General features: G+C 38.0%; 4 protein-coding genes and 1 pseudogene across 4 annotated transcripts; all 5 read right to left on the bottom strand.

Annotated features, from left to right (window-relative positions):
- Positions 1 to 9,004: 9,004 nt before the first annotated feature.
- LOC104109435 (uncharacterized) lies at positions 9,005 to 11,342 on the bottom strand. The gene is made up of 2 exons (XM_009618739.4): positions 11,077 to 11,342; positions 9,005 to 10,376 (listed from the first exon to the last, which is right to left on the bottom strand). The coding sequence occupies exon 2, from the start codon at positions 10,346 to 10,348 to the stop codon at positions 9,251 to 9,253; it is 1,098 nt and encodes a 365-aa protein (XP_009617034.1). The 5' UTR covers positions 10,349 to 10,376; positions 11,077 to 11,342; the 3' UTR covers positions 9,005 to 9,250.
- Positions 11,343 to 26,426: 15,084 nt separating this feature from the next.
- On the bottom strand, positions 26,427 to 27,234 carry LOC104109436 (17.3 kDa class II heat shock protein). The gene has a single exon (XM_009618740.4). It carries the CDS (start codon positions 27,128 to 27,130, stop codon positions 26,657 to 26,659), a length of 474 nt encoding a protein of 157 aa, XP_009617035.1. The 5' UTR covers positions 27,131 to 27,234; the 3' UTR covers positions 26,427 to 26,656.
- Positions 27,235 to 32,534: 5,300 nt separating this feature from the next.
- Positions 32,535 to 33,305, bottom strand: LOC138896919 (17.3 kDa class II heat shock protein-like). The gene has a single exon (XM_070182561.1). It carries the CDS (start codon positions 33,197 to 33,199, stop codon positions 32,726 to 32,728), a length of 474 nt encoding a protein of 157 aa, XP_070038662.1. The 5' UTR covers positions 33,200 to 33,305; the 3' UTR covers positions 32,535 to 32,725.
- A 17,984-nt stretch (positions 33,306 to 51,289) lies between these two features.
- On the bottom strand, positions 51,290 to 52,137 carry LOC104109161 (17.3 kDa class II heat shock protein-like; annotated as a pseudogene).
- Positions 52,138 to 67,116: 14,979 nt separating this feature from the next.
- On the bottom strand, positions 67,117 to 67,870 carry LOC104090215 (17.3 kDa class II heat shock protein-like). Its single transcript, XM_009595266.4, has one exon. The coding sequence runs from the start codon at positions 67,764 to 67,766 to the stop codon at positions 67,293 to 67,295; it is 474 nt and encodes a 157-aa protein (XP_009593561.1). The 5' UTR covers positions 67,767 to 67,870; the 3' UTR covers positions 67,117 to 67,292.
- Positions 67,871 to 72,089: the final 4,219 nt, after the last annotated feature.

The raw sequence follows: 72,089 nt of genomic DNA on the forward strand, positions 1-72,089 counted from the left end.
CGTCCTTGCCCATATCGATCCAATAATACCCTGCTCTGATCACTTTTCGAACTAACATGTCGGCGCCGGAGTGATTGCCACAAGTGCCTTCGTGTACTTCCCGGAGGATGTAATTGGTATCTCCCGGACCTATGTATGCCGCCAACGGCCCATCGAATGTTCTTCGATATAACGTTCCGTCCGTAGCCAAAGTATATCGAGCAGCTTTAATTCGAAGGGTCCTGGAATCTTTGTGGTCTGAAGGGAGCTTTCTGTTTTTTAAGTATTCAATATACTTGTTTCTCCAATCCCAGGTTAAGCTAGTAGAATTTATTTCGACGTACCCTTCTTCGACTACAGATCTTGTAAGCTGAACGACGGTCTCCGAGTTCAAATCATTTACCTCGACCGATGATCCCAAATTTGCAAGAGCATCGGCCTCATTATTCTGTTCCCGTGGAACATGTTGTAGGCTCATTGTTTGAAATGGTGCAAAGTGATAAGCAGTTTGTCCAAATACCTTTGCATTCTGCCGTCTCGGACTTCAAAGGTTTTGTTCACTTGACTCACCACCAGCAAAGAGTCGCAATTGGCCTCAATGACCTCCGCTCCCAGGTTTCTAGCTAGCTCGAGACCTGAAATTATGGCTTCATACTCGGCCTCGTTGTTAGTTAACCTGATAGTTTTAATAGCTTGCCTAATAGTGTTACCCGTGGGAGGTTTCAGAACTATGACTAGCCCGGATCCCTTTACGTTCGACGCTCCGTCCGTAAAGAAGACCCATGCCCTCGTCGAAATATCTGATTTTAACAGCAGTTCTTTTTCGACTTCGGGTACGAGGTTAGGAGTGAAATCGGCCACGAAGTCTGCTAAAATTTGAGACTTGATGGCCGTTCGAGGTCAATATTCGATATCATATCCACCGAGTTCGATGGCCCATTTGGCCAATCGTCCTGATAGTTCGGGCCTATGTAAAATGTTACGAAGTGGGCATGTGGTTAATATGCTTATGGGGTGGCACTGAAAGTATGGTCGTAACTTTCGAGAAGCACTAACCAGCGTGAGTGCTAGTTTTTCCAAGTGCGGATATCTAGTTTTCGCTTCTCCTAGGGTCCGACTTGCGTAGTAAACAGGAAATTGCGTACCTTGTTCTTCTCGAACCAGGACACTGCTTATGGCGACGTCTGATACCGCTAAGTACAGGTAAAGTCTTTCGTCGGTTTTCAGAGTGTGCATCAGTGGGGGGCTCGATAGATATCGTTTTAGCTCTTGTAACGCTAGTTCGCATTCCGGTGTCCAAGCGAAGTTGTTCTTCTTTTTGAGCAGAGAAAAAAATTTGTGGCTTCGATCTGACGATCTTGAAATGAACCGGCCTAAGGCTGCAATTCTTCCTGTTAACCTTTGTACAACTTTTACGTTGTCTACGATGGTGATGTCTTCAATGGCCTTGATTTTATCGGGGTTAATCTCGATTCCCCGATTTGATACCATAAAGCCGAGGAACTTACCAGAGCTGACTTCGTAAGCACATTTTTCGGGGTTTAGCCTCATGTTGTATTTCCTCAGAACATCGAATGTTTCCTGCAAATGGGTCAAATGATCCTCTGCGCGCAGGGATTTAACTAGCATGTCATCAATATAGACTTCCATTGTTTTACCTATTTGTTCTTCGAACATTCCATTTACTAGGCGTTGATAAGTAGCTCCTGCATTTTTTAGCCCGAAGGGCATTACATTATAACAATATGTTCCATATCTGGTCACAAATGAAGTCTTTTCCTGATCTTCCAGGTTCATCTGAATTTGATTATACCCGGAATAGGCATCGAGAAAAGTAAGGATCTCGTGGCCGGCTGTGGCATCGATCAAGTGATCGATGTTTGGCAGTGGATAAGAATCTTTGGGGCATGCTTTGTTCAAGTCTTTGTAGTCTATACACATTCTAAGTTTGTTTCCCTTTTTAGGCACTACGACTACATTTGACAACCATTCGGGGTATTTTACCTCTCGAATGGATCCTATTTTGAGCAGTTTAGTTACCTCATCCTTTATGAATGCGTGTTTTACCTCCGATTGGGGCCTTCTTTTTTGCTCCACCGGTCTGAATCCAGGGGACACACTCAGTCGATGTGTTGTTATGTCCGGCGGGACTCCTTTTATATCTAAAGGGGACCAGGCAAAGCAATCGAGGTTATCGATAAGAAATTGAATGAGTTTCTTCCTGAGTTCGGGGCTCATACCCCTTCCCAGGTATACCTTTCGTTCGGGCCAATGTTCGATCAAAATGATTTGCTCTAATTCCTCTATTGTTGACTTGGTTGCATCGGAGTCTTCGGGGATCATGAAGGATCGAGGGATCCATTGATCGTTATCTTCTTCGATGTTCTGCTTACCTGGTTGGGTCGAGGCCGGTGTTTTTGATTGCTATTTGGCGTTCCGGTCTTCGACTGTGCCTTCTTTTGAACCCGATCCTTTTGCCGGCGAGGATGAAGATGTTGGTTTTGCTTCCTCGACGGAGAACATTTCCCTTGCGGCTGGTTGTTCCCCGTACACTATTTGGACACCTGTCGATGTTGGGAATTTGAGGACCTGGTGTAGGGTTGAAGGTACAACTCTCATGTTGTGGATCCACGGCCTTCCGAAAAGGGCGTTGTATCTCATATCGCCTTCGATCACGTGAAACTTTGTTTCCAGGATTGTTCCGGCAACGTTTATCGGTAGGGTTATCTTGCCTTTGGTGGTTTCGCATGCCATATTGAATCCGTTTAACACCAAAGTTGCGGGTATGATCTTGTTTTGTAGGCCGAGCTGTTCTACGACCTTCGATCTGATGATATTGGCCGAGCTACCTGGATCAATTAACACACGCTTAATTTTAATTTTATTCATGAATGTGGATATTACCAGTGCATCGTTATGGGGTTGGATGATTCCCTCTGCATCTTCATCATTGAACGATACAGTCCCCGTGGGAGTGTAGTCTTGAATTCGAGACCGCTTTTCCCTTACAATCGACGTTTTAGTGTGTTTAAGCATAGATTCCTGAAGGGCGTCGAGGCCGCCGATGATCATGTGAATGATATGCTGTGGTTCTTCTACTTCGTTTCGCTTTCCGACGTCTTTGTTCTTGAAATGGTTCTTTGCCCTATCACTCAAAAATTCCCTAAGGTGCCCTTTATTAAACAAGCGGGCTACTTCCTCACTTAATTGTCTGCATTCTTCTGTCTTATGCCCATGGGTGCCATGATACTCACACATTTGATTGGGATTTCTTTGGGCCGGATCGGTCTGCATGGGTCGAGGCCACCTGGTATCTTTGATGCGTCCGATGGCCGATACGATGGCGGATGCATCGATGTTGAAGTTATATTCTGATAATCGAGGAACTTCTATAGGATCGACATATTTATCGAAGCCTCTCTTGCTCATAAGCCCCCGAGAATTTTGCCCTCGATCATACCTTCAGTAATTTCGAACTGTCTCATGTGCCGAACCGTGCTTCATCCGTTCTGTGACGTACGACTGGTGTTGGTCTTTGTTCGACCTTTGTTCCCTATTGGTTTCCCTCTGAAGTTTAGTGGTTGCACGGTTCTGACGCGTGGGTTCATACTGAGATCCTAATTGATCATCTTCGACCCTGATTTTCGATTGATACCGATTATGTATATCTGCCCAAGTTATTGCAGGGTATTCGATCAAGCTTTGTTTCAACCGACATGATGCCGTCGAACTCAGTCCGTTCAACCCTTGGGTGAAAGCCTGTACGGCCCAGTCGTCTGTGACTGGTGGCAAATCCATACGTTCCATTTGAAACCGAGATACGAATTCCCTCAGTGTTTCGTCACCCCTTTGTTTCACTTTGAATATATCTGATTTCCTCATTGCCACCTTTATGGCACCAGGATGTGCTTTTACGAACGAATCCGTCAACATGGCAAAAGAATCAATAGAATTTGGTGGCAAGTTGTGATACCAGATCATTGCTCCCTTTGCGAGGGTCTCTCCGAACTTTTTCAACAATACAGATTCGATCTCATCGTCTTCCAAATCGTTGCCTTTGATGGCACATGTGTAGGAGGTGAGATGTTCGTTAGGATCGGTCGTACCGTTATATTTGGGAATTACGGGCATACAGAACTTTTTTGGGATTGGTTTCGGGGCCGCGCTCGATGGAAAAGGTTTTTGTACGAACTTCTTCGAATCCAGCCCTTTCATCATTGGCGGAGCCCCCGGGATCTGATCGATCCTAGCCTCATATGTTTCATATTTTTTGTCGTTGGCTTCGACTCGTCTTGTGAGTTCCTCGAGCAGTTTAGCAATTTCAGGAGTGGTTCCCGATTCTCGCTCGTTTGATTTTATTGTGTCGGGCTCCATTCTGGGGGTTACTTCTCGAAGAAGTGGGTTGGAGTTTGGCTTACTTTGCATGTGAGTTTGGCTCTGCAACTGAGCTATCGCTACTTGTTGGGCTTGTAGCATTTCGAAAATCATACGCAAGCTGACCCCGATTTCCCCCGTGCTGTGGGTGTCTCAGGCTATGGGTCGAGCGGCACCCTGAACGCTTCTTTCATGCTCAGAACGCTGATTCACCTCTAGAGCTATTCGTGAATTTATATCTATTGGTCCTCCGGCTTGAATTTCAGGTTCTTCAATTCGAGCCTCGTTACCATTGTTGGATAACCTTTTGGCTCCGGGTACCAAGTTGTTGGTTTCATCCTGAAGGCCGGCTTTGAGGTCGACTGGCAGAGCCATTGTTAGTATGAAGTTGTAAGTTAGAGTGTACTGTATATTTGTGTCAAATAATCACTGTTATCCTTAGCCCCACGGTGGGCGCCAAACTGTTTACCCGAAAAATCGAATAACGTTGAATTTATGTATGGTTCTAAGGATAGGCGGATTCTTTTGAACTAAAGATAACAATACACGTGTTTGATATATGAAATAGAAATAAAGAAAAGAGATCCTTGTGAGCTTTTGAAAGATAAACACAACAAAGTTCTTGATATTATGGTCGAGCTGCCTCTATTACAAATCTATCTTGCCTTTTATAGGCAAGGGTCACTACTTTATCTATAATAACATAATAGGATTATATTACTAGTGGAGTACCCATGATGGTATGTCTCCTCCCTAATTTCTGCCAAGATTCTCTCCCTTGGTATGGTTATAACAACCTTTTGTCTGCGAGCTCGATACTGACCCGAGATCGATGGCGGATCGAAACCTCGAGCTTGGTTAGAGCATGATGATCACCTTCGAGCATCGATGTTCGGGACCCGTGTCATTCGATGTGGCCTCGTACGGTTCGGACGACCTGACGCTCGACGCCTCTAATCTCGGAATTAGCTCGAGCTCTCTATGTATATACCCTCCGACTGAGATGCTATCATCGATCACTCTTTATGATCGAGATACGGTTTTGACCGTATACACCATCCATGACATTTGCCTATAGCTTACTACACATTATTGTTTATCTTAACTTATAAGAAGCTTTTATCCAAGCGAGAAAGGAAAAAGAAAGAAAACTAAAAGAAATAAACAGATCTCAGGATATGTTGCAATTTAATGACACAGTAATTACCTTTTTAGCAATCTGATTATAAACCTCATTAGAAAAAAATGACAAAGAAGAAAGTCATTTAGCATTGAAACAGTATTTTAAAAGGTATGGGTGTAAGGCGAAACGTTTTACATATGCCTCAGCGAGGCGTAAGTCCCGAGGTACGGGGTGTAAGCCTCATAGTTATTTAATTTTTTTTATATCTCATAAAATAAGACAAGAGTGAGTTGCTCTAGTGGTGAATACCCTCCACTTTCAACCAAGAGGTTGTGAGTTCGAGTAACCAAGAGGTTGTGAGTTCGAGTCACTCCAAGAGCAAGGTGGGGAGTTCTAGGAGGGAGGGAGCCGAGGGTATATTGGAAACAACCTCTCTACCCCAGAGTAGGGGTAATGTATGCATACATACTACCTTCCCCAGACCCCGCTAGTGGGATTATACTGGGTTGTTGTTGTTGTTGTTGTTGTTGTATATCTCATAAAATAATATAATTACAATAAATAATTTTAAACAGGTAAGGTACATGCATATGGTGTTCATCGATTTAGAAAAAGCTTACGATAAAGTCCCAAATGAGGTTTTATGGAGATGTATAGAGGTTAGTGGTGTTCCTATAGCGTACATTAGGATGATTAAGGATTTGTACGATGGAGCGAAGACTCGGGTGAGGACTGTGGGAGGAGACTCAGACTATTTTCCTGGGGTTACATCAGGGTTCAGCTCTTAGCCCATTTTTATTTTCCCTGGCGATGGACGTGCTGACGCGCCACATTCAGGGGAGGTGTCATGGTGTATGTTATTTGCAGATGACGTAGCGCTAATCGATGAGACACATTGCGGGGTTAACGATCGGCTGAAGCTGTGGAGGCAGATTCTAGAGTCGAAAGGTTTCAAGTTGAGTAGGACAAAAACTGAATACATTGAGTGCAAGTTCAGTGTGGGGACGCAGGAAACAGAAGTGGAGGTGAAGCTTGATACACAAGTCGTCCCCAAGAGAGATAGTTTCAAATATCTTGGGTCTGTTATTCAGGGGAACGAGGATATTGACGAGGATGTTACACATCGTGTTGGAGTGGGGTGGATGAAATGGAGGCTTGCGTCTGGTCGTGTGATAGGAATGTGCCACCAAGTCTTAAGGACAAGTTCTACAAAGTGGTAGTTAGACCGACTATGTTGTATGGAGTCGAGCGTTGGCCAATCAAGAAATCTCATGTACAGAAGATGAAAGTAGCAGAGATGAGGATGTTGAGATGGATGTGTGGGCATATCAGGAATGACCGGATTATGAATGAAGTTATTAGGGACAAGGTGGGTGTGGCCACCGTGGAAGACAAGTTGCGGGAATCGAGGGTGGGGTGGTTCGGGCATGTGAAGAGGAGAGACATCGATGTCCCAGTGAGGAGATGCGAGAGGTTGACCATAGCGGGTCAGAGGAGAGGTAGAGGGAGACATAGGAAGTAATGGGGAGAGGTGATTAGGCAGGACATGGCTCTTACTTCAGCTTACCGATGACATGACCCTTGATAGGGAGGTGTGGAGGTCGAGGATTAGGGTTGTGGGTTGATAAGTAGTCGAGAGTCTCTTCTATCGTATTAGTAGTATTAGACGATGATGTGGCATTATTCCGAGTTCCTTGCTGATTAGACGATGTGGCATTATTACCGGTAGTTTTCGCACTTCTCTTATAGCTTTGTATTCCTAGTTCTCTGCTATTACATGATGTGCTATTTGTTTCTTTTATCTTATTTTCTTGCCATTGTTAATGTTGGTTTATTGTGTCTTTGTCATTGTTCTTGAGCCGAGGGTCTATCGGAAACAGTCTCTCTTCCTTCATAAGGTAAGGGTAAGGTCCGCGTACACACTACCCTCCCCAAATACGACATGTGGAATTGCACTGGGTTTGTTGTTGTTGTTTAGGTAAAATTGCATAAAATTTGAAGAAAACTATAAATAAGTGAAACATATATATAGGTATGCTCCATCACCACCAAAACCTAGTCAAAACAATCCATTATATGCTACTTACAAGCACAAATAACTTGAGTTGAAAAGAATAAAATTTTCAACTATAAATAAGTGAAACATATATATATAGATATGCTCCATCACCACCAAAACCTAGTCAAAACTATATACATATATAGTTGAATCAAACTATAAATAAGTGAAACATATATATATATATATATATATATATATATATATATATATATATATATATATATATATATAGATAGATAGATATAGATATGCTCCATCACCACAAAAACTTAGTCAAAATAATCTATTATACGCTACTTACAAGCACAACTAATCCGAGTTGAAAATAATAAAGTTTTCTATATGGAGGAACAAAAAGGACGACTAACCTTCGATTTGAATTTTGAACTTGCTACTGTGGAAGAGAATGAAGTTTTCTTTGTATTTGCAAAAAAGAATTGACTATTCGTTGCTTTTGGGAAATAGCAGCACCCTAGCGAACAAGATAAAGATTTGGGGAAAACCGTAAATTAGAGCTTCTAGCAATAAAAAAAAGGTATTGAGTTTTAAATTTAATGTTTCAATTCTTTTTTTAATTTTTTGAGTAATTACAAGCCGATTTTTGAGAATTTGGGTATTATATTAAGAATTTATTCAACAAATTTTGTTTTAATTTGAAAATGTCTCTTGGGCTTACGCCTCACTATAAAAACGCGGCTCAATGCCCGGACGTATGCCCCGAATTGTTTGGCGTACGCCTCTAAAGAGACTTTCTCCCCCACCATCGCTTCGAAGCATTTTTGGTGCGCTTCGCCTTAAGGCTTGCCCCGAAAACGCCTTTTTGACACAATGGCTAGCACCAACTTATTGTATCTTCCTCTCATGTTAATCGAATCAGACTTTCAAAGAGTTGGTCGTATCTCATTTATTGATGTAATAACATAAACTAATCTGCTCCAACTTGACAGCGTCTGTCGATTTGACTCTAGTTTATTAGGCCGCTTCCCCATTGCATAAGATACTTAATTGTGAAGGTTCATTACAATCAGTGTTGTCAAGGGGCGGCGAAAAGCGCAGAAAAGGTTTAAGGTCTGTTAGGACTTTAATGAAAAAAGACGCAAACCGGAGAATAAGTAAAAATATGTATATGTAATCCAAGACCAATGATTACAAGCACGAATAACAAATATATAGACAAAACAATTGGAAAATAATTACGATAAAATGAAATATCAATTGTTTAGGGTTGCTCCTTTTCAGGATTACACTCGTTGGCAAGGAAAAATATGCCTTAGAGCCTTGATGCGACACTGAAGCGCTCCCAGAGCTAGGCGAAGCGCTCAACATGGATGGTAAGGACAATATTTTTATTTTGGTTACAAATGGATTAATGTTACTAATCCGACCAAAGTTGCACCGGGGAGAGAAGTCATTTTTTGTTTAAAGAAAAAATAATTGCATTTATGGGATTGGAGGAAACAGGCAGAGAGATAGAAGCGTTTCACTGTATTAACAAAAACAACTGATATCATGCCTGTTACAAGCAACATATAGTTACTCATGTTGCATTGACTTCAGAAAACATGGAAACCATAGCTACAAATGAGAAAAAGAGTAAAAGACTAGCGTTCCTAGTCCCGGATCTAAACTATTTTCATTGTATGATACCATCAGTCATCAAAACAGACGCACTCTCAATTCCCATGTCAAGGAAACAGACTATCCATTCCATGTCATGCAAATTTAACTTCAATAGTTTTGCGTTTCTTTAGCCGAGGAGTAAGCAACTTCTCAACAGTCACAGTCAGAATCCCATCTTGACAAACAGCAGAAATTGCATCAGTATTAATATTCTCTGGCAGTGTAAACTTCCTCATGAACTTCCCAACCCCTCTCTCCATTTTAATATACTTTCCCCCTTCTTTCTCTTCTTCCCTCTTCCTTTCTCCACTTATCAGCAGCACATTGTCATCTTCCACCTGCACCTTTATATCTCCAGATTTCAACCCGGGCGTATCCACAATTAAAACATAGGAATTTGGGTACTCTTTCATGTCCGCTGGTGTTGCAGCCATGGCCTTAGCGTCACATGCACAGTCTCTTGCTGGGGCATTGATGGACTTGTCCGAGTCGTCACAGGCGGAATCCATGAGGTGCTGGAGAGTGTGGAAGAGCGGCAATCCATAATGCAAGAGAAGTTTTGCAACATCAACTGAGGCTTCCGAACGCATTCGTTGCTCACTTTTTAACTTCTCGGATTGCTTGTCAAAAGCAGCTTGGATTGATTGATGATGATTTGACAAACCTAGCATCTTATTGAAACATTTATGATGGACACTATTAGCCTCACCAGCATGCAAACGCAATCTTTCAAGAGCCTTATTCCAAGCCCTAAAACCAATTTTTGAAAAAACTTCACCCGCACTTCCATGAATGAACTCATGTTTGAACAAATAACAACATAGACAATATGCAGCATCTTTCTTCACACTATACTCCAACCATCCAGAAAATGGACCTTCGAACCAACTTGAATTAAATTGACGCATTTTATTCCCAATTTTAGTTTTAGGAAATTGATGCTTGGAAGGTTGACAAGGACCTTTATGAATGTAGTGTTTTCTCACTTCTTCTCGTATTCGAGGGCTATAGTTAACGAGGGGCATTCTCTCTCCTGGATCATCTTTAAGTGACTCCAAATTGAGTTCATCTATAAGATGGGAAAGATTGGCATTCATACGAATTTCTGGAGCTATCGTCGGACTCAGGGATGGACAACTAGAACTAGAACTTGGTTGAGAATGATCCAACTTCTTGAGAAATATATCCATCACAATTTACAAGAATTATGAACACTTCCTACAATACAAAAGTTCAATCCAATTCAATATAGTAACCCAAAACTAAAATATTGGAGTATGTATTTCGTACAAGAAAAGCGGGCTTGCTATAGATGCATATTTAGATACTCAAAACAAAGACTTACAATAATAAGCATTCTTGAAGATTGAAACAGAATCAATTTTTTTTTAATAACTAGAAGTTAAATGTTAGTATAAATTAACATGGTAGTGAATGAGTACAGCCATTACAAACTAAGAATTCTGTACCGGCCATCCTTGTTCATAATGGTTGGGGAGTTCTCTCCAAACTACTAGGTCAAGGGTTCAAGGTTGGTAGACAATCTCCAAAAAAAAAAAAACTAAGAATTCTGTAAAACTGAAAGGATTCCAGAAACTCTAAGATTACATCAGTGTCATTCCCAAAATCAGTATTATATTAGGTTTTTAATTTTCCTTCTACAGAAAAGAAATGAATTTCCCATCCTAGAATGATTAAAACAGTAACTTATTGAAGAATTTCTATTTTCTAGGTTTATGCAAATAGATTTACTAGAGCTGTTCTTCTAGAAAAACAAAATTAGTTGTCCGTCATCTATTGGAAAATGATACTGAATAAAAGATAGAAGCAAAATAGTGCAGAGTTAAAATGGGAGCAGAAATTTGAAAAGAAGAGAAATGTAATAGGGCTAGCTTGATGATTTCAGAGAGAGACTCACAATTACGGAGTCAGCAAGTCGGTGATGCCAGAAATAGAATCTCTGCGCAGCGGCACTTCGACGGAGAGAGATTGACAGTGAACGGCACTGGTGGCGGCGGCGGAGGGTGGCGCAGCGCAGCAGGGGAGTCTCTTTTGAGAAGGAAACTATAGGGAGTATATTTTATGTTTAATGTTGGCCAAATATGTATACACCTCCCCTTAAACTTCGTCTCAATTTTCATTTAGACACTTCAACTAACGGCATACCTATTAAACCTCTAACTCAAACAAAAGTGTATCTATTAAACATAAATATGCCATGAGCTGCACCTAAATGAGGCGCGTGAAATAATGTTCATCATTTCTTTTGGTTTTTTTTATTTGTTTTAAAATATTTCTTTTCCCCCGCATATACAACAAGCACCAACACTCACCATATAACCATCAGACCACCGCCACTCTTTATCCATTACCGCCACCATTGATCATCATTCCCTAAAGATCAATCAGCCACAAACATGTGACATCATATTAAAAAAAAACACCGTCTTCTTCCTCATCATATTCTACCACCACTCACCATAGTTCAAAGTAAAAAATTTAAAGTCCAAATGCTAGAATTTGAGAATCTTAGAATCTTCAAAATTAACCTGATTTATCCCAAAAATCAGAGGCAAAACCACTACAATATTAAAGAAAACAGAGAGAAACCCAGAAAGAAAAACCAACAATTTCACCTACTAAGAAATCAAAATGGATTCTTCACATCAAAATCAAGTAATTTCAAAAGTGATGAGGCATAATTTCGTCAATCACAGCAGGCCCGGCGAAATCGAAAAAAAAACTTGGAAGCTCCAAAACAATACTGAGCGACGAAGTCAAGCCAACCATTATTCCTCCAATGAGGACTTGAAACGAAAAAAAATAGATTTATCTTCCAATATTTTCTCGTTTTCTCCTTAAAGATAAAACAATCAAATATTTATCGACTTGCGGTGGTGTCACAACGGTGAATATAACAGGTTGTGAATTTTCTTGTTATTTTGGATGACCATGAAATTGGGTAGATATTAAAGATGGATTGCAGAAGAAATGGAGGACTTTAGAAATTGGGGGATAATAAGTGAAGTGGAATCTTAACATATTAGTTAGTTGACTGTGAAGTATTTGATATGATACTTTTTTGGGAGAAAGAAGATGACGAAAGGTGGAGAGAGATCAGGGAAGAAGACAGGCGGGGCGGGGGTGGTTACTGGGAGAAAAAAATAATGTTTGTATCTATTTTTCTTTTTTTTTTTCTTTTGCTGACTTGTCATTTTCTTATTGGTCTTATTAGCAGGGTCAGCAGCAAGTAGCATCCACGCACTTATGTATGTTTAGAGTTGTCAAATGTGTGTTTAATAGGCACATATGGGATGAAATTGAAGTGTTTAATAGGTACTGACCCTAGTTGAAGTATCTAAATAGAAATTAGAGCCAAGTTTAAGGGGTTGTCTAGGTATTTGGCCTTTAATGTTTAATGAATAAGAAAAAATTGTCAGCTACTTAGCACTAAAAAGTCAGAATTAATAAAGAAAGGATTTAAGTTAAAATGCACTAAAATGTTTACATAATCATACTGTTGATTTTAGAGAGAGAATTTCTGACTGCCTCACTTATATATTTCTAGCTAACCCACGTGTTTAATGAAAAGGAAATTACATAATTAACTTATTCTATAAGCTACTCAAACTATGTGATACAACTGTAGATCATTGACAACCCATGTGAGAAATAAGACGAGTCTGATGAAGGCCTAATATGGGTCTTTACCCGCATAGCCCAATAGATTCATTTGACTCATTTGGTTTTAGTCATTGGAAAGAAAACTCTAACACCTCTTCATTCTTTTCATTCTGTGACTTAACCTGGGTTCGATGAAGTGTCACTGGCAACACCCCATCAAGTTGGAGAGGGCGGAGAGAACACCCAACTTGCTTAATAGACCACGATGAAGAGGCCCAAAAAAGGGCTTGGTAAAGATATCAGCGAGCTGGTGGTGAGAAGGAAGAAAAGAAAGAGAGATGAGACAAGCTTGGAACTGTTGCCAGATGAAATGGCAGTCAAGCTCCACATGTTTGATACGCTCGTGAAAGACGGGGTTTTTTAGAGATGTGGATAGTAGCCTGATTGTCCGAGTGGAGAGGTACCGACAAAGAAGGAACGACAGAAAGATCATCGAGAAGACGAACGAGCCAAGTCAGGTCGGCAACAACACGCCTTATTGACCGGTACTCGGCCTCAACAAAAGACAAAGAGACGGAAGGCTATTTCTTGGATTTACAAGAAACATGACATCCCCCCAAACTAATGAAAAACCCATTAACTGAATGACGACTATCAAAGCAGGAACCCAATCAGAGTCGCAGAAAGCGAGCAAGTCAAGAGAAGGATCAGCGGACATGAAAAGGCCCAAACTAGGATCACGAAGAAGGTAGCGAAGGCAATGATGAGTTGCAGAGAAATGAGACTCACGAGGATCCTGCATGAATTAACTAAGATGTTGAATGACAAAGGAGATGTCAGGACAGGTATGGGTCAGAAAATTGAGTTTCCCCAATAAATGACGATAGAGCAAAGGGTTAGAAAGAGGGGCACCAACCCCTGCATACAACTTGGAAAAAGGATCCAAAGGAGAAGAAGCAGGAGACAGACCAAGGAAATCAAACTCAGTAAGAAGTTCAAGGGTGAACTTGCGTTGACATAGAATCAGTCCAGAAGGCTCATGAAACACTTCCATGCCCAAAAAATAAGCTAAGTTCCCAAAGTCTTTTATCTTAAAAAATTGATCTAGAAACTGTTTTAATTCATTGAGCTCCTGAATATTGTTGCATGTGAGTAATATATCGTTCACATAAACATCCACCAAAGAAACAAAATCACCATTCTTTTTGTAGAAGAGAGAATAGTCGTTTAAGGAGTGAGTAAAGCCCTTGAAATTGAGGGCAGGAGTCAAGCGGGCATACCATTTCCTAGAGGCTTGACGAAGCCCATAAAGAGACTTCTTTAAGCGACAAACCAAATTAGGAGTTGGGGGGTCTAGACCAGTGGGAAATTTCATATAAACCTCTTCGTATATATCCTCATGTATAAAAGCGTTGTTCACATCAAATTGATAAAGACCTCAATTTTTCTTTACTGCAATAGCAAGTATACACCTAATAGTGGTCATTTTGACCACATGGGAGAAGGTCTTTGTAAAATCAATCCCTTCTCGTTGAGTGTCTCCTCGAATAACCAAACGAGCCTTAAGCCTTTCCACACTTCTATCAGATCTTAGCTTAACATTGTAGACTACTTACAGGGTAGTGCTTTCCCTCCAACTGGTAATGGAACAATTTCCCAAGTATTATTGTCCTTCAAGGTTTCAAGCTCTTTGGCTATTGCTTCTTGCCAACCACGGTCTAACGCTGCCTGGGAGTAGCTAGAAGGCTCATCTACATGAGGTAGGGAGTTCAAAAAGCTTTGGTTAGGATTAGAAAGTGCAGTAGGAGAAATAGTAGAAGGGGAGACATGTGAGAGGAAACAGGATGTAGAGACATCAGTTAACTATACTGCTCCACAAATATAGTTAGAAAAATAGACATATGCATTGTGCTCTCTCAAAGACCTGCGCAAAGCATTAGTAGGAGCACCGGGTGAATGATTAGGAATAAAAGTAGGAGAAGAAGTAGATGTAGGAGATGATATAGGAAGAGAAGTAGATGAGGTAGAAGGGGTAGAAGATGCTGTAGATAAAGGGCTAGGGGAAGGACTAGAGGGATGTGAAGGAAGGGAAACAGGAGGTGAAACAGAAACAGAAGACTCAACAGAAGGAGCAATATGGGATGTGGAAGGAGCAACAAGAATAGAAGGAGAAGAGGGAGTAGGAGAAGGTGAGGAATCAGTAGGTGAATGAGTTGGAGATGTAGAGAAATCAATGGTGGAAAAGATAGGAAATAAAGGAGAGAAATTAGTGCGAAGACTTGTAAAAGGAAAAATATACTCATGAAAAATCACATTCCTGGAAACAAAAATTTCTCTACTCTATAAGTTTAACAACATGTATCCTTTGTTTCCAGTAGGGTAGCCAAGAAATACACAAGTAACTGCCCTGGGATCAAGTTTGCCTCTAAGATGAGGCAAAGTGGAAGCAAAACATAAACAACCAAAATACCTAAGGAAGTGTAATAAAGTGCTTTGTGAAAAAGGACTTCATAAGGGGATTTATAGCGAAGAAGCTTAGTCGGAAAGTGGCAGTAAGGAGACATTCCCCCCAATAACAAATAGGCACTTTAGAATGAAAAAGAAGGGCCCTACAAGTTTCCATCAAATGCTTGTATTTTCTTTCGACAATACCATTTTGTTGAGGAGTACCAACACAGATGGTTTGGTGAAGAATTCCTTTTGAAGAGAAGTAGGCTATGGCAGCAATATTGCTACCTAATTCAAAAGCATTATCAAACCTAATTATCTTGACTTTGACTTCAAATTGTCTTTCTACCATATATATGAAAGATTTGAGGATAGTGAAAGCATTACTCTTGGTCCTCCACAAATAGGTCCAAGTACCCCTAATAAAATCATCAATAATTATAAGGAAATATTTAAAACCATTGTGGGTAGGTACCTTATAAGGACCCCCAGGTATCAATATGGATGAGTTTAAAAATGTGAGAAGTAGAACTGTTGCTATCAGAAAAAGACAATGTGTGTTGTCTAGCCATAGGGCAAATAGAACACGGAATATCTTCTTTACAAATAGCAGTTTGTGGTAAAACAGAAATGTATCTCATGGTAGAAATGGGTAAATGTCCCAACCTTACATGTCACATATTGTTACCAAAACTAACAAAACTAGACATAGAATGTGAAGTGCAACAAATTTGAGAAGTTTTTTGTGTAAGTGTAACATTCTTATTTGGATGCAGAGAATCAGCAGAATGGTGGATTGAATGGAAAAGATAGAGTCCAACTTTGACACCACCAAGGACCAGAGGCCTCCTCAAAGAAAGGCCCTGCATCAAACAATAAGTCTCAGCAAATGTAAGAAGGACTTTGAATTGGCTGCATAATCTGTTGACTGAAATCAGATTGAATTTAAAATCTAGGACATAAAGTACTCTATATAGGGTCAAATCTGGGTGTATAGTTACTTGTCCTGCTAGAGTAACTCTTACCCTTTGTGAATTAAGAAGGTTAACATTAACATGATTGAGTAATGGTTTGATAGTAGCTATGATAGTGGAGTCAAATGTCATGTGCTCTGAAGCACCAGAGTCAAGGATACAAATATGACTCTTAGAATTATTATGTGAATATGGAAGAATAGGAAAGCATGTGCCAGCACAGTTAATATTGACATTGACTTCAGAACTTGATGTAGCTTGCTGACTAATTTTAACTTGTTGAAGTAGTTCTATCAACTGTGATAATTATTCCTGTTTTATACCAATTGTTGTCTCTGCATCATTAGCCTGAACTTGTCCATAACCTTCATCTGCTTTGACTGCATTCCCTTGAATGAGATTCTGAAATCTTCTTTTTTGATATTTGGCTTAAAATTCTGTGGATAGCCATGGAATTTATAGCATTTGTCAATTGTGTGTCCTGACTTTTTTGCAATAGTTATAATTGAGATTCCTCCTATTTTCTTGATTGTTTCTAAAATTATAACATCCTAGTGAACTACCAGTATTCATTGCAAAATTTGTAGCTCTTCCTTGAGTCTGGTTAAACCTTTGTATTGGTGCAGTAAAAGAACTAGATTCACTAGGATATTGACCCATACTTTGTATCCCTCTTTGTCTTTCTTATTGCAGAAGTAAGTAATAAGCTCTATCAATGTTAGGTGGTGGATGCATCATCATGATATTTCCCCTAACACTAGTATATAACTCGTTTAACCCATTAATATTAAACTAGTTTCTACCTCTCTTCAAGTGCAATATTTTTGTCATTAGCTCTACATTTGCAATCAACACAGATACACATAGTCCTAGCACCGTGGTTATATCTCATCCCATATAGCTTTCATCTTATTAAAATAAGTTTCAATGTTAGATGATCCCTGCACTGTTTCTAACAACTGTTTTTGTAACTCATATGATTGTGCTAGATTTGATTGCCCATACTTATCCTTGAGTTGTTTCCATAAAATCCTCACAGATTTAGAGTGAATCACATTGGTATAATATCTGGAGTGAGAGAACTCAGAAGCCAAGCAAACACCATGTCATTGTACCTTATCTAATATTTCAGATCTGGTGAATCATCCTTGGGCCTGAGTAAGCTATCGTCAATAAATCCTAGCTTGTTTTTGGCTGATAACGCGATCAGAATTGATTTTCTCCAACCTCCCTATCTAGTTCCATCAAAAGGAGGAGACATCAAGCACATTCCAGGAGAATCATAAGCATGCAAAAAATAGGGATGATCTGGATCAATTTTCATCGCCATTGCAGCAATCAAAGCAGTTTCAATAGTGAAATTCTGAGAACTTCGACGAAAAGAATAGAATTCCAGAAGATCTAGAAGAAATATGTAATAGATTGGAAGTGAAAAACAATTGGGTCAAGCAAAAGCTTTGATACCATGTTGATTTTAGAGAGAGAATTTCTGGAGAAGCCAAAATGAATTTTTATTCTATTGATTTTGTCTGCTACTTTTATAAGCAAAAATGAATATATATACATCTAACTAACTACTAACCGCCTCACTTGTATTTCTAGCTAACTCACGTGTGTAATGAAAAGGAAATTACATAATTAACCTATTCTAGAAGCTACTCAAACTATGTGATGCAACTGTAGATCATGGATGTGAGAAATAAGATGAATCTGATGAAGGCCCAATAGAGTTTTTACCCGCATAGCCCAATAGGTTCATTTGCCTCATTTGGCCTTCGTTATTGGAAATAAAACCCTAACACCTCTTCATCCTTTTCATTCTGCGACTTATCCTGGGTCCGGTGAAGTGTCACCGGCAACACATACATCATTACATCCAGCCTAAAGTACAACAAAACTATCTGATAACCACCTCGGTATTGCGATTTATTTAAATGAGTAACTAAATTTTGATCTCATCAACTAAATGATCTCCTCTAACTAGTTATATTTGAATAGAAAACAATAATCATATATTTTTTATTTTATATAAATGAGACAAAATTAAATTTTATAAGAAGCCAATACCAACCGTTGCAGTGAAGCGGACAACAAATAAAATTCAAAAGTGTGAGAAAATAAAAACCATGATATGTTTTTTTACTAGTAAATTGTGGTTAGAAGTTTTATTTTATGAGAGATATTTCGAAACGAGCATAGACCAATTTCTTTTGCAATTGGACCCTCTTAATCTTAGGGTCTTGAGATTTAGTGCAACAACTCTTCTTTAGTGACAATATGGAGGTCTTATATAAAATTGAATTGAGTAAAAATCAATATCTGGGGAATTACCAAATTGTTTGGGAAATCTTTCTTCTTTAAGAGAACTTTATTTATATTCAAATGCATTGAGTTGCACAATTCCACCAAACTTTTTGGACTAACAGAGGTAGAGTATCAATTCTGAGTTTGTCCTCCAACTTTCTCAATGGTTCTTTACCTTTAGTAATAGGAAGTTTGAGGAGTCTAAGAAATTTAAAGTTATCAAGAAATCAATTCTCATGACAAACTTCGAGCTCACCATTGAATGACTTTGAAGGTCCTATACCTGAATCATTTGGAGACTTGGTTACTCTTGAATACTTGGATATATCCGGAAAAAACCTTTCCGGAATGATCACCGAATTGTGCGGACCATCTCAATTCAATGTGGTGGAATGCATTAGTCTATAGCCTAAAAAGAAGAAACAATAAGAGAGCTTTAACTTTTGTTCTTACATCAATTTCACTAACATTATAGGCATAACCATTTTCTTGTTTTGGTTGGTCAAGTACCGAAAGAGAAGTATACTTAAAGGTGGTCTTTGCCTTGTGTTTCAAAGTATACTAAAGGAATTTAGCTTAGTTCTTGAACAAGGTTCGGAAAGTAGCTGAACTGCTGGTTTGATTCTAATACGTAGTAGTATACCACTATGACCTTCAAAGCAGTAGAATATACTTTACAACAATAGATTATAGATTTGCATAGGTTAGGCTTATTGTTGTAACATGCTTTGGCTGTTGACAAACTGCATTCTTCGGTTCTCTAGTTATTGCCAGTATTTATTCATTGTGGTTATAGCGAGTAGTAGTAATTACTAATTAGTATTTCAGTTTGTTCACTATCCCGATTGAAAAAATAATTGCACTCAAGATATCTACATAATCGTATTCTATATATTCTATACTTTATAGCAATCAAAGACAGAAAAGTAATTCTAGCATAAAGAGAGAACGCCTTCCTTCTCTCTAACTTATTGCATTCTTTCAACCTTTTCCAACCTCCCCCTAATCTCAATGGCTACTACTACTATTGACGAAGATCCTTTACAAATTCCACCAAAACTGCCAGATAACCAACAAAATATTCAAAACCAAGAAGTAAAAGCGTTGAATACCCCAATCGACGCAATAAATTCTCCTCTTCCATCTTTCAAGGATAAACTCTTGGAAAATAATGAAACTATCAATATCATCGCAAACCCCATACCATCCTCTACTTTCTCAATGGACACTCAAGACCATGAAACTGAAACCTCGTCCGTGAAGGAAGATAAGAAATTCCCCATAACTGTACATATAACCTTAGAGGATATGCAGAGAATATACCACCCATGGAAACTCTCACTAATCATAAAACTTCAAGGTAAAATAATCCTTCATCAATATTTGAAGCAGAAAATCCAAGAGTTATGAAAAATTAATGAAAATTTCCCACCCATATATTTGGGCAACAATTACTTTATTGTCAAATTACAAAAAGAAGAGAACATGAACTTGGTCCTTCAAAAAGGTCCATGGTTTATTTATGGAAATTTTATTTCAGTGTAAAGGTGGCAATCAAACTTTGTGGCAATGTAGGCTAAACAAATTCTCAGCCGTCCGGGTGAGACTTCCCCAACTGCCGACTGAATTTTACGATGGAACAATATTACAAAAAATAGGGGGAGTTATAGGAAAATTACTAAAAGTGGATGCATGCACCTCATCATCGTTGCGAGGGAGATATGCCAGGTTGTGTATAGAATTTCCAATTGATGAACCGGTGGAACAATATATTAACATTGGTACTCATAAATAAGTAATTCAATATGAAGTGGATCACTTCCTACGCAAAGCAGGTAGCAGGCTAGGACATACAACCAACACATGTAACTATATAAAACTTACAAACCAAGAATCAATGTGTATGCCAATGACCACACAACTAACAACAAATCATCAAGGCCAGCAACACGAGATGGCGACTGGTATACAGTGCCATTCATAAGAAACAAGAAAACTACTCCAACAAAATCTAAAGAGGCGGTTAGTACGAGCCAAGAACCAGGTATTGATATCAAATTATTCAATGTTGCCACAGGTAACTATATCATCACCCAAAAATTAAAATATATACCTAAGGATTCTAGTACTGTGCATAACAATGTTTTAATCCCTGCCCACGATCCTAATTTCTCCAATAACTTAAGTGATGAAAATTATGTCAAAACAAGAAACCGCTTCTCTGCCATAAAATTGGATAATGAGCAAATGGTTTTGGAAAATACCATTAATGGTAGTAAACCAATTACCACTAACAACTCACTCGTGAATCTACCGCTAAAGACAAAATATGTCTCTACTTCCCTAAATCCACCAAACGACAAATCACGTATTACTAACGTCCTTAACACCTTAAACCACCAAACCCAATCAAACAGTGATGCCAACCTATTAAATAGGGATATTGACAATCCTAATCCCTATATTAACGATAACCTCCAATCAGCTAGCCAAACAACAATGCATGCAAAAACACACATGGCTAAACAAAACCAAACCAATAAACAAAAATGTCGCCCACCTTGATCCACGTGTCAAATCAGCTGCATGCAAAATCTACTATTAATCCAAACACACTAAACCTTTCGGATGCCATTCAAATAGAGGTAATCATTCCTACTCCCTCCACCCTCAACCCCTTAACTCACCATCCTCTACCTCAACACAATGCCAAGAATTCCTCTCAACCACCGGAGGAGACTCAGGCTAATTCAAATACTAAGAAACCAACGTACCCAAGCCATGGACAACCTTTCACATTTCCCTCCTCAGTTAACAAACATACCTCTGATATACGCTCAATCTCCCCTAACCCAGGATCACCACCCAACATCATGGATATAACTGGGTCTAATAGGGAGGGCTATCTCACTAGAACTCAATATCAATAGCCAGGAGAGTATCATCCTAATCCAAAATCCATAATTCCTAGCATAACTAGTATCCAAAGGTCTTCATCTAGCAATGAACAATTATATAAATCACATTTGGGTAAACAACATAATGCAACCACTAGTACCAGGGATAAACAACAATGTTATCCAAACAATGCGTGCCCAGTGAAATCTTCCACCTCACTACAATCAAAACCCATACCTACCTCAAAATATGGGGCTAGACCTACCAGTCTTCCCTCCCCAGGAGATGATTTCACTCAATCCAGCATTGATGCCATGGATCCAACTCTAAACCCTAAAACCTAAGAGCAATGGGTCACCAGGAATCACAAGCACAATGCCACAGAACCTACGAGATCCAGTAGAAGAAGGGATGGAAGAACCCATCAACTTAATAGAAAAATTAATGGTAGAATCATCAAACCTAGACGAAGTCAAGGTGTTTTTATTCGAGAAGATGCGGAAGAATAGGCTTATTCTAGCCTGTCCATGTTCACTCTTTAAGTGTACCATGGACATTCGCCCACCTTAGAATCCCACTGTAAGGAAACAAGCATTAATCTTAGTACCATCCATAAGGAGGAACCTAGTATTCCCTTAGGGAAGTCAAATGAATGGTCATCACCAACCCCTAACTCAAACTATGAATCGTGCTAAAACTATTATAATTTGAAATATTAGGGAAGGTAACAATGAAGACTTTAGAAGAAACTTTCGGGAAATGATTGCAACTCACCACCCTTGCATGGTCACCCTACTGAAAACTAGAATGGTTAGTCATGGCAATTTAATGAATGATTTTGGATTCACGGACATGATCGAGATCTTAGCTGAGGGTCAGTCTGGTGGTATGGCAGTCCTATGGGATACAAATTTGGTGAATGTCAACAACTTTGTCAAGAGAAACAATAAAATCCATGTCCTGATTGAGGTATCACCTATACGACACCCTTGGCATTTTTATTCTATATATGCTAATACAAATATTACTTCTAAAAATTTAATGTGGAATAACATTACTAGTATATTTGATAGCTATAAAGGATATAGGCCCTTAGGGGGGGAGATTTTAATGATGTTATGAAAGCAAATGAAAAATTTAGAGGAAACCCTATAAGCAGGAGACGTGCGGCCAAACTTTGGACTAAAATCAACTATTGTAACTTAATAAATTTAGGTTTTAAAGGATGTAAATACATCTGGTCAAATCATAGGAAATATAGAACGGACCTAATTATGGAAAGACTAGACAAAATTTTTGCTAATGATACTTGAGTTAACCTCTTCCCAAAAACTTCAGTAATTCACCTACCAAAAACTCTTTCCGACCACAATCTCATGCTCCTTGAATTAATCCTTAAACAAAATAATACCCTCCTTAAACCTTTTAGATTAGAAAATTATTGGTGTGGCCACCCAGAATTTAGTACCATAGTCAAAAATAGCTGGCATAACATCAATTTTATTAACGCTTCTATAATTTTTAAAGATCGGATAACCAATTGGAAAAATGAAACTTTTGGTAACATATTTAAGAAGAAAAATAAATTACTGGCTAGACTAAATGGTATATAAAATTCAAAATCCTATGGCTCTAGTGCCTTCTTACACCATCTTGAATCCTCCCTCAAGAAAGATTATAATAACTGCCTTAAGATGGAAGAAGATTATTGGAAACTTATATCTAGAGTGCACTGGCTTAATGAGGGTGATTCTAACACCAAGTTCTTCCATATAACTGCCACTAACAAAAAAAGGAGGAATAAAATTATTTTTTTTAAAGACTCGGAAGAAAATTGGATTGACGGCCCTCCAAAAATAATGGAACATACCTACTCCTATTTCCAACATGCTTTTACTTCTAACTATGATAATTTAAACTGGAATTCCATTAAATATGACCCCTCATAGCCACAAAATTATTGACCTATCATCTCTTGATAACCCTATCTCCCATTTCAAAATAAGAGATGCAATTTTCTCCTTTAAACCCTTTAAATCACCTGGTCCAGATGGGCTTCACCCATTTTTCTTTCAGAAATATTGCCACATAATCAATACCTCTATTACAAACCTTTTCCTACAAGCTTTTGAATCAGGTTCACTCCCAACGGGTATCAATAATATCTACCTTTGTCTTATACCAAAATTTTTAAATGCCAACAACCCTAAAAATATCTGACCTATTGGCCTATGTAACACCATTTATAAAGTGGTAACAAAGATCATTTCTAACAGAATAAACCATACCTAACAAATATCATCAGCCCGTACCAATCTAGTTTTATTAAGGGAAGACGAGCTAGTGACAATGCTATAATCATTCAGGAACTTATGTTAAAAATGCACAAACAAATTGGATCAAAAGCCAATATGGTCCTCAAAATAGATCTTGAGAAAGCTTTTGACCGTTTGGAATGGTCTTTCATCTACAGAACACTCAGTCACTTCAAATTTTCACCAATGATCTCCAAACTCATCATGAACTGTATCACTACTAATAAAATTTCCATCCTAGTCAATGGTAGTAGAAGTCAATTCTTTTGTCCTAGCAGAGGTATTAGACAAGGTGACCCTTTGTCACCTTATATATTTATTCTCTATATGAAAATGCTCTCCACCCAAATAAACTATAATGTTGACATTAGAACTTGGACTCCAATTAGGATGGGGAAAAATCAATACTTCTTGTCCCACATCTTCTATGCGAACGACCTCACTTTAATGTGTAAAATTGACAAAAACGTCCCCAATAACAATTCTTAACTGCCTCAACAACTTTTGCTCATTGTCCGGGCAGTAAATAAATTACTCAAAATAAAAATCATTGTATCAAAGAACTGCTCTACCACTACCTCCACCCCCCTAGCCAAACTTTTTAACATTAAAATAAACAAAAGCTTTGGAAAGTACATGGGTTTCCAAATCACTAACACCAAACCAAAACCATCTAATTATCAATTCATCCTGGACAATATGACTAAGAGATTAGCCTCTTGAAAATCAAATTTTCTCAATATGGCCAGTAGAACTACACTTACCACCTCCACATTAAATAGTATGCCTAACCATATTATGCAATACAACTACCTTCCCACAAAAATCCTCAAAATATAGACAAGATTCAAAGAAACTTCATATGGGGTTCGAAACTACTTCCAAGAAAATTCACCTCATTAATTGGAAAATAATTTCTTGGACAAAAGAAATGGGGTCTGGAAATCCATGTTGCTAAAGATAAAAATTTAGTTAATTTGGAAAACCTTACATGGAGATTAATCAATAACACTCAAAACCCTTGGGACATGATCCTTTCCTCGATTCATGGTTCGACTAATAATTTTAAAAACTCATCTTTCATCTGGAAAAACATAGTCAAAGGTTGGGATATTGCAATAAAGGGATCAAATGGATCCCAAGTACTAAATCCACTATGAACATTTGGCACTCAAATTGGATTCCCAATTCTCCACCCCTTAGATTAACTATTGAAGGCATAATCAACAAAGTGTGCAGTAGCCTCTCTATAAGCGATATTTGGGTCAATAATAAGTGGAATCTGGGGAAAATCTCCTTCAATTTACACCAACATATAAGAAATAGTATCCTCTCCATACACCCCAAGGATTGCATCAAAGACACCCTTATTTGGTCTCTAACGGGAGATGGCAAATTTACGTCGAAAAGTTGCTACAAACTTATTAGTCCGGCTGACCCTAATATCACTGAGTTTAACTGGATATGGGAACTTTACTGCCCCAACAAGATAAAGTTTTCTATGAAAATGTCTTCATAATAAACTTCCTTGTCAATCCTACCTCCACTATATTGGTATTAATATTGACCCCAAATGTCCAGTTTGTAAAAAAGAAAATGAATCTATTGACCACATTTTTATTAAGTGTGACGCAGTTCTCCAATTCTGGGATATGATAGGCTATAATACCCCTTCACGTCAAAATACATCATACTGGCTCACTAATATTAAAGATCTAATTGCACCCAGTTTCTCCCCATACCTATCATAGGAGGAATTATACCCTTTCACTCTATGGAACATTTGGCTCAATTGTAACAAGAATAACCATGATAACACCTCCTTCAATTTTAACCTAAGGAACTCAATTGCTTTAGCAGTCAAGTACAAGCAACTAACACAAAAAGAATTAATTACTGTTCAAACCCATACAGTCAACGTTGCATGGCACAACCCCACAAAGGCTTTTACAAGCTTAATATAGATGGTGCCTTCGGGAAAAGAAATACTTAGGTGGGTTAGGAGGAGTATTCAGGAACAATAATGGTCAACATCACTGCAGTGACGGAGCCAGAAGTTTTATTAAGGGGTGTCAAAATATATAAAAGTAAATATATGAGAAAATTAAGAGGAGTCAATACATAGCATACATACATATAAATTTATTTTTTTACCTACGTACATAATGTATTTTTTTCGCAAAGGGGTGTCATTTGACACCCCTTCCTGATCACTGCCTAGCTTCATCTTCCCTCCAAGCTGAACTACAAGCTCTCAAGGAAAGTCTCAACAAAACGAAAGACAAGGGATTTACACCACTTGTCAGATGCAACGGAGGTAATTACGCTTTAAAACATGGATGCGAATCTCATGACGTGATTATTTGCATTTGCAGGTGATTAATGCTCCAGCTGAATCAACCATCAATCTAGCATAACTTCAGAGAAGGAAACAAAGCAGCCCATAAGCTAAAAAAGGAAGCTCTCAATCTTCCCAAAGAAGATCTACTATTAGCAAAACCGCCTCCTTATCTCATAAATAATCAAAAAAACAGATAGAGCTAGCTATGTTTATTTTGTTAAAAAATCAAGAACATTTGTTTATTTTGTTTAATTTGCTGTAAGCTTGCCACATTGGGCAATATATCTTTGGTGACGTAACAAAGAATGTACCCTAGTTTTATATGAATATATATTTCCCGTTGTACAACAACAAAAAAAAAAGAGACAGAAAATAGCATTTCACTTGCATTAAACACAAGATATAGCATACTGACACATTTTCCATTCATCATACTCATAAAACATAGTAGTAGAAAACTTAAAGACAGAAAAGCAAAAGATCGCTGCTCCTAGATCTCCAACATCGTTATTACACCATACCATCAAACATCAAAACAGAGAACTTCCATTCCCAAGTCCAGAAAACAGAGTAATTAATAACAACTCCAATATCTCATGCAATTTTAACCTCGATAGTCTTGGGTTTCTTAGGCTCAGGTGGAGGCAACTTCTGAACAGTCACAGTCAAAACCCCATCTTGACAAACAGCAGAAATTGCATCAGTATTTGCATTCTCCGGTAGCGTAAACTTCCTCATGAATTTGCCAATCCTTCTCTCCATTCTGATATACTTTGCCCCTTCTTTCTCTTCTTCTCTCTTCCTTTCTCCGCTTATCAGCAGCACATTGTCATCTTCCACCTGCACTTTGATATCTCCAGATTTCAACCCCGGCATGTCCACTACGAACTCATAAGAGTTGGGGTACTCTTTCACGTCGGCTGGGGTTGCAGCCATGGCCTTAGCGTCACGTACGTAATTCCTTGATGGGGCATTCACAGACTTGTCGGAATCATCAGCGGCGGCGTCCATGAGGTGCTGGAGAGTGTGGAAGAGCGGTGTGTCGATACCCATTAGCCTGAAATCCATCTTCCTCTTCTTGGTTGAATTGGTTTCAATTTTGAGATACTTTTGGATGTGGGATTTTGATTTGCTGTATTTGAATTGGGTTTTCGCTTTCGATTGCAGAGAATGTTGAGGGAAGTTGAGGTGATTATATAGAGGAAAGGTAGAAGCTTCTGGAAGGAAATAGAAGCACAAGGTTGGATGCTTCTAGGAGCTTTTCTTCTTCACGTTGTACATGTTCTACACTTGTCTAGAACCTTGTTGATTGTTAGATTACAGTCCCCCATTTTTTCTTTTTTTGGTCTAAGATGTGGTCCCTCTTATTCAATATGTAAACAATAAAAACCATTAAACTTTATGAAATAGAAACAAAAATAGAAAGTTAGTAGACTCAATTGCACGAAATAAATTTTCGAAAAATAATATTGGAATAAATCGAGCCCACTGAATGCACAATGTATCCTTAAGGAAATTATTTCACTTAAGTACCCGAGGTGTTGGAATATTATCCTCCCAAGATAGAACGATTTAACTCACTAGCGTATTGGTACCAAAAACTCCGGTGAACTTCGAATCACTCAATGGTCGCAAAACACACTGGAAAATATTGTGCAGAAGAAGAAGAAGATAATCAGAAAATTTAGTAAGTAAAGATCCTAGGATTCAAGGCATATTTATAGACCCTTTGGCACTGTTTCTGAAAAGGTTTGCAACCTTTCAGAAACAGTCATAACTGTTGGAACAGGTGGGAATATTTCGGTTGAAATATTGCCGGAAAAACAGAAAAACAGATTTAAAATAATTCGAAAAAGAAAACGGGCCGGACCGAACCGAACCGGGTTGCGGGGTCATGGGTTATCCCTGATTGAATTTTCGTTAATTAATTTAATTAATTAATTAAATAATTAAAAGGAATTTTGTCCAAAAAGATTAATCAATCAATCTTTGACCAAATCCAAATCCGAAACCGTAGCCGAAGCCGAAGCCGAAGCCAAAGCCGAGCCGAGCGAGCGACGACGACGCGAGGCTTGCCTAGAAGAAGAGCAATTGTATATATACCCATCAAAAGCCTTTTCTTCCTCAAATATGGGACAATGTCCCTTTGCCAATGAGGGAAACTCAAATATTTTATTTTTCCTCAATTTTCCATTTTGAACCTGAGGGTTTTGTAGTTCCTGGTAAAAAAAAGGAAGTATGCAAACTTGTTAAGTCGCTCTATGAACTTAAACAAGCACCCAAACAATGGCATGCCAAATTTGACCAAACAATGTTGGCAAGTGGATTTAAAATCAACGAGTGTGATAAATGTGTTTACATTAAAAATACCCGAGGACATGAAGTCATTGTTCGTCTATATGTTGATGGCATGTTGATAATGAGCAAAAGCATGGCAGATATAAATGCTACTAAGCGCACGTTGGCTAGCAAATTCGACGTGAAAGACTTAAGAGTTGCTGATGTGATCTTAGGAATCAAAATTCACAAAACTCCACAAGGTCTAGCATTATCACAGTCTCACTACATTGAAAAGGTACTTGACAAGTTCAAGTATTTGGATTTCAAAATTGCCAAGACTCCAATTGACGTGAGTTATGCACTTCAAAAGAATGAAGGTGAAAGTGACTCACAACTGGACTATGCAAGAGTATTAGGAAGTTTGACGTATATCATGAATTGTACGCGACCATATATAACATGTGCTATTAGTAAACTGAGTCAGTTTACAAGTAATCCCAATCAAATACATTGGATGGCAATAAAATGAGTTTTGGGGTATCTGAAACATACTCGGTCAATCGGTAGATTTGATATCTTTGAACCATCGAGCTTTGTTGTATACCTAGACAACATAAGTCACACAATTAACCCTGAACCATCTATGGTTCACGGTTGTGTTCGTTTCAGCCATGAACACCACCTGGTTTTATGAGTGCTTAGAGAATGGACCTTTACTTTCATTCCCTTTGAAGCGACTTACACTTCACACTCACATAACTGATTTCTAAACGTGTAATCCCATAGACACACTATCTGGTCATATCCTGCCAGACTTAGCAAATCATTAAAAAGCTTTAAGCTTTATTGACTCAGCAAAAAGCCTTAATGCTTTATCTCGATTTCTGAATATTGTCTTCATCACGAGAATGGGTTGAGTTATTTGACAATGTTGAACCGTCATTCATAACTTTGTTTGATCTCTTTGAACTTAGCTCTTGGGATCTCCAGTCTGCTAGGTAGAGTTACCGCCATGATGACTTGTCCTAGGCCTTAATCCCATTCCCTTTGATGATCTTTCAAATGCCTCTCTAAATAGGTCTTTTGTAAAGGGGATCCGACACATTTTCTCTTGACTTTACGTAGTCAATAGTGATAACACCACTAGAGAGTAGTTATTTAACGGTATTATGTCTCCGTCGTATATGACGAGATTTTCCGTTATACATAACGCTCCCTGCCCTGCCTATTGCCGCTTGACTATCACAATGTATACAAATAGGTGCCAAAGGTTTGGGCCAAAATGAAATATTTTCCAAGAATTCCGGAGCCATTCATCTTCTTCACTGGCCTTATCTAAAGCTATGAATCCAGATTCCATTGTAGAACATGCGATGCACGTTTGTTTGGATGATTTCCAAGACACTGCTCCACCCCAAATTGTGAAAATATATCCACTTGTGGATTTAACTTCAGATAATCCAGTGATCCAATTTGCATCACTATATCCCTCGATCACGAAGGGATGTTTGTTATAGTGCAAAGCGTAATTTTGGGTATGTTTGAAATACCCCAAAACTCGTTTCATTGCCATCCAATGTATTTGATTGGGATTACTTGTAAACCGACTCAGTTTACTAATAACACATGCTATATATGGTCGCGTACAATTCATGATATACACCAAACTTCCCAATACTCTTGTTGTGAGTCACTTTCACCTTCATTCTTTTGAAGTGCATAACCCATGTCAATTGGAGTCTTGGTAATTTTGGAATTCAAATACTTGAACTTGTCAAGTACCTTTTCAATGTAGTGAGACTGTGATAATGACCTTGTGGAGTCTTGTGAATTTTGTTTCCTAAGATCACATCAGCAACTCCTTAGTCTTTCATATCGAATTTGCTAGCCAACATGCGCTTAGTAGCATTTATATCTGCCACGTTTTTGCTCATTATCAACATGTCATCAACATATAAACAAACAATGACTTCATGTCCTGGAGTGTTTTTAATGTAAACACATTTGTCACACTCGTTGATTTTAAACCCACTTGCCAATATTGTTTGGTCAAATTTGGCATGCCATTGTTTGGATGCTTGTTTAAGTCCATAAAGCGACTTAACAAGTTTGCACACTTCCTTTTCTTTACCAGGAACCACAAAACCTTGATTAATGGGTCATGGGTTATTTCTTATTGAATTTTCGTTAATTAATTTAATTATTTAATTAAATAATTGAAAGAAATTTTGTTCAAAAAGATTAATCAATCAATCAATCTTTGACCAAATCCAAAACCAAATCCAAATCCAAAGCCAAGCGAGCGACGACGACGACAACGCGAGGCTTGCCTTCTTCTTTAACTCTTTAAGAGCTAGAAGAAGAGCAATTGTATATATATCCATCAAAAACCTTTTCTTCTTCCAATATGGACAATGTCCCTTTGCCAAGGAGGAAATTCAAATATTTTATTTTCCCTTTGTAGTACACCTAGCTTTTTGGCACGCCCAATTGTGTGACCCATTGTATTATTCTCAATTTTGGGCTCTAGTTATGCAATGCAGCTTTGTGGGAGCATCTCAGTTTTATTCCATATTCAAAAACAAACAAAAAAATAGTACTTCTATTTACAACATTAATTATCACTTAAATTCCCTCTTTTCCACTGTCGTGGCTGGCTTCTTGAGGGCAAAGTCCTCTGTCTCGATCGACATAACAGAAAATTTTGACTCTCGTTTGGAGTAACTTAGTCCGCATTTAGTCATAAAAATTGCGATTTTTGTCAAAAAAGCTGAAGTTAAATTGAAAAATACTATTTGAAATTTGAAATAATGTTTGGACATGCATATTACTTGAAAAAATATTATAATTTTGTAGGTGAGGAATTTTTTTTTAAATATTTTGAAAAATTCATTTTCGAAAAATCTCCAAACACTTACAAATTTTCATTGACAAACACATTTTGAAATTTTTTTTGAAAAAAGGACAAGAATCTATGAAGAAACGGATCTTAGTTTACAAAGGAGGCCTCAAAGAAGTTGAGATCGACTACATGAGATCCCCGCTCCAATTTTATTCGTATGTAGGCCATATTATACAACACTAAAAACAATAATAAAATATGATAGTTCTTTTTAATAAGCATACAAAATCTCAAATAGGCCTAAAATACATTACCCTTAAGTGACATAAGACATAAATTTAATTATGTGACTAGAACATAACGTAATTTAGTGAACTAAGAGCAATACCTACTAATTAAGGAATCATCTCAAATGATATTTTCTTATTTTTTATATTTTTATATTTGATATGTGCTATTCATATCTTGATCATTTCTAATTTATGATGATAGTGAAAGTATTAAAGACTCTTCCTGTTAATTCATAAGTCAACACGTCAAATTAAAAGAAAGAAACTAAAGAGTGTGAATTATACAAGTTCCAAATAACATTAATTAGTTAATTAAATATTAAAGAGATGTAAATTCGCCACTCCATTGATTTCTCTAAGTGTTGTGAGTTTATTTATGGCATTAAATAACTCTTGCTTCAGCTGCAGCCACTTTGATTTTCTTATTTATTAAATTAAATTTTTGACTACCTAAGAAAAATAATTTCTACTTTGCAGTGAAATATCTAAAAAAGAAAAGAAAAAAGAATAAATCGTGGTCAAGAAAGTTATTAGTTAGGTGGTTGAACGATGAGAACCAACACCACGAAAACGTCGACTGATTTGGTCACTATCACTTTACGGACTCAATAAGGTTTATTCTTCAATACTTAACCCCCACCTCGCTCCTCTCGGTAATCGTTTATTAGTTCCGCTTCATATTTCTTCTTCTTTTTCCTTTCCAAAAAGACACATCAAAATCCCCTAGGTTGTTCTATATATATTGTTAAACTCGATAATATTCATAGCGTGTACCCTCGCTATAATTCCAGATGTTACTGTTTCAGATTGCAATTGATTTTGTAGAATCTTGAAGATGCTTTGTCGCTAATGCTCAACAAAGGCCTGAGTTTCTTAAATCAATTTACTTTCAAAACCTTGTTATACAAATTTCTCCAACTGTCATCATAAAGGAAAAGAAGATTATTTGATCCTTGTTCAGATAAAAAGAAATTGCACGCACGCTATATATTGAAAATATTGATAGCAATCGATGAAACAATACTGGATATTAGTAGAAGCACTTGCAGTATACAAGAGATAGCATACCCAAACATTTTGTTCCTTCATACTCCATAAAGCATCTAGAAAATATAAAGAAAACAGAGGAAGAGATAACCACTCCTAGATCTATACCATTTTTATTACTGAGTCATACTATCAATCATCAAAACAGAGCACTTCCAATTCCCGTGTCCACAAAACAGAGTAATTAATAACTAGTCCAATATCTCATGCAATTTTAACCTCGATAGTTTTGGGTTTCTTAGGCTCAGGTGGAGGCAACTTCTGAACAATCACAGTCAAAACCCCATCTTGACAAACAGCAGAAATTGCATCAGTATTCGCATTCTCCTGCAACGTAAATTTCCTCATGAATTTCCCAATCCTTCTCTCCATTCTAATATACTTAGCCCCTTCTTTCTCTTCTTCCCTCTTCCTTTCTCCACTGATCAGCAGCACATTGTCATCTTCCACCTGCACTTTAATATCTCCAGATTTCAACCCCGGCATGTCCACGATGAACACATAGGAATTTTGGTACTCTTTCACGTCGGCTGGTGTTGCAGCCATTGCCTTAGCGTCACGTACATAGTTCCTTGACGGGGCGTTAATGGACTTGTCGGAATCTTCACCGGCGGCGTCCATGAAGTGCTGGAGAGTGTGGAGAAGTGGTGTGTCGATACCCATTAGCCTGAAATCCATCTTCCTCCTCTTTGATTAACTGAGTGTGTTTCAATTTTGAGATATTATGAGATTTTGGTTTTGGTGTATTTGAGTTGGTTTTTTTCGCTTTGGATTGCAGAGAATGCTAAGGGAAGATGTGATAATTATATAGTGTAAACATAGAAGCTTCTGGAAGGAATGGTTCTACACTTGTCTAGAACTTTATCGATTCTTCCCACGTAAGATATGGTCCCCCATTTTTCTTCTTTTCTTTTGGTGGTCTAAGGTGTGGTCCCCTATAATTGTATGTTAGTAGATATTTGGCAAATATGTTTCCACCTTTTTACAGATTCCTCTATGCATGACAAAACATATCATTGACCATACTTTTATTACGTCAATTAGTATCATTTGAGTTCCTTCTTTTCAATATCTTTGTATAGGTAAAAAAAGATTTTTATAATCTTCATATTAGAATATATTTATAAGAATAACCTAAAAGTAGAATACTCTGACTCCAATGAACGATATGAAAGGTTCTTATTTGATACTTTCGTTGGAGCTTAAATTTCACATATTATATAGTTCAAACCGTAGGTCTTTGGAGGAAACTTAATGTAACGATCCGGTCGGTCGTTTTGAGCATTACAGCCCCGTTTTTTTATTTACTGCTCCGATTGTGCTTTATAGCTGTTGTATGACTTATCGGGTTAGTTAGTTCGGGTCCGGAGAGAATTCAGAGTGAAATGAGACACTTAGTCTCTTAAATAGAAAGTTTAAGTTGGAAAAGTCGACCGGATATTGATCTATGTGTAAACGATCTCGGATTCAAATTCTGATAATTTCAGTAGCTCCGTATGGTGATTTTGAATTTAGGAGCATGTGTGGAAAATTATTTGGAGGTCCGTAGTGGAATTGGGTTTGAAATGGCGAAAGTCGAATTTTTGGGAAGTTTGACTGGGGGATTGACATTTTGATATCAGGGTCAAAATTCGATTCTGAAAATTTTAATAGGTTCGTTATGTCATTTATGACTTGTGTGCAAAATTTGAGGCCAATCGGACTTGATTTGATAGGTTCCGGCGTCGTTTGTGAAAACTTAAAATTTTAAAGTTCATTATACTTGAATTTGGAGTATGATTCGTGGTTTTAGCGTTATTTGAGGTGATTTGAGGGTTCGACTAAGTTCATATGTTGTTATGGGACTTGACGGTATGTTTGGGTGAGGTCCCGGGGGCCTCGGATAAATTTCGGATGGTTAACGGGTTGGATTTTGGACTTGAAACTTTGATAGAATTTTTCTGATGCACCATCTGGTTTCCTTCATCGCGTTAGCGAGTGGAGCCTCGCATTCGCGAAGAAGAACTGAGAGGCTGGCAATATTTTCTCTTCGCATTCGCGAAGAGAAGGACGCATTCGCGAAGGGTGGACAGGGTGTGCATCGCGAACGCGAGAGGTGTTACGCGTTCGCGAAGAAGAGAGGAAACAACTGAGGACCCCAGGCAATTGTTGTACGTGTTCGAGTAGAAGGCATCGAGGCAGAGGCACTTTGTGCTTCGCGAACGCGAGGGGGATGTCGCGTTCGCGAAGGAGGAATTTGGATGGGATCAATTTTGTGCTTCGCGAATGCGAGGCACTCACCGCGTTCGTGAAGAAGAAAAGGCTCGGCAGTGAGTTTAATTTCTTAAAATGGGACTTTATCCCATTTTCTATTTTTGACGGATTGGAGCTCGGGAAGAGGCGATGTTTGGGAGATTTTCAAGAAAAATAAAGGGGTAAGCGTTCTTAACTCATTATTAGTCAAATTACCCGAATCCATAGTTGTTTTGAATATTTAATGTGTAAATTAAGTTGGAAAGATTAGAAAACCCTCTTGGTTTAATTTGAAGATTTGAGGGTCGAGTTGATGTCAGAATTAAGTAAAATTAGTATGGTTAGACTCGTGGTTGAATGTAATTTTGGATTTTGGAACTTTTGTCGGGTTTCGAGACGTGGGTCCCACGGGTAATATTTGGGGTGCAATTTCTGCTTTTTGTAAAAAATATTAGTATTTTGATATGGAATTAATTCCTATAATTGTGTGGACTGAATCAAATTAATAGTGACTAGATTCGAGCTGTTTGGAAGTTGATACGCGTATACTGAAATTTTTGAAGCATTGTTTAGTTTGCCCGACATTGGATTCGTCTTGTTCGAGGTAAGTAACTTTTTTAATCTTGCAGCTGAGGGTATGAACCCTGAATATGCGTATTATGTGAATTATTTGGAGTTGACGTACATGCTAGGTGAGGGGCGTGTGGGTGTGCACCATAAAAATAGTGGCGTAATTATTTTCGTGGAATTTTGTAGTCAAATAATCTTGGCATTTTCTATGCAGTTTTATATGTTGAAGAAATTTAGTTGAGAATCATATTAAAAATCATGTTGAGGCTATGTGCTAGTATTATTGGGATCCACAGAGGTCATATTACTGTGAATTATTTGTTTTAGATTGAAATTTTATACTTAGTCATATTTATTTCATTGCATATCATATCTCAGTCTCTATTGTTATTTATTGGTACATCATATCATCATTTTTGGGTTATTTTCATGACATTGTGAGCCCATGAGAGAGATACTGGAGAGATTGATGACCGAGGGTGGCCGAGAGCCTGACTGTGAGGATATTATTATGTGGATCGGGGCATCCTGTCTGCAGCAGGCCTTATAGGCTTTATATAGCACGTGAGTTGTTTTTACAACACGTGAGTTGTCCGTGCAATTTATAGCGTTTGGGCTGAAGGAGCCCCTCCGGTGTCTGTACAACCCCAGTGAGCGTGGTTGTTATTATTGAGAGATGGAACTTCCCTTGACATGGATCTTGTCCGAAGCATTATATACCTGGAGATGGATCTTCTCCACGGGCTGGATTGGCCCTACTCGGTACTGATTAACTGATGATCAGCTGATGTGTATATTCCAGGATGGATCTTTCCTAGGCCGGATTGGCCATATACAGTACCGAGTGATTGGGCATGATGAGTGGAATGTGTGAGAAAGTGAGATTTAGTACTCTGAGAGTATGAATACATGAGTTCATTTCTCAGACACATTGCATTGACATGAACACATGATATACAAGTATAGAGATGTATTTTTCTCATGTTGTACGGTATCACGTCATTCATGACTTCTTACACATGTTGATATATGGGCATAGTGATGCATTTGTTTTACGCTGGCTATCTCGAAAGAAAATGAGACATCTTAATTATTATTGAAAGGATTTCTGGGAAAATTACTGTTTTCAAACTTACTCATATTTTTGGCAATTTCGGTAAACGATTTGAGTTTTCACTGATGTACTTGAAAGGCAGAACTATTTTCAAAAATGATGATTTTATTGAGCATTTTATCTCTGAGTTACTTCGTGCTTTACTTGTTTTATATTGTTATGAACTATTGTTGGATGGGAGTTGGACTTTGACCTTGGTACAAGCTCGTCACTACTTTCAACCTAAGGTTAGGTTTGTTACTTATTGAGAACATGGGATCGGTTATACTCATACTATACTTCTGCACCTTGCGTGTAGATTTTGGCTACTGATGTTGCTTTGATCGTTTGGAGCTGGATCCGAAGGTGTACCTGCGTTCCGGTTGTAGATGCCTCTTGTTCATGGTAGCCGTAGATTCATAAAACTCTGTTTATATACTTTTCAAACAGATGATGTATTTACTTCATACCAGCTTTGTATACTCTATTCTTAGAAGCTCATGATTTGTACTACCAGTTCTTGGGGAATGTATAAGATTAAGATTTTTTTTTACTTAAATTGCTTTAATAATTGTTATTAGAATTGGTTATTGGTTAATTGGCTTACCTAGCAGGTTGGGTTAGGTGCCATCATGACTAGATGAATTTTGGGTCGTGACAAGGTGGTATCAGAGCTCCAGGTTCATAGGTTCTACAAGTCATGAGCAAGTGTCTAGTAAAGTCTTGCGGATCGGTGTGATGACGTCCATGCTTATTTTCGAGAGGCTACATAGCATTTAGGATATATACTTCCCATCTTTCTTTTCTTATTGTGAGAAATTGATTCAGCTTGAGACATAACTCTTTGAATTCCTTCCACGCATTCGTATGCGCACATGAAAGCTTGGTATCAGCTGTGCATCGCCGACTTGTGATTCTATGAACGAGGTTTTGGAGCAACTACTGATAAGTTAAGTAAAGATTTTGCTAAACTAATGGGGAGTGAATTTGAAATGAGCATGATGGGTAAACTTAATTTCTTTTTAGGCTTACAAATTAAATAAAATTCAAATAGAACTATGATCCATCAGCAGAAGTATGTAAAAGAGTTGCTTAAAAGGTTTAAAATGGAAAATTCCAAAGAAATCAACACTCCTATTCCAACAGCTACAAAGTTGGATACAGATGAACCTGGTTCATCTTTTGATCAGAAGTTGTATAGGGGGATGATTGGCTCATTGTTGTATCTCACTACTAGTAGACCTGACATTGTTTTCAGTGTAGGCCTTTGTGCAAGATTTCAGACAAATCCAAAGGAGTCTCACTTGATGGTTGTCAAGAGAATTTTGAGATATCTGAAAGGCACCACTGATCTTTGTCTTTGGTATCCAAAAGGTAGTAATTTCAATCTTGTGGGATATGTTGATACTAATTATGTAAGTTTTCTTGTGGGTAGAAAGAGCACCTCAGGTATGGCACACTTTCTTGGCTCATGTCTTGTGTCTTGGGCCATCAAAAAGCAAAATTCAGTGGCCTTATCTACTGCTGAAGCTGAGTATGTTGTTGCTCCCTCATGTTGTGCTCAACTATTATGGATTAAACAACAATTGATGGATTTTGGAATCGATGTTGGATGTATCCCTATCTTTTGTGATAACACTAGTGCTATTAGTATGAAAAAGAACCCCGTTCATCATAAAAGAACAAAGCACATAGATGTTAGACATCACTTTTTAAGGGACAATTTTGAGAAGGGATTGATCACTATAGAGGTTTGTGCTACTGATAAACAGATTGCTGACATCTTTATAAAAGCACTAAGTAGAGAGCACTTTGAAAGGAACATGTTAGAATTAGGGATGATTAAGATCACCTAAGTGAACCAGTTCAGATCTTTCTACATGAAAAAAAAAAGAATGAAAAAAAAAATTGGTTAGAAAATATGAAACTTGTGTAAATAACCAGATTAATTGGTTTTGCAGAGAATGCTAAGGGAAGATGTGATGATTATATAGTGTAAACATAGAAGCTTCTGGAAGGAAATGGAAGCAGAAGGTGACATATTCTAGGAGCTTCTGTTCCTTATATTGTCCACATGTTGTACACTTGTGTAGAACTTTATCGATTCTTCGCACGCAAGATATGGTCCCCTATAATTGTTTTGAGGTCTGATGTATCGTCCCCTATAATTGTATGTTAGTAGATATTTGGCAAATATGTTTACCTTTTTACAGATTCCTCTATGCATGACAAAAAAGAAACATATCTTTGACCATACTTTTATTACATCAATTAGTATCATTTGAGTTCCTTCTTTTCTATATCTTTGTATAGGTAAAGAAAGATTTTTATAATCTTCATATTAGAATATATTTATAAGAATAACCTAAAAGTAGAATACTCTGACTCGAATGAACGATATGAAATGTTCTTATTTGATACTTTCGTTGGAGCTTGAATTTCACATATTATATAGTTCAAACCGTAGGTCTTTGGAGGAAACTTAATGTAAAGACCCGACCGGTCGTTTTGAGCATTATAGCCTCGTTCCCCCATTTAATGCTTTGTTTGTGCTTTATAGCTTTTGTATGACTTATCGGGTTAGTTAGCTCGGGTTCGGAGAGAATTCAAAGTGAAATGAGATACTTAATCTCTTAAATGGAAAGCTTAAGTCGGAAAAGTCGACCGGATGTTGATCTATGTGTAAACGACCTCGGATTCGAATTCTGATAATTTCAGAAGCTCCGTATGATGATTTTGGACTTAGGAACGTGTCTGAAAAATTATTTGGAGGTCCGAAGTGGAATTGGGGTTGAAATGGCGAAAGTCAAATTTTTGAAAAGTTTGACCGGGGGGTTGACATTTTGATATTGGGGTTGAAATTCGATTCTGAAAATTTTAATAGGTCCGTTGTGTCATTTATGACTTGTGTGCGAAATTTGAGGCCAATCGGACTTGATTTGATAGGTTCTGGCGTCGTTTGTGGAAACTTAAAATTTAAAGTTCATTATACTTGAATTTGGAGTATGATTCGTGGTTTTAGCGTTATTTGAGGTAATTTGAGGATTCGACTAAGTTCGTATGTTGTTATGGGACTTGATGGTATATTTGGGTGAGGTCCCGGGGGCCTCGGGTAAGTTTCGGATTGTTAACGGGTGGATTTTGGACTTGGAACTCTGCTGGAATTTTTCTGATGCACCATCTGGTTTCCTTCATCGCGTTTGCGAGTGGAGCCTCGCGTTCGCGAAGAAGAACTGAGAGGGTGGCAATATTTTCTCTTCGCATTCGTGAAGAGAAGGACGCATTCGCGAAGGGTGGACAGGGTGTGCATCGCGAACGCGAGAGGTGTTACGCGTTCGCGAAGAAGAGAGGAAACAACTGAGGACCCCAGGCAATTGGTCTATGCGTTCGCGTAGAAGGCATCGAGATAGAGGCACTTTGTGCTTCGCGAACGTGAGGGGGATGTCGCATTCGCGAAAGAGGAATTTGGATGGTATCAATTTTGTGCTTCGCGAACGCGAGGCACTCACCGCGTTCGCGAAGAAGAAAAGCTTGGGCAGTGAGTTTAATTTCTCAAAATGTGACTTCATCCCATTTTTCATTTTTGACGGATTGGAGCTCGGGAAGAGGCGATGTTAGGGAGATTTTCTAGGAAAATAAAGGGGTAAGTGTTCTTAACTCATTATTGGTCAAATTACCCGAATCCATAGTTGTTTTGAACATTTAATGGGTGAATTAAGTTGGAAAGATTAGAAAACCTTCTTGGTTTAATTTGAAGATTTGAGGGTCGAGTTGATGTCAGAATTAAGTAAAATTGGTATGGTTAGACTCGTGGTTGAATGTAACTTTGAATTTTGTAACTTTTATCGGGTTCCGAGACGTGAGTCCCACAAGTAATATTTGGGGTGTAATTTCTGCTTTTTGTGGAAAATATTAGTATTTTGATATGGAATTAATTTCTATAATTGTGTGGACTGAAAAAAATTAATTGTGACTAGATTCGAGCTGTTCGGAAGTTGATACGCGCATAATGGAATTTCTGAAGCATTGTTTAGCTTGCCTGACATTGGATTCGTCTTGTTCGAGATAAGTAACTCTTTTAATCTTGGAGTTGAGGGTATGAACCGTGAATATACGTATTATGTGAATTGTTTGGAGTTGATGCACATGCTAGGTGAAGGGCATGTGGGCGTGCACCATAAAAATACTGACGTAATTATTTCCGTAGAATTTTGTAGTCAAATAATCTTGGCATTTTCTATGCAGTTTTATATGTTGGAGAAATTTAGTTGAGAATCATATTAAAAATCATGTTGAGGCTATGTGCCAGTATTATTGAGACCCACAGAGGTCATATTACTGTGAATTATTTGTTTTAAATTGAAATTTTATACTCAGTCATATTTATTTCATTGCATATCATATCTCAATCTCTATTGTTATTTATTGATACATCATATCATCATTTTTGGGTTAGTTTCATGATATTGTGAGCCCATGAGAGAGATACTGGAGAGATTGATGACCGAGGGTGGCCTAGAGCCTAACTGTGAGGATATTATTATGTGGATCCAGGCTGCCCGCCTGCAGCAGGCCATATTGGCTTTATATATTATTATTATTATTATTATTATTATTATTATTATTATTATTATTATTATTATTATTATTATTATTATTATTATTATTATTATTATTATTATTATTATTATTATTATTATTATTATTATTATTATTATTATTATTATTATTATGTGGATCGGGGCATCCCGTATACAACAGGCCTTATAAGCTTTATATAGCACATGAGTTATTTTTACAACACGTGAGTTGTCCGTGTAATTTATAGCGTTTGGGCTGAAGGAGCCCCTCCGGAGTCTGTACAACCCCAGTGAGTGTGGTTGTTATTATTGAGAGATGGAACTTCCCTGGACATGGATCTTGTCCGAAGCATTATATACCTGGAGATGGATCTTTTCCACGGGCTGGATTGGCCCTACTCGGTGCTGAGTAACTGATGATCAGCTGATGTGTATATTCCGGGATGGATCTTCCCTGGGCAGGATTTGGCCATATACAGTACCGAGTGATTGGGCATAATGAGTGAAATGTGTGAGAAAGTGAGATTTAGTACTCTGAGAGTGTAAATGCATGAGTTCATCTCTCAGTCACATTGCATTGACATGCACACATGACATACAAGCATAGAGATGTATTTTCCTCATGTTGTACGATATCACCTCATTCATGACTTCTCACACATGTTGATATATGGGCATAGTGATGCATTTGTTTTACGCTGGCTATCTCGAAAGAAAATGAGACATCTTATTTATTATTGAAAGACTTTCTGGAAAAATTACTGTTTTCAAACTTACTCATATTTTTGGCAACTTCGGTAAACGATTTGGGTTTTTACTAATGTACTTGAAAGGCAGAACTATTTTCAAAAATTATGATTTTATTGAGCATTTTATCTCTAAGTTACTTCGTGTTTTACTTGTTTTATATTGTTATGAACTATTGTTGGATGGGAGTTGGACTTTGACCTTGGTACAAGCTCGTCACTACTTTTAACCTAAAGTTAGATTTGTTACTTATTGAGTACATGGGGTCGTTACTACTCATACTACACTTCTGCACCTTGCGTGTAGATTTTGGCTACTGATGTTGCTGTGATCGTTTGGAGCTGGATCCGAAGGTGTACCTGCGTTCCGGTTGTAGATGCCTCTTGTTCATGGTAGCCTTAGATTCATAAAACTCTGTTTATATACTTTTCAAACAGATGATGTATTTACTTCATACCAGATTTGTATACTCTATTCCTATAAGCTCATGATTTGTACCACCAGTTCTTGGGGAATGTATAAGATTAAGATTTTTCTTTACTTAAATTACTTTAATAATTGTTATTGGAATTGGTTAGTGATTAATTGGCTTACCTAGCAGGTTGGGTTAGGTGCCATCACGACTAGACGGATTTTGGGTAGTGACAAGGTGGTATCAGAGCTCCAGGTTCATAGGTTCTACAAGTCATGAGCAAGTGTCTAGTAGAGTCTTGCGGATCGGTATGATGACGTTCATACTTATCTTCGAGAGGCTACATGGCATTTAGGATATATACTTTCCATCTTTCTTTCCTTATCGTGCGAAATTGATTCAGCTTGAGACATAACTCTTTGAATTCCTTCCACGCATTCGTATGCGCACATGGGAGCTCAGTATCAGCTGTGCATCACTGGCTTGTGATTCTATGAACGAGGTTCGAGATGTGTATTCTGTGTTTTGGTGATGAGCCAGTCTGGAAGACTTGATGCCATGGTTAGACCGCAGCTTAAGCTCGGTAGATTCAGTTGTAACTTGTATAATTGAACTCATATGTTCGGTAATGTCCCTACTAGTGGAATTTGTGGCTCGATGAGCGGTGGAATGACTATGTGGTGAGTATGTTGTGACCGCGAGATATGTTCAGATTGTTCGAATGTGAAGAGAATGATTTCTTTGAAATGTAAGGAAAGGCCATTGGGTGTTTGATTGTCATTTTGATGTGACGTACAGTCTCGAGTATTAATGTTTTGAAGGATCTTTCACATTGTTGAATTTTGGGACAAATTAAATTCTTATGTCTGGTTAATGAATTTGGACTCAGAAAGATTAGGTGATTTTATAATAATTGTAATTGCGAAAGGGTATAACAAGATACCAATTTAAGGTTAAGCAGGTGGGTTATTCCCTACGGAGTAATCTACGTAGGTATGTTCCTTATAATATGAGTAGAGAGTTTCTTTTCTGCTGATTTGACGTATATGTTGGGACTTGAATTTGAATTTGGTTGAGAAAGTTGACTTGAGTGACAAGAGAATGATTGCGAGTCTAGCGGAAGATTGAGGTATTTTTCTGGTTGGCGTTGTATGAGCTTAAGAAGAATTTTCGTTGTACTGACTACAGTTTATGACAGTAATAGAGTATAGAAATTGTGAGTTATCGAGTGTTTTAATTTATGGCTTTGAGCCAAGTGGGGGAGTCTGCTATGGACAAATCAATTCATGGGTATGTGTCAAATTTTTGTTTTGGTCTGAAGTATACTTGGGAATCAGTGATGACTTGCAGAGGTGGAGTTCGAGAATGACTCGAGTAAGGAAATTTCTGGATACGGGTTATATTGCGCTTTATGAGTATATGAAAGTCATGGGATGAGTGAGTTGTTATTTGTGAATGATGTAGTGCGCACGAAGTATGAATTTGATCGGTGGTCTTAAGGCAGGATTACCTCTTTGAGTGATGCTGTGCTAATGGGGCACGTATTTTTCAGCCCATTAGGCCGGTGTAATTTAGAATTGAACAAAGGGGTAGACTCTCGAGAAAGTTCCAATAGGTTCGAGTTTTATATTTAGCAATTGAGAATTTCTCCGGACTTGTGTATGGATAAAATTTGAGATTTGCATTTGATGGTGCATGGACTTGCGTTAATTCTGTATGACTATGGATTCTACATTTTAGTATAAGGAAGGTAGGAAGAACAATTTCAAATTCACATAAGGTATTTTCAGAGTGAGTGTTACAGTTGTGGCAATATGGAGGTGCTTAAGAAGAATACAATTGCGTATGGGCCGTAGGGCATTGTGGTTCTATGGTAAGGTTTGTGGGGTGAGTTGTGGCTAAAGATCGTGGCGTTTTAGTAAGGAGAAGTATCAATTGGAGGACAAATTCGGAAGGGACTTAGAGAAATAGGACAGCTTGGTAGTAGGTTGGATCAATATGGTAATGAATATGATCAGTTCTTTGGGTGCTTATGATGTGGGGGTTTTCTACAGATGCTTTTTGGCAATACTCTTGGGTTTGGCGACATGCGTGGCTTGGTTGTGTTAAAGAGATTTAAATCTGATGGCTTGATTATGTATTCTATGGATTTGGAGACTAGGAGTTTTTATGAGCAGATTGTTTCATGGTTGTGGACTGTGAGGTCGTGGCCGAAGCTAGCCAGATGATAATATGTATTATGACTCAGTCATTGTGGATTTTCGGAGGGTTATTTATCTATTTGTGGGTGACCAGAGTTGATGTAATGACCCAACTGGTTATTTTATCTTTTAGAACCCCGTTCTCCTAAATAAAACTCCTCGTATGTGCTTTTATAAATTTATGACTTGCGGGGATGGTTAGTTCGGCATTTGGAAGTATTCGGGTTAAAATCAGAACACTTGATTTCTTAAGTTGGCCTTAAAATGCTAAGTTTGACTTCGGTCAACATTTTGAGAAAATGACCTCGGAATAAAATTTTGATAATTCCAACAGCTCCGTATGGTAATTTTGGACTTAGGAGCGTGTTCAAAATTTTATTTGGAAGTCTGTATTTAAATTAGGCTTGAAATGGCTAAAACAGGAATTTAAGTTTAGAAGTTTGACCAGGGAGTTGACTTTTTGATATCGGGGTCGGAACCCAGTTTTGAAATTTTTTACAGCTCCGTTATGTCATTTTATGACTTGTGTGCAAAATTTGAGGTCAATCGGACTTGATTTGATAGGTTCTAGCATTGTTTGTAGAAATTGAAAGTTTCAAAGTTCATTAAGCTTGAATTGAGGTGTGATTTGTGATTTTAGTGTTGTTTGGTGTGATTTGAGCTTTCAAATAAGTTCGTATGATGTTTTAGGACTTGTTGGTGTATTTAGTTGAGGTCCCGAGGGCCTCGGGTGAGTTTTGGATGGTTAACGGATCAAAAGTTGGACTTAAAAAGCTGCTGTAATTTTCTTCTGCTGGAAATGCAGAAATCGAAGCCCAGAAATCGAGCCCAGATATCGAGCCTAGGGTCGACTGCCAGGGACGAGGCTCAGGATCGAAGCCATGATCGAAGGCCCAGCTCGAGGGCCATGATCGAAGGCAAGGCTCGAGGACCAAGATCAAGGCCCAGGATTATACTTGTTAATCGGGTCGGGCTGACCCGTTTACAACCTAGTTCTGCCCGGTTTAGCTCGGTACTATAGCGTAGGGGCGGTCTGGGACGGGTTGGGCGGGGAGCGAGTTTCAAACGAATAGTTTTTTGATACCGGTGCATCGGAACCCGCTAAACCCGTTAACGGATTTTTAACGGGCTACAATCCGGTTCAGCCCATTTTTTAACATTTTTTTTGGACCGTTGCCAATGGTCAAATTCAAATATTGCAAATTATCCTACTAGTGCAAATGGTTTAGTTCATATTGCTGAAATTTCTCTTTTATTACATAATTTGAAGAAGAAAGAAGGATATACTTCTGTTGTTGAATCTATGCTAGATAAGTTTAAAAAATATTTCTACCCAATTCTCCCTATTTACCTAAGTGGTGCTATTTTAAACCCTTCTATCAAAATGGCCACTTGTCGCCAATTAATCACTGCTTTATATTCTTATATGGATATTGGACCAACTGAAACTCTTGATATTGACACTTGTATTTCTGATCTACACAAACATTTAGAAACATTATATAATTATTATGCTAACATTGTTGATGCTTTTTCTGCTGTAGATGCAAATATTCCTTCAAGTTCAGTTTCAACATCTGGGACCAGTGCTTTGGATGATAATGATGGTGTTGAAGATTATTTGATTTGGTCTACACTAGGGGAGCATCAATAAACCAGTAGCATGAATATTGATGAACTTCAATTCTACTTGCAAAAATCACCAGAGCCCCGCACAAAGGAATTTCTACCACTGGGTTGGTGGAGGAGCAACTCAAATCAATTTTCTGTTCTTTCGGCCATGGCTCGAGACGTGCTAAATATGTCGATTTCCACAGTCGCATAAAAAAAGAACCTTACATATTGGTTTATGGTTCTGATTCAACCAATGCCGGAAACCAAGAAATTCATGTGGATGAACTTACAAAAATGATGCAAAGCATGTGATGTACTATTTTTTTTTTTTTTGTATAATTGTTGTAAACTTTTAATTTGCAAGTTCAAAAATAATAAAATCAAAAAATAACTTGCAACTTAATTTGAAGTATTATATATTATTCAATAAAAATATCAAATGAAAGTCTTCGCAGCTTGATCCTTACATATTGCCTATTGATCTTATTAAATAATTTTTTGTAGGCACTTACTTTCAAATTTTAATTTTAAAATTGTAAAATTCTAATTTAAAATTTAAAACTTTAAACTTGAATAAGAAAAACAAAATTTACTTAAAAAAAAAATGCACGGCCCGGTCCAGCCCGCTAAGCCCGAACTCGGACGGACAAAAATAAAAAGCTGAAAATGTACAGCCCGCTAACTCAGCCCGCTAACAACCCGCAACGTTAAACGGACGGGCTGGTTTTTTTTTTGTGTCTAGCCCGTCCCAGCCTGCCCATTAAACACGCATACCCAGGATCGAGGGTTATGACCGAAGCCAGGATCGAGGGTTATGACCAAGGCCAGGATCGAAGGCCCAGGATCGAGGGCTATGACCGAGGCCAGGATCGAGGGTCATAAAGATTGAAGCCATGATCAATACCCAGGATCGATGGCTGCCTCTGCAGTTTATAAAACTAGGGATTTCGTCCCATTTGCCATTTTTGACGAACTTGAGCTTGAGTAGAAGCGATTTTTGGCAGATTTTCAAGGAAAAATATTTGGGTAAGTGATTCTAACTCGGATTTGGTCAATATACACGAATATATCATTGTTTTCACCATTTAATTAGTGTATTGAAATGAAAATTTGGGAAAATTTTAGAAATCTTATAAAAATGAATTTTTAAGATTTCGATATCGATTCAGAGTCGGATTTGAGTAAAACTGGTATGGTTGGACTCGTAATTGAATGAGTTATCAGATTTTATAAGTTTCGACGAATTCCGAGATGTGGACCCCACGGAAAATTTTTGAACTAATTTTGGATTTTATTGAAAAATGTAGTATTTTCTTATGGAATTGATTCTATAATATTTGTTGACTGTATCGCATTAATTATGACTAGATACGAGTCGATCGGAGTCGGAAAGTCGAGAAAAAGGCATACTACTTGGTTAAATTAGAGCAAGTCGAGGTAAATGACTTCCCTGGCCTTGTGTGGGGAAATTTCCCCTAGGATTGGTATTAAGGTGAAAATTAAAATGTGTTGAAAGTCGTGTACACGAGGTGACGAGTGTGTACACGGGCTAAATGTAAAATATTATGTCTTTAAATTGTGTAGATCGTTGTTTCATATTAATTAAATAATTTTACCTTGTTATATTCTTCGTCATTGATTTAAATGTTTATATTTTATATTTGCTTGACCTTTTCCTGCTAATTGTTTTACCTGTTTAGTTGAAACTTGGTTTCTTTTATTCTGTGCATTATTGTAATGTTGATTTTCTTTAAATTAAATATTATTAATATGAATTATTTGGCATTTTAAATTTGGTATTGAAGTAACGTATTAAAATTTTAAAATATTATTTTATTGAGTTATTTATTCCCGAATATTTTTGTGAGATTTTCGTACTTTTTGTGATTGAGCTGTGAGCTCTTTTTTATAGAAAAATATTGTTGTTAATTTATTTTGACAAATTGAAATATTTGGACACTTGAGGTGCAAATTATGATATATGTGATATTGATACACATGCGGTGGTATAAAGTTTGGGTGTTGAAACGCATGCAATGAGATAAGGATGGCTTGATATGCGTGGCTTGTAGGGAAAACCACTAGAAGTTATGCGGTATGATAAGGATGGTTAAATGCGGGATGCTATTTCGGGAATAAAATAAATAGTGAAGGCTCCCGCGGTGATATAAGAAAATGAGATATTGTGAATTTAATTATGATTTGGGACTACGAGGTGGTACCTCGGGAGTGCCCTTGTTGATATTGATTTATGGCTGTAGTTGCCTTTGATTATTGTTGTGATTTTCTTGAAGTTGAAAAGAATTCTGTTTTGTTTCTATGAGGTATAAATAGCCATTATTTGGTGTAATTACATGGTAACAAATTACTTGATTTATTTCTGTTATTATTTTATCTTATTATATTGTTAAACATTTTACCTTGTCGTTATTTATTTTTCAGTAAGGCATGACCTGACCTCGTCACTACTCTACCGAGGTTAGGCTTGACACTTACTGGGTACTATTGTAGTATGCTCATACTACACTTCTGCACATATTTTTGTGCAGATCCAGGTACCTCTTATCAGACCAGGCATCAGTAAACTAGCTGTACGAGGAGACTTCGAGGTATATCTGCCAGCGTCCACAGACTCCGGAGTCCCCTTCTATCTTACTATGTTGTCTTCCTTATTTGCTTTAAACTCTCATGTATAGAGACATAGAAAATAAATTCTTTGAAGCTTGTGACTTATTTCTACCGGATTTTGGGAGTTGTAATTGTTTGAATTGTAGTTTATTTATTTCAGAAATCTATTATTATTCTGCATTGATAGGCTTACCTAGTCTTAAAGACTAGGTGTCATCACGACCTCCTACGGAGGGAATTTGGGGTCGTGACAAGTTGGTATTAGAGCTCTAGGTTCATAGGTGTTATGATGTCACAAGCAGATTTAGTAGAGTCTTGCGGATCGATACGGAGACGTCTTTACTTATCTTCAGGAGACTATGGAACTGTTAGAAAAAATATTCACTTCTTTGATTCCTTATCGTGCACAATTGTTGACTTCAAAGTTCTAAACCATTATATTTCTATTCTCTCACAGATGGTGAGGACACGCACAACTGGGTCCGATGATCAGACAACCGCGCCCCCTGTTGTAGCCGTAAAAGGTCGGGCTCGGGGCAGAAGCCGAGGAAGACCATGTGGTGTAGCCAGAGCACCTACACGAGCTGCTGCACTAGAGCCACCAGTAGCTCCAGTTGGAGAGCAGACACCTGAGACGCCTGTTACTACTCCTGCACTTTAGGAGACTCTTGTCCAGTTTTTGAGCATGCTTGGCACTCTAGCTCAGGCAGGGTTAATTCCCTCGAGGTGGGGAACCGCACCCGACATCCAAGCAACGGCTGCATCGAAAAGAACACTGATAAAGGTTGAAGAAGTAAAACAACAAACAAAAATTTAATAGGGGATCATATTTACGTTTTATATTCCATTTCTCGAGAAATGGCATACTCTCAGCCGGGATCAAGTCCGAGGTCTTCACCCTAACGAACCGGCCCATCCAACCCTGATCTTTATCTTCATCTATACTCGAGGTAAACGGCTTGGTGGCCCGGCATTGAAGCTTTATCAGTCCACCTCAGTAAAGACGAGAGCTATATAATCTTACGAGGTGGTCGAGGGTGGAGGGAAGCCCGTCGATCTTTCTCACAAAGAAACAGAGCAGTATTACAATCCTCCAGAAAGAAGAGTGTATTTGGCCGAGGGTCACTTGGTACTTCTTGCAGAATTCAATGATGACCAGATCGAGGGGACCCAGCGTGAAAGGATAAGTGTAAACACTCAAGTACCCTCCCACGTGAGTAGTGATCGTTTCATCAGGTGCCGGTATCACAACCTCTTTGTTTTCCCAACCACAATCTTTCTTCACCAAATCAAGAAGGCTTTGGGGTATCGAACATATATATCTCTACACCGGCTCACATCGACCAACAACTGATGAGGGTTTCTCGACCTTAAAGTTGTAATCGATAACGCATCCCCCGAGAACGAGTTCTTCAAGGCATGGCTCCACCACCGGTTTCTCACCAGCCGACCGAGATAAGGAAACAACCTCTTTCTGAGGAACAATTTTAGATATCTTGGCCATCTAAATTTTCAAGAACAAAGAAGATGGGAAATTGAAATATTTTGGTGTTTGGTGAAGAACAAGCAAAGAAAATTTTAAACCTGGAAATAGAGAGCTTTGGGGAAGACGAAGAACTGTAAAGATTGGAATGAAAAGAGATTTGAAAGTAAAAGTTTCAAATAAGGAAGGAGAGGGGCTATTTATAGATTTCGCAGTGACGGTTCAAAATTAGCAGTGACCGACCATCGGCTGACGCACATTTAATGCCTTGGTAACTGGACCGACGAGACATTTGTCACATACATCACAACAAGGTTCGACACAGACGTCAGTATGTATCTAGTCAGAGGTTGAAAAATCACATCGCTCCTCGTCACTTTCTTTTCGAGAAACGAGGGGACTATCTGTATACGGTCAAAACCGAGTTTGCCCTTCGTGTAATTAATCATGATTGGAACATGATGGACCGAGAGTCGTCATTATAATATCGAGATGTGATGTGAAACCGGGTTATCGAGCTCAAGATTTAGGGGCCGATCAATACCGAGCTTGAGTCAATATCGAGCTATGATGTAAAGTTGTATTATCGAGCTCAAGATTCAGAGACCGATCAATACCGAGCTCGAGTCAATATCGAGCTCGAGATACAGAGACCGACCAATACCGAGACCAACCAAGATCAAGCCAAGAGACAAAGAGCCGTTATAGCCACACTAGGGAAGAAAATCTCAGCGAGAATCAAGGAAAAGCTAAATAACTAATCTATCATGAGATCTCCACTATGTATTTTTAATTATATCCAAAGTAGTATTTCTCAACTATATTAGGAGTGGTTATCATTAGAAATTATTGAGATTTAATAAATTTTATTCTTTTTTGGGTCGTGGACATTGATTCATCTTGTTAATTTATCAATCATTCTTTAATCAAATTGAGTTTGTATTTATTCTTTTTTTATAGTTAATATTCGATATATTTCTACCTATTTTTTTAATTTGTACCAAATTATATCACATATCCTTAGAACTATATCATTTATCCTTACAACTATGTATAAATTCGATTTTGTAGAATATTGAAGATGCTTTGTCGCTAATGCTCAACAAAGACCTGAGTTTCTTAAATCAATTTACTTTCAAAACCTTGTTATACAAATTTCTCCAACTGTCATCATAAAGGAAAAGAAGATTATTTGATCCTTGTTCAGATAAAAAGAAATTGCACGCACGCTATATATTGAAAATATTGATAGCAATCGATGAAACAATACTGGATATTAGTAGAAGCATTTCACTTGCAGTATACAAGAGATAGCATACCCAAACATTTTGTTCCTTCATACTCCATAAAGCATCTAGAAAATATAAAGAAAACAGAGGAAGAGATAACCACTCCTAGATCTATACCATTTTTATTACTGAGTCATACTATCAAGCATCAAAACAGAGCACTTCCAATTCCCGTGTCCACAAAACAGAGTAATTAATAACTAGTCCAATATCTCATGCAATTTTAACCTCGATAGTTTTGGGTTTCTTAGGCTCAGGTGGAGGCAACTTCTGAACAATCACAGTCAAAACCCCATCTTGACAAACAGCAGAAATTGCATCAGTATTCGCATTCTCCGGCAACGTAAATTTCCTCATGAATTTCCCAATCCTTCTTTCTCTTCTTCCCTCTTCCTTTCTCCACTGATCAGCAGCACATTGTCATCTTCCACCTGCACTTTAATATCTCCAGATTTCAACCCCGGCATGTCCACGATGAACACATAGGAATTTTGGTACTCTTTCACGTCGGCTGGTGTTGCAGCCATTGCCTTAGCGTCACGTACATAGTTCCTTGACGGGGCGTTAATGGACTTGTCGGAATCTTCACCGGCGGCGTCCATGAAGTGCTGGAGAGTGTGGAGAAGTGGTGTGTCGATACCCATTAGCCTGAAATCCATCTTCCTCCTCTTTGATTAACTGAGTGTGTTTCAATTTTGAGATATTATGAGATTTTGGTTTTGGTGTATTTGAGTTGGTTTTTTTCGCTTTGGATTGCAGAGAATGCTAAGGGAAGATGTGATAATTATATAGTGTAAACATAGAAGCTTCTGGAAGGAATGGTTCTACACTTGTCTAGAACTTTATCGATTCTTCCCACGTAAGATATGGTCCCCCATTTTTCTTCTTTTCTTTTGGTGGTCTAAGGTGTGGTCCCCTATAATTGTATGTTAGTAGATATTTGGCAAATATGTTTCCACCTTTTTACAGATTCCTCTATGCATGACAAAAAAGAAACATATCTTTGACCATACTTTTATTACGTCAATTAGTATCATTTGAGTTCCTTCTTTTCTATATCTTTGTATAGGTAAAAAAAGATTTTTATAATCTTCATATTAGAATATATTTATAAGAATAACCTAAAAGTAGAATGCTCTGACTCCAATGAACGATATGAAAGGTTCTTATTTGATACTTTCGTTGGAGCTTAAATTTCACATATTATATAGTTCAAACCGTAGGTCTTTGGAGGAAACTTAATGTAACGATCCGGTCGGTCGTTTTGAGTATTACAGCCCCGTTTTTTTATTTACTGCTCCGATTATGCTTTATCGCTGTTGTATGACTTATCGGGTTAGTTAGTTCGGGTCCGGAGAGAATTCAGAGTGAAATGAGACACTTAGTCTCTTAAATAGAAAGTTTAAGTTGGAAAAGTCGACCGGATATTGATCTATGTGTAAACGATCTCGGATTCGAATTCTGATAATTTCAGTAGCTCCGTATGGTGATTTTGAACTTAGGAGCGTATGTGGAAAATTATTTGGAGGTCCGTAGTGGAATTGGGTTTGAAATGGCGAAAGTCGAATTTTTGGGAAGTTTGACTGGGGGGTTGACATTTTGATATCGGGGTCGAAATTCGATTCTGAAAAATTTAATAGGTTCGTTATGTCATTTATGACTTGTGTGCAAAATTTGAGGCCAATCGGACTTGATTTGATAGGTTCCGGCGTCGTTTGTGAAAACTTAAAATTTTAAAGTTCATTATACTTGAATTTGGAGTATGATTCGTGGTTTTAGCGTTATTTGAGGTGATTTGAGGGTTCGACTAAGTTCATATGTTGTTATGGGACTTGACGGTATGTTTGGGTGAGGTCCCGGGGGCCTCGGATAAATTTCGGATGGTTAACGGGTTGGATTTTGGACTTGAAACTTTGATAGAATTTTTCTGATGCACCATCTGGTTTCCTTCATCGCGTTCGCGAGTGGAGCCTCGCGTTCGCGAAGAAGAACTGAGAGGCTGGCAATATTTTCTCTTCGCATTCGTGAAGAGAAGGACGCATTCGCGAAGGGTGGACAGGGTGTGCATCGCGAACGCGAGAGGTGTTACGCGTTCGCGAAGAAGAGAGGAAACAACTGGGGACCCCAGGCAATTGTTGTACGTGTTCGAGTAAAAGGCATCGAGGCAGAGGCATTTTGTGCTTCGCGAACGCGAGGGGGATGTCGCGTTCGCGAAGGAGGAATTTGGATGGGATCAATTTTGTGCTTCGCGAACGCGAGGCACTCACCGCGTTCGTGAAGAAGAAAAGGCTCGGCAGTGAGTTTAATTTCTTAAAATGGGACTTTATCCCATTTTCCATTTTTGACGGATTGGAGCTCGGGAAGAGGCGATGTTTGGGAGATTTTCAAGAAAAACAAAGGGGTAAGCGTTCTTAACTCATTATTGGTCAAATTACCCGAATCCATAGTTGTTTTGAACATTTAATGTGTGAATTAAGTTGGAAAGATTAGAAAACCCTCTTGGTTTAATTTGAAGATTTGAGGGTCGAGTTGATGTCAGAATTAAGTAAAATTAGTATGGTTAGACTCGTGGTTGAATGTAATTTTGGATTTTGGAACTTTTATCGGGTTTCGAGACGTGGGTCCCACGGGTAATATTTGGGGTGCAATTTCTGCTTTTTGTAAAAAATATTAGTATTTTGATATGGAATTAATTCCTATAATTGTGTGGACTTAATCAAATTAATAGTGACTAGATTCGAGCTATTCGGAAGTTGATATGCATATACTGAAATTTTTGAAGCATTGTTTAGTTTGCCCGACATTGGATTTGTCTTGTTCGAGGTAAGTAACTTTTTTAATCTTGCAGCTGAGGGTATGAACCCTGAATATGCGTATTATGTGAATTATTTGGAGTTGACGTACATGCTAGGTGAGGGGCGTGTGGGTGTGCACCATAAAAATAGTGGCGTAATTATTTTCGTGGAATTTTGTAGTCAAATAATCTTGGCATTTTCTATGCAGTTTTATATGTTGAAGAAATTTAGTTGAGAATCATATTAAAAATCATGTTGAGGCTATGTGTTAGTATTATTGGGACCCACAGAGGTCATATTACTGTGAATTATTTGTTTTAGATTGAAATTTTATACTTAGTCATATTTAGTTCATTGCATATCATATCTCAGTCTCTATTGTTATTTATTGGTACATCATATCATCATTTTTGGGTTATTTTCATGACATTGTGAGCCCATGAGAGAGATACTGGAGAGATTGATGACCGAGGGTGGCCGAGAGCCTAACTGTGAGGATATTATTATGTGGATCGGGGCATCCTGTCTGCAGCAGGCCTTATAGGCTTTATATAGCACGTGAGTTGTTTTTACAACACGTGAGTTGTCCGTGCAATTTATAGCGTTTGGGCTGAAGGAGCCCCTCCGGAGTCTGTACAACCCCAGTGAGCGTGGTTGTTATTATTGAGAGATGGAACTTCCCTTGACATGGATCTTGTCCGAAGCATTATATACCTGGAGATGGATCTTCTCAACGGGCTGGATTGGCCCTACTCGGTACTGATTAACTGATGATCAGCTGATGTGTATATTCCGGGATGGATCTTTCCTAGGCCGGATTGGCCATATACAGTACCGAGTGATTGGGCATGATGAGTGGAATGTGTGAGAAAGTGAGATTTAGTACTCTGAGAGTATGAATACATGAGTTCATTTCTCAGACACATTGCATTGACATGAACACATGATATACAAGTATAGAGATGTATTTTCCTCATGTTGTACGGTATCACGTCATTCATGACTTCTTACACATGTTGATATATGGGCATAGTGATGCATTTGTTTTACGCTGGCTATCTCGAAAGAAAATGAGACATCTTATTTATTATTGAAAGGATTTCTGGGAAAATTACTGTTTTCAAACTTACTCATATTTTTGGCAACTTCGGTAAACGATTTGGGTTTTCACTGATGTACTTGAAAGGCAGAACTATTTTCAAAAATGATGATTTTATTGAGCATTTTATCTCTGAGTTACTTCGTGCTTTACTTGTTTTATATTGTTATGAACTATTGTTGGATGGGAGTTGGACTTTGACCTTGGTACAAGCTCGTCACTACTTTCAACCTAAGGTTAGGTTTGTTACTTATTGAGAACATGGGGTCGGTTATACTCATACTACACTTCTGCACCTTGCGTGCAGATTTTGGCTACTGATGTTGCTTTGATCGTTTGGAGCTGGATCCGAAGGTGTACCTGCGTTCCGGTTGTAGATGCCTCTTGTTCATGGTAGCCGTAGATTCATAAAACTCTGTTTATATACTTTTCAAACAGATGATGTATTTACTTCATACCAGCTTTGTATACTCTATTCTTAGAAGCTCATGATTTGTACTACCAGTTCTTGGGGAATGTATAAGATTAAGATTTTTCTTTACTTAAATTGCTTTAATAATTGTTATTAGAATTGGTTATTGGTTAATTGGCTTACCTAGCAGGTTGGGTTAGGTGCCATCATGACTAGATGAATTTTGGGTCGTGACAAGGTGGTATCAGAGCTCCAGGTTCATAGGTTCTACAAGTCATGAGCAAGTATCTAGTAAAGTCTTGCGGATCGGTGTGATGACGTCCATGCTTATTTTCGAGAGGCTACATAGCATTTAGGATATATACTTTCCATCTTTATTTCCTTATTGTGAGAAATTGATTCAGCTTGAGACATAACTCTTTGAATTCCTTCCACGCATTCGTATGCGCACATGAAAGCTTGGTATCAGCTGTGCATCGCCGGCTTGTGATTCTATGAACGAGGTTTTGGAGCAACTACTGATAAGTTAAGTAAAGATTTTGCTAAACTAATGGGGAGTGAATTTGAAATGAGCATGATGGGTGAACTTAATTTCTTTTTAGGCTTACAAATTAAATAAAATTCAAATAGAACTATGATCCATCAGCAGAAGTATGTAAAAGAGTTGCTTAAAAGGTTTAAAATGGAAAATTCCAAAGAAATCAACACTCCTATTGCAACAGCTACAAAGTTGGATACAGATGAACCTGGTTCATCTGTTGATCAGAAGTTGTATAGGGGGATGATTGGCTCATTGTTGTATCTCACTACTAGTAGACCTGACATTGTTTTCAGTATAGGCCTTTGTGCAAGATTTCAGACAAATCCAAAGGAGTCTCACTTGATGGTTGTCAAGAGAATTTTGAGATATCTGAAAGGCACCACTGATCTTTGTCTTTGGTATCCAAAAGGTAGTAATTTCAATCTTGTGGGATATGTTGATACTGATTATGTAAGTTTTCTTGTGGGTAGAAAGAGCACCTCAGGTATGGCACACTTTCTTGGCTCATGTCTTGTGTCTTGGGCCATCAAAAAGCAAAATTCAGTGGCCTTATCTACTGCTGAAGCTGAGTATGTTGTTGCTCCCTCATGTTGTGCTCAACTATTGTGGATTAAACAATAATTGAGGGATTTTGGAATCGATGTTGGATGTATCCCTATCTTTTGTGATAACACTAGTGCTATTAGTATGAAAAAGAACCCCGTTCATCATAAAAGAACAAAGCACATAGATATTAGACATCACTTTTTAAGGGACAATTTTGAGAAGGGATTGATCACTATAGAGGTTTGTGCTACTGATAAACAGATTGCTGACATCTTTATAAAAGCACTAAGTAGAGAGCACTTTGAAAGGAACAGGTTAGAATTAGGGATGATTAAGATCACCTAAGTGAACCAGTTCAGATCTTTGTACATGAAAAAAAAAAGAATGAAAAAAAAAATTGGTTAGAAAATATGAAACTTGTGTAAATAACCAGATTAATTGGTTTTGCAGAGAATGCTAAGGGAAGATGTGATGATTATATAGTGCAAACATAGAAGCTTCTGGAAGGAAATGGAAGCAGAAGGTGACATATTCTAGGAGCTTCTGTTCCTTATATTGTCCACATGTTGTACACTTGTGTAGAACTTTATCGATTCTTCGCACGCAAGATATGGTCCCCTATAATTGTTTTGAGGTCTGATGTATCGTCCCCTATAATTGTATGTTAGTAGATATTTGGCAAATATGTTTACCTTTTTACAGATTCCTCTATGCATGACAAAAAAGAAACATATCTTTGACCATACTTTTATTACATCAATTAGTATCATTTGTGTAGAACTTTATCGATTCTTCGCACGCAAGATATGGTCCCCTATAATTGTTTTGAGGTCTGATGTATCGTCCCCTATAATTGTATGTTAGTAGATATTTGGCAAATATGTTTACCTTTTTACAGATTCCTCTATGCATGACAAAAAAGAAGCATATCTTTGACCATACTTTTATTACATCAATTAGTATCATTTGAGTTCCTTCTTTTCTATATCTTTGTATAGGTAAAGAAAGATTTTTATAATCTTCATATTAGAATATATTTATAAGAATAACCTAAAAGTAGAATACTCTGACTCGAATGAACGATATGAAATGTTCTTATTTGATACTTTCGTTGGAGCTTGAATTTCACATATTATATAGCTCAAACCGTAGGTCTTTGGAGGAAACTTAATGTAAAGACCCGATCGGTCGTTTTGAGCATTATAGCCTCGTTCCCCCATTTACTGCTTTGTTTGTGCTTTATAGCTTTTGTATGACTTATCGGGTTATTTAGCTCGGGTTCGGAGAGAATTCAGAGTGAAATGAGATACTTAATCTCTTAAATGGAAAGCTTAAGTCAGAAAAGTCGACCGGATGTTGATCTATGTGTAAACGATCTCGGATTCGAATTCTGATAATTTCAGAAGCTCCGTATGATGATTTTGAACTTAGGAACGTGTCTAAAAAATTATTTGGAGGTCCGAAGTTGAATTGAGGTTGAAATGGCGAAAGTCGAATTTTTGAAAAGTTTGACCGGGGGGTTGACATTTTGATATTGGGGTTGAAATTCGATTCTGAAAATTTTAATAGGTCCGTTGTGTCATTTATGACTTGTGTGCGAAATTTGAGGCCAATCGGACTTGATTTGATAGGTTCTGGCGTCGTTTGTGGAAACTTAAAATTTAAAGTTCATTATACTTGAATTTGGAGTATGATTCATGGTTTTAGCATTATTTGAGGTGATTTGAGGATTCGACTAAGTTCGTATGTTGTTATGGGACTTGACGGTATATTTGGGTGAGGTCCCGGGGGCCTCGGGTAAGTTTCGGATGGTAAACGGGTTGGATTTTGGACTTGGAACTCTGCTGGAATTTTTCTGATGCACCATCTAGTTTCCTTCATCGCGTTTGTGAGTGGAGCCTCGCGTTCGCAAAGAAGAACTGAGAGGGTGGCAATATTTTCTCTTCGCATTCGTGAAGAGAAGGACGCATTCGCGAAGGGTGGACAGGGTGTGCATCGCGAACGCGAGAGGTGTTACGCGTTCGCGAAGAAGAGAGGAAACAACTGAGGACCCCAGGCAATTGGTCTATGCGTTCGCGTAGAAGGCATCGAGATAGAGGCACTTTGTGCTTCGCGAACGCGAGGGGGATGTCGCATTCGCGAAAGAGGAATTTGGATGGTATCAATTTTGTGCTTCGCGAACGCGAGGCACTCACCGCATTCGCGAAGAAGAAAAGCTTGGGCAGTGAGTTTAATTTCTCAAAATGTGACTTCATCCCATTTTTCATTTTTGACGGATTGGAGCTCGGGAAGAGGCGATGTTAGGGAGATTTTCTAGGAAAATAAAGGGGTAAGTGTTCTTAACTCATTATTGGTCAAATTACCCGAATCCATAGTTGTTTTGAACATTTAATGGGTGAATTAAGTTGGAAAGATTAGAAAACCTTCTTGGTTTAATTTGAAGATTTGAGGGTCGAGTTGATGTCAGAATTAAGTAAAATTGGTATGGTTAGACTCATGGTTGAATGTAACTTTGGATTTTGTAACTTTTGTCGGGTTCCGAGACGTGAGTCCCACCAGTAATATTTGGGGTGTAATTTCTGCTTTTTGTGAAAAATATTAGTATTTTGATATGGAATTAATTCCTATAATTGTGTGGACTGAAACAAATTAATTGTGACTAGATTCGAGCTGTTCGAAAGTTGATACGCGCATAATGGAATTTCTGAAGCATTGTTTAGCTTGCCTGACATTGGATTCGTCTTGTTCGAGATAAGTAACTCTTTTAATCTTGGAGTTGAGGATATGAACCGTGAATATACGTATTATGTGAATTGTTTGGAGTTGATGCACATGCTAGGTGAAGGGCATGTGGGCGTGCACCATAAAAATACTGACGTAATTATTTCCGTAGAATTTTGTAGTCAAATAATCTTGGCATTTTCTATGCAGTTTTATATGTTGGAGAAATTTAGTTGAGAATCATATTAAAAATCATGTTGAGGCTATGTGCCAGTATTATTGAGACCCACAAAGGTCATATTACTGTGAATTATTTGTTTTAAATTGAAATTTTATACTCAGTCATATTTATTTCATTGCATATCATATCTCAATCTCTATTGTTATTTATTGATACATCATATCATCATTTTTGGGTTAGTTTCATGATATTGTGAGCCCATGAGAGAGATACTGGAGAGATTGATGACCGAGGGTGGCCTAGAGCCTAACTGTGAGGATATTATTATGTGAATCCGGGCTGCCCGCCTGCAGCAGGCCATATTGGCTTTATATATTATTATTATTATTATTATTATTATTATTATTATTATTATTATTATTATTATTATTATTATTATTATTATTATTATTATTATTATTATTATTATTATTATTATTATTATTATTATTATTATTATTATTATTATTATTATTATTATTATTATTATTATTATTATTATTATTATTATTATTATTATTATTATTATTATTATTATTATGATGTGGATCGGGGCATCCCGTATACAACAGGCCTTATAAGCTTTATATAGCACATGAGTTATTTTTACAACACGTGAGTTGTCCGTGCAATTTATAGCGTTTGGGCTGAAGGAGCCCCTCCAGAGTCTGTACAATCCCAGTGAGTGTGGTTGTTATTATTGAGAGATGGAACTTCCCTGGACATGGATCTTGTCCGAAGCATTATATACCTGGAGATGGATCTTTTCCACGGGCTGGATTGGCCCTACTCGGTACTGAGTAACTGATGATCAGCTGATGTGTATATTCCGGGATGGATCTTCCCTGGGCCGGATTTGGCCATATACAGTACCGAGTGATTGGGCATGATGAGTGAAATGTGTGAGAAAGTGAGATTTAGTACTCTGAGAGTGTAAATGCATGAGTTCATCTCTCAGTCACATTACATTGACATGCACACATGACATACAAGCATAGAGATGTATTTTCCTCATGTTGTACGATATCACCTCATTCATGACTTCTCACACATGTTGATATATGGGCATAGTGATGCATTTGTTTTACGCTGGCTATCTCGAAAGAAAATGAGACATCTTATTTATTATTGAAAGACTTTCTGGAAAAATTACTGTTTTCAAACTTACTCATATTTTTGGCAACTTCGGTAAACGATTTGGGTTTTCACTGATGTACTTGAAAGGCAGAACTATTTTCAAAAATGATGATTTTATTGAGCATTTTATCTCTGAGTTACTTCGTGCTTTACTTGTTTTATATTGTTATGAACTATTGTTGGATGGGAGTTGGACTTTGACCTTGGTACAAGCTTGTCACTACTTTCAACCTAAGGTTAGGTTTGTTACTTATTGAGAACATGGGGTCGGTTATACTCATACTACACTTCTGCACCTTGCATGCAAATTTTGGCTACTGATGTTGCTTTGATCGTTTGGAGCTGGATCCGAAGGTGTACCTGCGTTCCGGTTGTAGATGCCTCTTGTTCATGGTAGCCTTAGATTCATAAAACTCTGTTTATATACTTTTCAAACAGATGATGTATTTACTTCATACCAGCTTTGTATACTCTATTCTTAGAAGCTCATGATTTGTACTACCAGTTCTTGGGGAATGTATAAGATTAAGATTTTTCTTTACTTAAATTGCTTTAATAATTGTTATTAGAATTAGTTATTGGTTAATTGGCTTACCTAGCAGGTTGGGTTAGGTGCCATCATGACTAGATGGATTTTGGGTCGTGACAAGGTGGTATCAGAGCTCCAGGTTCATAGGTTCTACAAGTCATGAGCAAGTGTCTAGTAAAGTCTTGCGGATCGGTGTGATGACGTCCATGCTTATTTTCGAGAGGCTATATGGCATTTAGGATATATACTTCCCATCTTTATTTCCTTATTGTGAGAAATTGATTCAGCTTGAGACATAACTCTTTGAATTCCTTCCACGCATTCGTATGCGCACATGAAAGCTTGGTATCAACTGTGCATCGCCGGCTTGTGATTCTATGAACGAGGTTTTGGAGCAACTACTGATAAGTTAAGTAAAGATTTTGCTAAACTAATGGGGAGTGAATTTGAAATGAGCATAATGGGTGAACTTAATTTCTTTTTAGGCTTACAAATTAAACAAAATTCAAATAGAACTATGATCCATCAGCAGAAGTATGTAAAAGAGTTGCTTAAAAGGTTTAAAATGGAAAATTCCAAAGAAATCAACACTCCTATTGCAACAGCTACAAATTTGGATACAGATGAACCTGGTTCATCTGTTGATCAGAAGTTGTATAGGGGGATGATTGGCTCATTGTTGTATCTCACTACTAGTAGACCTGACATTATTTTCAGTGTAGGCCTTTGTGCAAGATTTCAGGCAAATCCAAAGGAGTCTCACTTGACGGTTGTCAAGAGAATTTTGAGATATCTGAAAGGCACCACTGATCTTTATCTTTGGTATCCAAAAGGTAGTAATTTCAATCTTGTGGGATATGTTGATACTGATTATGTAAGTTTTCTTGTGGGTAGAAAGAGCACCTCAGGTATGGCACACTTTCTTGGCTCATGTCTTGTGTCTTGGGCCATCAAAAAGCAAAATTCAGTGGCCTTATCTACTGCTGAAGCTGAGTATGTTGTTGCTCCCTCATGTTGTGCTCAACTATTGTGGATTAGACAACAATTGAGGGATTTTGGAATCGATGTTGGATGTATCCCTATCTTTTGTGATAACACTAGTGCTATTAGTATGAAAAAGAACCCTGTTCATCATAAAAGAACAAAGCACATAGATGTTAGACATCACTTTTTAAGGGACAATTTTGAGAAGGGATTGATCACTATAGAGGTTTGTGCTACTGATAAACAGATTGCTGACATCTTTATAAAAGCACTAAGTAGAGAGAACTTTGAAAGGAACAGGTTAGAATTAGGGATGATTAAGATCACCTAAGTGAACCAGTTCAGATCTTTGTACATGAAAAAAAAAGAATGAAAAAAACAATTGGTTAGAAAATATGAAACTTGTGTAAATAATCAGATTAATTGTTGCTCTATCTCATATTGTAAATAGTATACTCCTATTCCATGTTTTAATATGAATCACTGGTCTCTAATGAAATTTTCTCTATTTTTGCAAATTGAGACATGGCTGAGAGGATGTTTAGTGAAGAACCTGGTTCATCAGTGCTGGTTCATCTGAAAAACGAGGTATGTGTTCTATGCTATGCACATTTTGAAATACTAATATTTAAATCATGAGCAGAACTCTACCCAAGTCCAAAATCTTCCAAAGCCTATCCAATAAAAATTTGAACCAGTTCCGTTTCAACTAAAGAATCCTCACCGAATTAAAACACCTAGATTCTAGGGGAGCTGTAACCATTATTCCAAACTGAAAAACTGCAGAGTGATTAGACTTCTAATTGACCACAAAAAGCTAAAGTTGTGTTTTAATTACACTTCTCCTTTAAATCCCTCATCAACTCTGCAAACTCTTCATTATTTTTGAAAAACAAAATCGTCGAAACCCTTTCTTCTCTCCTTGCCTTCGAATTCAATCCAAGCTTTTTTCCTTCATCACAAAACCATAACCAAAATGTCTAACCCCTGGAATAACCCTGGCACTCCTCCATCCCCTACTCCTTCCTCTTCCTCTACAACCCCTCAACCTAGTTCTTTCCCCCAACCTAGAAAAATAAGAGTCAAAATGCTTGCTAGAAAAACAGTGGCCAGCGGTGCTTTATCTCAAAAATTAAATACCCAGATTCAAGCAAGCCAAGACCAAAACTCACAAAGTTCGAGTGATTCCTTTAAATCAGCGACTGAGGGGGAAAAACTGGGTCTTCCGATTATGAACAGGTAACTTCTGTCCCAAATCCTTCATCTGAGGTTATTTCTGAGAGTGCTAAAAATTTAGAAACTAGGTTCATCCTGGTTGGATCTGTGATAGATATGGAAATGCTTGAGAAAAAAAGGAGAGGTGGTAAAAATAAAATTAAAAAAGAAAAAGAGAGAGAGGGAGTATGGAGTGAAGAGAGGGGAAAAGGGAAAGAAGTGGTTGGTTCTTCACCCACCTCTGAATCTGTTAGAATGGTTATTTGTGGAGTTGAACCAGAGAAGGAGAAAGAAGGTGGCAGGCACACATGGGGGAGTGGATCAGGAGAAGCCGCTAAAGGGCTAGTAAATCTTGGAAAGCAAGCAGACGAACCTGGTTCATCTGCTGAGGAAACCTTGGCTGATCTCTTGAAAAGGTTAAGTGATAGTTACCAACCCAAGAAGAAAAGAACTCCTAAAGCTACAACCTCTGGGACAGGAAGAGCCAACAAGAAACGGAAAGTTGCTCCTTCTGAGACCTCTAATATTCCTCTTCCAAGAGGAAGAACTACAAGGAGCAAGCTAAAGCAGAGTGAGGAGGAGTTGCAGAGAGCTTTAGAGGAGAGTAAGAAGAAAAGAGTGGATAAAGGGAAAGAAAATGCGGTTGAGCCTATTAAGGTTGTTGAGTTGGATGAGATGGACCTGGTCCATCAAAGTGAAAATGTGGCAGAGGTAGAGGTTCAGACCCCTAAGCCAAAGAAAGCCAAGACTTTCTCAAAGAAGTATTCATCTGTTTCTAAGTCTGCTGAACCCTCTATCTTGGCTAAGCGAACCAGGTCTGCAGTGAAAGCCAAGCAAGTGAAGATTACTGAAGAAGATAATTGGAGTGGTGAAGAGGAGGATGTGTCTAATGGTAGGAAGGACAAGCTGACAAAGTTTGGTAAAAGAACAATTTTGAAGGGGAGATTGTTGAATGACTTGGAAGAAGAAGGAATAATTTTGCTGCTGGAGAAGCTTGAGATACAGAGATGGAAAGACATGGTCCTTCAGTTGGATGGGAGACTGGATAGGAATGAGATTGTGGAATTCATGGCCAATGATGAGGTCAAGGAAGGCAGAGTCACCAGCCTAGTGAAAGGGGTCTAAATCTCTTTTGATGCTAAAGAACTGGGTGAAATCCTTGGCATATCCTCTGAAGGCTATGATGACTATACTAGGCAGAAATGGCCCAGTCTGGATTCTCTTCCAACTGCCCTGCCTATCACAAGGAAATTTTGTGATAATGAAGAAGAGAGTGAGCCTAAGGCAGTCTATAAGAGTGAAATGAAGCCACCCCACAAGGTGATCTTTGAATTCATCAACAAGTGCGTGTTGCCAAGGCAGGAAAGTAGGCATATTGTAAATTACATGGACTTGGTCTTGATGGAGTGTATGGACAGTGGGAGGCAAATAAACTGGCCTGGGTTCATCATTCAGCTTTTGGACAGAGCTGTCAATGACTCCAAAGCCCATGCCATTCCTTATGGTTTCATCCTCACTTATGTACTTGCTCATTATAAGGTGCCATTGAAGAAGGCGGGAATGGACACAAGCAAAGACTATTTTGGGATCAATACTCTTCTTGCTTGTGATTATGATATCCATGTCGTCCCCAATGAACCTGGTTCATCGAAAAGGAAACTTGTAAACAGCAAGGTCAGAGCCCTAGTGCAGGAGAGTAGGGTAAAGGATGCTGAGATAGCATGGCTGAAGACTCGTTTGGCTGAGGTTGAATCTGAGAGGGATGTTCTCAAAGTTGAGCTTACAAAGGAAAGGGAGAAGAATGAGGGAATTCTTCACGATATGTTGAATCTTCTCCAAGCCAAAACCCAAGCCCCTAGTTCTTCCAAGCCTTAGTTGCCTAGTCTGCCTAGAAATTCAGTGACTCAGATTCAAGACTTTTTCTTTTTTGTTGCTCATGCTTTAAATGTTTTTGTTTCATTGTATGGATTGTGGAAGAATCGTACTTTCTATCAATGAAATTTGTTGCTCTTGTTCTCATAAACTGTCTCTATTTCTTTGATAGTTTAAATTCTTAGTTGATTACTGATGATTGATCCATGAATGCATTTGCAGTTGCCCCAGTGGCCATGAGTAATTTTTATAAAATCTGGGACTCACACATCTTTTTGCAACTTTTTGATGATGCCCAAAGGGGAAAAATGTGCTCTGAACAAGTAATATTTATAACCTAAATGACCCCGGTTCTTTATGATAAGTGCTTAATACTCTAATATGTGTCAATGTTGGATTAAGTCGAAACATGCCTAAGCTGATGGACGTACAAAGTTTGTCATCATCAAAAATGGAGAATTTGTTGGCCCAAGAAAGAGAATAGTTTTGAAGATTGACAAAGAAACTCAGATATGAACTAGGTCTATCACTGGCAGACATAGACACCGACAGAGTAAAGGCACGTGAGTTGCACATGCAGGAGATAAGCGTATTATGGTAGAATGAGATATCTCCTGATCGAAAAGATTGCAAAAACGATAAGGAGAAGGACTCCTTATTCAGTAAGAACAATATCTAAGACAAGGAAGAATTTAGGAGTTGAGTTTAACTAGAACTCTTCCACCAAGGAAGAGTAGCATTAGGATTCTAGTTAACTATTTATCTACTAATTACTATATATTGTAGAATGTTCTTATTGTACAGTTACGTACAAAAGCAGAAGTTAAGCAAGAATTGAGAGCAAAATAGCGAGGTAATTTTGCAAGCAGTTCGAGTAATATTTGAGTGTGCGAATCTGATGCTACTTGAACCAGCTAGAAGAACCAATTCTAAATGTTGTCTTTTAGTCTAGTTATTTGTAGTAGGTGGTTTCAACTTGTACCTTTTTAGCTTTATCTAGAAGCGTCTGTAATAGGTACTTTGTGTTTTCAAGTTAGAGTTAACTTGAAGTTTGTCGCAAATAGCTAGAGGCTAGTTTGCCACAAAGGGTTAGAGGTAATCCTAGGTTTACAAAAGAGTTTTTGTAAATGCTGTTTTGGCTCACTGATTTAGTAAAGAGTTTTGGGAAAATCCTACTGGAAAGTAGGTCATGATTTTTTTACCTTTTGAGCAAGGTGTTTTCCACGTAAAAATCTCTGTGTTTATTTTATGTATTTACTATTTCGCAATAGTAACAGTTAGAACGCATAAAAGAACCAGATCCTTCGATAATCTGTGCACGCAAAAAAATGAACACAACACAAATCACCCCTCTCATGTGGTATTGAGGTATAAAACATCAGTTCTGTATGTGTATACGTATTGTTAAACTCTATAATAATATTCATGGCGTGTACCCTCGCTATAATTCCAGATGTTACTGTTTCGGATTGCAATTGATTTTGTAGAATCTTGAAGATGCCTTGTCGCTAATGCTCAACAAAGGCCTGCGTTTCTTAAAACAAGTTACTTTCAAAACCTTGTTATACAAATTTCTCCAACTGTCATCATAAAGGAAAAGAAGATTATTTGATCCTTGTTCAGATAAAAAGAAATTGCACGCACGCTATATATTGAAAATATTAATAGCAATCGATGAAACAAAACTGGATATTAATAGAAGCATTTCACTTGCAGTATACAAGAGATAGCATACCCAGACATTTAGTTCCTTCATACTAAATAAAACATGGACAATTTAAAGTAGAGAGGAAAATGTAACAACTCCTAGTTCTCTACCATCTTTATTACTACGTCATACTATCAAATATCTCATGCAATTTTAACCTCAATAGTTTTGGGTTTCTTAGGCTCAGGTGGAGGCAACTTCTGAACAATCACAGTCAAAACCCCATCTTGACAAACAGCAGAAATTGCATCAGTATTCGCATTCTCCGGCAACGTAAATTTCCTCATGAATTTCCCAATCCTTCTCTCCATTCTAATATACTTAGCCCCTTCTTTCTCTTCTTCCCTCTTCCTTTCTCCACTGATCAGCAGCACATTGTCATCTTCCACCTGCACTTTAATATCTCCAGATTTCAACCCCGGCATGTCCACGATGAACACATAGGAATTTTGGTACTCTTTCACGTCGGCTGGTGTTGCAGCCATTGCCTTAGCGTCACGTACATAGTTCCTTGACGGGGCGTTAATGGACTTGTCGGAATCTTCACCGGCGGCGTCCATGAAGTGCTGGAGAGTGTGGAGAAGTGGTGTGTCGATACCCATTAGCCTGAAATCCATCTTCCTCCTCTTTGATTAACTGAGTGTGTTTCAATTTTGAGATATTATGAGATTTTGGTTTTGGTGTATTTGAGTTGGTTTTTTTCGCTTTGGATTGCAGAGAATGCTAAGGGAAGATGTGATAATTATATAGTGTAAACATAGAAGCTTCTGGAAGGAAATGGAAGCAGAAGGTGACATATTCTAGGAGCTTCTGTTCCTTATATTGTCCACATGTTGTACACTTGTGTAGAACTTTATCGATTCTTCGTCCCCTATAATTGTATGTTTGTAGATATTTGGCAAATATGTTTCCACCTTTTTACAGATTCCTCTATGCATGACAAAAAAGAAACATATCTTTGACCATACTTTTATTACATCAATTAGTATCATTTGAGTTCCTTCTTTTCTATATCTTTGTATAGGTAAAGAAAGATTTTTATAATCTTCATATTAGAATATATTTATAAGAATAACCTAAAAGTAGAATACTCTGACTCCAATGAACGATATGAAAGGTTCTTATTTGATACTTTCGTTGGAGCTTAAATTTCATATATTATACAGTTCAAACCGTAGGTCTTTGGAGGAAACTTAATGTAACTATCCGGTCGGTCGTTTTGAGCATTATAGTCCCGTTCCTCTATTTACTACTCCGATTGTGCTTTATAGCTGTTGTATGACTTATCGGGTTAGTTAGTTCAGGTCCGGAGAGAATTCAGAGTGAAATGAGACACTTAGTCTCTTAAATAGAAAGCTTAAGTTGGAAAAGTCGACCGGATATTGATCTATGTGTAAACGATCTCAGATTCGAATTCTGATGATTTCAGTAGTTCCGTATGGTGATTTTGGACTTAGGAGCGTATGTGGAAAATTATTTGGAGGTCCGTAGTGGAATTGGGTTTGAAATGGCGAAAGTCGAATTTTTGGGAAGTTTGACTGGGGGTTGACATTTTGATATCGGGGTCGAAATCTGATTCTAAAAATTTTAATAGGTTCGTTATGTCATTTATGACTTGTGTGCAAAATTTGAGGCCAATCGGACTTGATTTGATAGGTTCCGGCGTCGTTTGTGTAAACTTAAAATTTTAAAGTTCATTATACTTGAATTTGGAATATGATTCGTGGTTTTAGCGTTATTTGAGGTGATTTGAGGGTTCGACTAAGTTTGTATGTTGTTATGGGACTTGACGGTATGTTTGGGTGAGGTCTCGGGGGCCTCGGGTAAATTTCGGATGGTTAACGGGTTGGATTTTGGACTTGGAACTTTGCTGGAATTTTTCTGATGCACCATCTGGTTTCCTTCATCGTGTTCGCGAGTGGAGCCTCGCGTTCGCAAGTAGAGCCTCGCGTTCGCGAAGAAGAACTGAGAGGCTGGCAATATTTTCTCTTCGCATTCGTGAAGAGAAGGACGCATTCGCGAAGGGTGAACAGGGTGTGCATCGCGAACGCGAGAGGTGTTGCGCGCTCGCGAAGAAGAGAGGAAACAACTGAGGACTCCAGGCAATTGTTCTACGCGTTCGCGTAGAAGGCATCGAGGCAGAGGCACTTTGTGCTTCGCGAACATGAGGGGATGTCGCGTTCGCGAAGGAGGAATTTGGATGGAATCAATTTTGTGCTTCGCGAACGCGAGGTACTCACTGCATTCGCGAAAAAGAAAAGGCTGGGCAGTGAGTTTAATTTCTCAAAATGGGACTTCGTCCCATTTTCCATTTTTAACGGATTGGAGCTCGGGAAGAGGCGATGTTTGGGAGATTTTCAAGAAAAATAAAGGGGTAAGCGTTCTTAACACATTATTAGTCAAATTACCCGAATCCATAGTTGTTTTGAACATTTAATGGGTGAATTAAGTTGGAAAGATTAGAAAACCCTCTTGGTTTAATTTGAAGATTTGAGGGTCGAGTTGATGTCAGAATTAAGTAAAATTGGTATGGTTAGACTCGTGGTTGAATGTAATTTTGAATTTTATAACTTTTGTTGGGTTCTGAGACGTGGGTCCCACGGGTAATATTTGGGGTGTAATTTCTGCTTTTTGTGGAAAATATTAGTATTTTGATATGGAATTAATTCCTATAATTGTGTGGACTGAATCAAATTAATAGTGACTAGATTCGAGCTGTTCGGAAGTTGATACGCGTATACTGGAATTTCTGAAGCATTGTTTAGTTTGCCCGATATTGGATTCGTCTTGTCCGAGGTAAGTAACTTTTTTAATCTTGCAGCTGAGGGTATGAACCCTGAATATACGTATTATGTGAATTGTTTGGAGTTGACACACATGCTAGGTGAGGGGCGTGTGGGCGTGCACCATAAAAATAGTGGCGTAATTATTTCCGTGAAATTTTGTAGTCAAATAATCTTGGCATTTTCTATCCAGTTTTATATGTTGGAGAAATTTAGTTGAGAATCATATTAAAAATCATGTTGAGGCTATGTGCCAGTATTATTGGGACCCACAGAGGTCATATTACTATGAATTATTTATTTTAGATTGAAATTTTATACTCAGTCATATTTATTTCATTGCATATCATATCTCAGTCTCTATTGTTATTTATTGGTACATCATATCATCATTTTTGGGTTATTTTCATGACATTGTGAGCCCATGAGAGAGACACTGGAGAGATTGATGACCGAGGGTGGCCGAGAGCCTGACTGTGAGGATATTATTATGTGGATCGGGGTTGCCCGCCTGCAGCAGGCCATATTGGCTTTATGTATATATTATTATTATTATTATGTGGATCGGGGTTGCCCGCCTGTAGTAGTAATAATAATAATAATATTAAATACATAATAATAATAATAATAATAATAATAATAATAATAATAATAATAATTATTATTATTATTATTATTATTATTATTATTATTATTATTATTATTATTATTATTATTATGTGGATTGGGGCATCCTGTCTGTAGCAGGCCTTATAAGTTTTATATAGCACGTGAGTTGTTTTTACAACACGTGAGTTGTCCGTGCAATTTATAGCGTTTGGGCTGAAGGAGCCCCTCCGGAGTCTGTACAACCCCAGTGAGCGTGGTTGTTATTATTGAGAGATGGAACTTCCCTGGACATGGATCTTGTCCGAAGCATTATATACCTGTAGATGGATCTTCTCCACGGGATGAATTGGCCCTACTCGGTACTGATTAACTGATGATCAGCTGATGTGTATATTCCGGGATGGATCTTTCCTGGGCCAGATTGGCCATATACAGTACCGAGTGATTGGGCATGATGAGTGGAATGTGTGAGAAAGTGAGATTTAGTAATCTGAGAGTGTGAATACATGAGTTCATCTCTCAGACACATTGCATTGACATGCACATATGACATACAAGTATAGAGATGTATTTTCCTCATGTTGTACGGTATCACGTCATTCATGACTTCTTACACATGTTGATATATGGGCATAGTGATGCATTTGTTTTACGCTGGCTATCTCGAAAGAAAATGAGACATCTTATTTATTATTGAAAGGATTTCTGGGAAAATTACGGTTTTCAAACTTACTCATATTTTTGGCAACTTCGGCAAACGATTTGGGTTTTCACTGATGTACTTGAAAGGCATAACTATTTTCAAAAATGATGATTTTATTGAGCATTTTATCTCTAAGTTACTTCCTGCTTTACTTATTTTATATTGTTATGAACTATTGTTGGATGGGAGTTGGACTTTGACCTTGGTACAAGCTCGTCACTACTTTCAACCTAAGGTTAAGTTTGTTACTTATTGAGTACATGGGGTCGGTTGTACTCATACTATACTTCTGCACCTTGCGTGCAGAATTTGGCTACTGATGTTGCTGTGATGGTTTGGAGCTGGATCCGAAGGTGTACCTGCGTTCCGGTTGTAGATGCCTCTTGTTCATGGTAGCCTTAGATTCATAAAACTCTGTTTATATACTTTTCAAATAGATGATGTATTTACTTCATACCAGCTTTATATACTCTATTCTTAGAAGCTCATAATTTGTACTACCAGTTCTTGGGGAATGTATAAGATTAAGATTTTTCTTTACTTAAATTGCTTTAATAATTGTTATTAGAATTGGTTACTGATTCATTGGCTTACCTAGCAGGTTGGGTTAGGTGCCATCACGACTAGATGGATTTTGGGTCTTAACAAGGTGGTATCAGAGCTCCAGGTTCATAGGTTTTACAAGTCATGAGCAAGTGTCTAGTAAAGTCTTGCGGATCGGTATGATGACGTCCATGCTTATTTTCGAGAGGCTACATGGCATTTAGGATATATACTTCCCATCTTTCTTTCCTTATCGTGCGAAATTTATTCAGCTTGAGACATAACTCTTTGAATTCCTTCCA

Source organism: Nicotiana tomentosiformis, chromosome 8 (assembly GCF_000390325.3).
Source record: "Nicotiana tomentosiformis chromosome 8, ASM39032v3, whole genome shotgun sequence".
NCBI lineage: Eukaryota > Viridiplantae > Streptophyta > Magnoliopsida > Solanales > Solanaceae > Nicotiana > Nicotiana tomentosiformis.

Coding starts and splice junctions, on each gene's coding strand:
- LOC104109435 (XM_009618739.4), bottom strand. CDS start 10,348: ATGGATATATTTCTCAAGAAGTTGGATCATTCTCAACCAAGTTCTAGT.
- LOC104109436 (XM_009618740.4), bottom strand. CDS start 27,130: ATGGATTTCAGGCTAATGGGTATCGACACACCGCTCTTCCACACTCTC.
- LOC138896919 (XM_070182561.1), bottom strand. CDS start 33,199: ATGGATTTCAGGCTAATGGGTATCGACACACCACTTCTCCACACTCTC.
- LOC104090215 (XM_009595266.4), bottom strand. CDS start 67,766: ATGGATTTCAGGCTAATGGGTATCGACACACCACTTCTCCACACTCTC.